The 71,053-nt window shown below is 45.7% G+C and overlaps 1 protein-coding gene across 2 annotated transcripts; it reads left to right on the top strand.

The window, feature by feature from the left end:
• Window positions 1-25,802: 25,802 nt before the first annotated feature.
• On the top strand, window positions 25,803-60,691 carry TMEM260 (transmembrane protein 260). 2 transcript variants are annotated; one of them, XM_037395195.1, is made up of 16 exons: window positions 25,803-25,920; window positions 31,277-31,308; window positions 32,069-32,220; window positions 45,510-45,687; window positions 48,010-48,123; window positions 50,485-50,664; window positions 53,090-53,130; window positions 53,497-53,580; window positions 53,954-54,071; window positions 54,247-54,419; window positions 55,526-55,697; window positions 56,664-56,812; window positions 57,691-57,867; window positions 58,433-58,486; window positions 58,914-59,004; window positions 60,105-60,691. In XM_037395195.1, the coding sequence occupies exons 1-16, from the start codon at window positions 25,803-25,805 to the stop codon at window positions 60,375-60,377; spliced, it is 2,106 nt and encodes a 701-aa protein (XP_037251092.1). In that variant the 3' UTR covers window positions 60,378-60,691. The 2 variants fall into 2 exon arrangements, with proteins under 2 accessions (XP_037251092.1, XP_037251093.1); XM_037395196.1 differs by lacking the exon at window positions 32,069-32,220 and having other exon boundaries at window positions 25,828-25,920; window positions 60,105-60,377.
• The last annotated feature ends 10,362 nt before the right edge of the window (window positions 60,692-71,053 follow it).

The raw sequence follows: 71,053 nt of genomic DNA, 5'->3' as shown, positions 1-71,053 counted from the left end.
GTGACTCGGTCTCCCCTCTCTAAAGCAGGGATGCTGCCACACAGCCCTTCTCCCTGTCTTCTCCAAGCAGAGCAGCACGGACTGACACCCTACAGCCCATTAACATCCTCCCATGACCTCTCTCTGCAACACTTTATAATTTGCAGGTTTTTAGGGGATCTCAATTTTATCCTAAGGCCCTGGAAGTGTTTTGCATCTCATGGCAGGGCAGTGGGCATGTGGTCAACCACATCAGCCCCAAACATGTTCCAGGTGGTCTCTCCTCATTCCCAGCTCACTTGGTGCTTTGAAAATTTACTCCACCTAAACCACACTTACACAGTCCCTTTCTTTGCAGTATCTCATCACCCATCAACACACTGAGGCCATAGCACCGCATCCCAGTGGGTGTCCCTGAGGGCTGGCAACTCCTCCACCCTCCAAGGCTCTCCCACATCCAGCTCCTTCTCAGGTGGCTTCAGAATCCCCCTGGGTTTTGTTTGGGTTTTAGCAAATACCCTCTCACCTTGATTTGTTTCTTTTTTGCCTTCCTATTTTCTGCTGCCTTGAAATGGGCTTATGCACCCCATGAACTTGGCATGCTTTGAAAGAGGTAAGCATGAGTTTGCTGGCTCCACAGGTGAGCTTTCTGCACCAGGTTCAGCAAGGAGCCCTTGCACGCAGGGAAAACATTCACTTCATTATGCTCTACCACCACCGAAGCTCTTGTTTGCACCAGGTATTCAGTGCAGTCAGCTTTAAAAAGGGGGAAAAAATTGTAAAGGTCGAGCAAAGCGAAGGAAGCACGGAGTTCATATGACATGGGGCAGTGGGGGAAGCGCGGTGGTGGTGGTGCTGAAAGAGCAGTAAGACGGGGATGCTGGGCACCACAGGGCAGAGGATGGGGAGATAATTCTCCGTGGCAGGAATATGTCGTCTGTAAAAACCCATTTGGGCTGCTTTTATAGGAACCAAGGTGGTATAACTACATTCACTAGCAAATAATTTAAATATTGCCAGTCACGTCACATTGTAGTTGTTTGGAAATAATTATATCCATATCACAGACAGTAAATAATAGATGTGCTTTCACTAACATTTTATTCATGTTCTGTTTTAATATGGCAAACTTAGAAGTAATTTAATCTCCCAGTAAATTGAACTGGTAGGGGGTTCTTCACACAGAAGATTGCAAGTTATTAATTCCAGGCAGTCTTCATCTTGTACAATTAGTCACTGTTTGCAGCTGGAAATGTTTTATTAATTTTCCATAGCAGTTGATTTTCCACAGTTTTCTCAGTTTAAATTAAGCAGTAAGAGCCGCTGTTTCTTCTTAAATAAATTTCCTTTCCACAAAAATACATGCCTCTGGCTATGTCAATTTTCCCGTTTGATTAAAGTGCCAGCAGGCAATTAATAACTTAATGCATTTTAAAGTACTTTTGGAAAAGTAATTTGAATAGCCAAACTTGTATATTTGAATTGATTGTTGCAGAAGATTTAACACACGTTCTTAAATCACAGAACCTTGTAAAGGACAAATGAAGAGTTGCAGAAGAATTAGGCATCATCCGACACCATCTCCTAAATACAGAGGGATCCTCTAAGGCTCGGCCTCTCCTAGGATTGTCACCCTGGTCCTGGGAGTGGGCTTCAGCCTCAGTTTCTCTGGAGTCCAGGAACAGGGTTGCAAGAGCAGAAGGGACTTTTGTTGGCTGAACTCTCTGGAGATGAAGTCTTTGAGAAGCCCTGAGGAAGGGAACTGCTCTGGTGAATAACTGTCACTTCTTCGCTGTGTGGGCTGGGACATTCCCAGTCCCAGCACAGGCTACCACCACCACCACCAGGCACCCATTATCAGGTGGGTCCCAGAGGTCATTCAGACTTAACTTCATTGCTCCTGTCCATCTTCATCCCCATGCCCATGCTTATACCCATGCCCATTCTCATGTCTATCCATGGTCAGGGCAGCATAGAGGCAGGGCTCAGCAGGACCAGCTCAGCAGGACCATCTCCTGTGAATCCAACCTTCTGCTTCTACAGGAACAAAACTAAGGCTAGCAGGGACCTCAAAAGGCCACCTAATCAACGCCTGGCCCTCAGGTGGGATCAGAGATCTCTAAACCAAACAGGTGTTTGTCTAACTGGCTCATAAAGACTTCCTATGAGATCCCACCACCTCACTCAGCCATCTATTCAGGCTTTGCTGCCCTTATAATTAACTCTGTCACAGCTGTACTTTCCTTTGGGTTATCTCCCTGTGAAGCTTGTGAGCAGCTGACACCACTGGTTGTGTGTGCCGAGGTCATTACCGAGGTGAGCAGGGTGTTTTGCTTCTCACACCTGACACCGTGATCCAGCCAAGCTCTTAAGCGCCCTCATAAATATAACCAGATAAACAACCCCTTTGAGTCAATAGCATTATTCCTCTGCTTGCCTTAAAGCATGTGCTTAAGGACTTTGTTGGATTGGATTTGAAATGCTTTAGCCCTCGTCTTTATCTGCCTTAAAATCAGTCTTGGAATAGGACTGTCTTGTATTCATTTGTTATTTCTTTTAAGATGTCAGCAATTCTATCACATTGCTTCCTTTTGCAGAAGTTAACAAGTGTTCTCGCATCGCCCAGCTGCAAGAAGCTGTGGGCACCACAAAAGATAATCATGAATTTCATCTGATGCATCCACGATCTGGAAAAAGATTGTTTTTCTTGATGCTGAGCTGGCTTTTCTGACCATCTCAATGTAGACTTAGAGTCAAGTGTGGGGTCCCAGGGAGGGAAAAGGAGGGGTGATTCATGTTGCAGCTATCAGCATTTCACACATCTGAGCGCGTGGCGTGCCCCAGCTGAGAACTTCAATTCACTTAGTGCAAGATGAAATGGCAGCTGTGTTGGATTGATAAAAAAATAATAATCATGAAGAAATAATAGGATTAATGCCAGCTATTGCTGTTTAACCAAAAGGTCATTTTGACAGACGTAACTTTTATCAGGAAGCATCAAAATATCAGATTAGTTTTCAATGTTTTTGAGGAGAGGGCACTAAGAAGACAAAGTGGGGACATCAAACGTGCCAGAACTTTCCCGGGCTCTGGCATTTCACATTTGGCATTCAGCTCCAGAGAAAGCATGGCCACAGCTCCACTGTGACCAGCACCAGGCTCTGCTGCCCCAGCTGAGAGTCACCCACAAACCACATCCCTTTGGCTGAACTCTTAAGAGTTTTTATTTTTCTCGCACCTCCTGAAACTTGGGGCAGGTTTCTGACTTCTGCATCGGAAAACACCTTCCTGCCTTGTCTTGAAAACCTGATCAACATTGCTTTGGTTCCCACCTGCCCTCAGCGGCCTGTCTGGTCCCCACATGCAGCCTCAGCTCTCCAGGGACTGCACAAATTACGCCCACACCAACTGCTCTGCCTTTCCTCCCTGGACCGGCTTAGTGCCCGTCCTAAGGATGACAGGGCTAAACCATATATACATGAAAAAATGGTCATACAGCTCTGCTCCTTGCCCAGGGCTGTGTCAGATGGAGAAAAGTTGATTGGGAAGATTGAGTCTCTGTGTGTCTCCCTTCTGCCAGTGGCTTTGCTGGTTCTCCACCTCTCTGCTTTCCCACCGGAGCCTGTCCTTGCCCTCCACTGCAACCCTGGATTTTCCCAGTTCTCACTTCCCTCTCAGAGGAGGGGCCCTGCTTCATCCTGCTGCTGGGGGACTCTGTCTGGGCTCTGCATCCTTCCTTGTTGCCCCATGGGTTGTGCTTTTTTTCCTCCTCTGAAGGTCAGAGTTATGTCCTTGAACCTGCCGTGCATGTGTATCCTCACTGCCTTGGGTACCGTGTCCAGGGATGTCACCGTTGGCTTCCCCACATCATGACAGCTTGCACCCAGCCATGCTCCATCAGCCTTCGGGCTCCACATTTCAAAACCTCTCAGGGTCTCCCGGCATCTTGGAGCCAGATTTGGGGAGGTCCCCGCTCCTGCCCACTCAAGCTGCCACCTCCCTGCCACTGTGGGTAGTTTCTAAGCTTGCTGGATGTGCACCTGCAAGCAGGGTCCAGTTAACACCAGTGCACCCCAGTTGAGTGTGGGAAGCAGTGGAATAGCTTTACTTTTTGTTTCGCGAGCAGGAGGTGCTTTCCAGTGGAAGCCAAAAGCAGGTCTTCTCTCGGCTCTGGCGGCTGAAGTGCGGGACTGTGCTATTTGCAGCCGAGAAGCTGCTCTCCCACCGCTCCCGGCTCAAATGCAAACAGGAGCCGTGGGAGGCCAGCCTGTCTCTAACTGCGTGAATCAATCTGAAGGAAAGAGACAAAATCCCCAAATCTCAAAATAATGAAAACAAAGATATCCAAGTAATAAAATCTGCAAGAAGCACAAAGACAACGTAACTCAGATCTCAGCTGGCTCAAAGAAAGTGTCCATTAACAAGGGATTAGCGGGAGGGAAGTACATAACCAGTCAATAGGAAGTGAAACCACACCACACAGTCACCTAATATCACAGCCCAACGCAGGGTTAGGATGAAGGCAGTGTCAGGCAAGTTAGAATAAGAACTACTCCACAAATCTATCAAATAAAAAATCAAATGCTGCAAAGCCTGCCTTTGCTGTAGCGCCTGGTTTTTAAGAAACCTTGAAGACTTGTAGCTCTCAGTCAAAGAAAAAGCATCTTGTTCTTTCACTGTAGACAGTCATGTGCATCCCTCGCATGCTGCACTTCACTGTTACATCTCAGAACAGAGATTTATTTTTTTTTCCTGCCTTGGGGGTTGTGTATTTCCTCGCACAGCCGGGTCTGTTCTGGATTTAGACCCTTCAGATACCCTGGTAACACAGATCGGAATAAAAAATGAGTGAGATTGATTATGTTCTCCCTACTGCTGTTTTCCAGCTTGTCTGAATGCGTCTTTCCCTAAATTTCATTGAAATCAGCTATTCTTTAAAAGGCATTGATGGATTGTGGAGTATTTCTTAAAAAGCAGGGCAGGAGAAAGTGCTGTGTAATTAAATATGCAAAGAGCGTAGTATGTGTGGGTGATACATTCATTTGGAGTAATACACACACTTGCACTTCCATCATTATTTAGAGATTAAACCAGCGCAGCTCCTTAGTGCTCACATCTGCCCGAAGCCCCCGTGGACTGCAGCAGGCATTGGGGTCCCTCCTGAAGCCACGAAGCATTAAAGCCCACCCCAAAAGCCACGTGTGGCTCTACTCTTAAATAAATTTTCACAAGACAAGCCTAATTTTAGTAACTCTGTGTTTTAACCCGTCTGTGTTAAGAGGATGGGGGGTGAGAGGCTGGGTGGTACCCAACACGTGGCCACCGGTGAATCATAGCCCCTCGGGGGGTAGGGGGGGTTAGCCCAGCTGCATCGGAAACAGGGCCAGGTTCTAAATAGGGGCTTAATCTGAGTTAAAATTAAATGGGCTTAATCTGGGCTTAATCTGAAATAATACCTCCGGTGTTTTGGATGCATTGGCGCTGCCTCAAAGGGTTGGCAGTACCAGCCGCCACCCTTCACGTGCCCTGGGTAGTGCTGCCAGGCAAGCCGGTGGTGCAAGCAGCACCCCAGGGCCTCCTGCACACATCTCTGGGTCTCTGGCCACCAGCAGCAGCAGGTGATCTTGCCCTCAACCTGGTCATGGTCTGTAGATGTCTGAGTGCAATACATAGAAATCTGTGAATTGGCAAGTTTGTGAACACCCTCCCAGGCCTGCCCGTGACTCTGTTATTTCCAAGCGGAGTCCGTGAGGGTCCTAGACTGGTGCAGACACAGCTGCAGGTAGCATGCGGCTGTGGGTCCAGCACCTGGAGATGTGTTGGACATGGCACATGCTGACTGTCACGGTCCCCCTCCAGGCAGCAGTCTCCCTGTTGCAGTCACAGGCAAATGTAGCCCTGGGGCAAAGGCTGTGCTCTAATAGTCCATCCGGCTGGGTGCAGGTGAAAACCTCTGCCTGAGTTGGGATGAAAAGAAAAATGCGATGGGTACAACAGAGAAAATGGCAAGGATGTGTGACAGACCTCAGTGGCAGGGTCACACCAGTGCTAAACAGGGCCCTGGTGATGCTGAGCCGGGCACTGGGATCAGGTAGATGCACTTGAAATATGAGTAGTAAAAGCAGCAAAAGGATGTTTCAGGAGCCCTGGTCAGCACTTCCCTTGACAAAGGGACATCTCCACCAAGGAGTAAGCAGAGGGAGAAAGGGACAGGCAGGACACAGGACAGGGCAGCTGGCTGTGGAGCACACTCTCCCCTCCATGCCTCTGGGGACAGGACGAGGCAGAGGGCAAGACGCGGGAAGTGAGCAGACAGATGCAAATCCTGGTGATAGCTCTGACCCTGGGAACAGGAACTGAACCCTTCAGATTTCCATTTGCTTTCAGACAGAGGAGCTGTGCTAACCTTAGCTAATATTTCTCACCCATCCCCACCCAAGCCCACCCTTAAGAGTGCGCCACTTCAGAATCCACCACCTCACCAATGGCCCAAACCTGCTGAAATCTAAAGGAAAGCTTTTAGCTGACTTACAGCTGCCTTTGGATGCAGCCCTGGAGAGAAAGCAACGTATCGTTGAGCCCTTCTTCACCCTAACGCCATCTCAGCACACATCAGAGGCATCAGCAGGTCCTGCTAAACACCTCTTCCAGTTCTTCAGATATCCATCCAAAGTCATGTACCCATTGCCAGAAAATCAGGGCACCTCCAGCTCTGGGTTATACTTTGTTTCTGCTAGCTGGGTTTGCAAATTTTAAACAAATATGGTTCCTAGGATGTGTGCCCTAAATCCTGCTCTGGCCTGACAGATTTAGGTAAGCATTGGTCCGAGTGGCATCATGCTTCTTTGAAAACAACTCCTGTGTTGGGAGAGAAGTTATACAGCTTTGCTTTCCTTTTTGCCTGGCAATTGGCATGCAAAAACCCACTCCCCAGAAAATATATTGTCTCGAGGATTTATGTATTGCCAGCTGCAATTTATGAGATTCTGCAAGCTCTGCTGGTAGCTTTGTATACTGGAGGTTTCATTTTAGTGTCATCAGCCACAGATTATGACTGCAAGGGGTGCCTGTCTTTAATCTCATTTTTGAAGGAATTAATGTTATTAGTTTTGATGAATTAATGGTATTTAGGTGTGCAACGTTAGCATGAATTAACGTCCACCTATTTCTGTTGTGTGGCTGACTATTGTAAAAGGACTCTGGTAAGCAATCTTTACACAGTCTCTTTTTTCTTCCTCTTCATTCTTTTGTAATGCTCTTTTAGGAGCTTAAAAATAATGTTTGGGATTTTTTTTCTTTCTTTTTAAGTAAAAAAAAATATTGAAGCTTTTCCCCTGGGCAGAGCTGACATTAACTTAGCCACTGCTGAGTCACAGAAGGCTAACAAGCATTTGGGAGCCCAACCAAAAGGTTCTGCTTTATGGATGCTGCACGTGCAGCAATAATTTGTGGCCCAGCTCAGCTTTCTGAGGTCTCACATTGCTGAGAATGGCAGCTTTAACGGCTGATGGAAAAGCACCAAGAAAGAGAGGAGTTGCATGGCCTCTGCCACCTGCCACTTCCAAAGTGGGTCGCAGGGCTGTGGGGACACACTCGACCTGCTGCCACACAGAGCCAGGGACCATAATCCCCTTTATTAGCTGCTCACCCTCTGCTTAAACCACCTTGTTTCCCTCCCGCTGCTGTCACCAGAATCAGCCAGCCCCTACAATTACAAAACTTCATTTCTCTAGGCGGATTCACAATCAGTTGAACCTGGCATGTTTGGGGTCCACACTGCCCATCAGACCAAGGAAGGACACCTGCGTTTAGATGCAACTGCAGACCCTTGACGGTTTTCTTCCTCGTTTGTGGAAATCCAGCTCCTTTCACCTCTTCTCACAAGAAAGATCTCCAAACCTGACGCTGCCCTCCAATGCCTTGTGCTCTTGGAGCAGATTACGCACACACTTGAGGACCTCCACAAGGGAAAGGGTGCTCCAGGAGGATGTGCACAGGCTACACGGGAAGAAAGTACATCTCATAGTGCCACCACGGCCACTCACCTCAACACCCATCTCTGCACCCAGGGAAGGGCACCCCTAAGATGTATGAGAAAATCAAGGATGTTGTGTTTGCTGTAGGATGAGGCTGAGCACGGACAGATGGTCCTATCAAAGCATGGGGTGGATTCATCCTGGTCAGCTCAAGCTGGCCTGGCTTCCCCGTGATGCTGGTGAGGAAAGATGGACTCTTCGAGGAGATGACACATCCTAGCTACTTTAAGTCCCACTCAGAATGGCAGAAGATGCTCTCCAGAGGTGTTTCTCTCTTTCCAGGGGAGGAAATCTGTACTTTTAACAAAAACTGGACCCCTGCTTCTCACAAATTATCATCCATCCTGTACGTCTGCCTGGATGGAGACAGTCAAGAGCCTGGCAAAGGCTGATACCAGCAACTGATTTGATACTCATGAACAGCTCCCTGGATAGCTAGTGTGCTTCTTCCACCAGTTTGAGATGATTTATTATATTAACATCACTTTTTTGGTGGGAAAAAAAATCAGCACAAATACTGCATACTTCATGTCCAAATGGTTGTCACAGGTCATATTCTGAATTTCTGTGCGTGGGCTAAGAAGGCTTAATTTTGAAATGGGTGGACAATCTGTTGAAGGTCGCCTTTGCCACTCCAGCCCCAGCATCCTTCAAAAGTAAGGACAGATGGATATGTCTGCCTGTTTCTCTGCCCATCCCGCAGAGAACTTGGCACGGGCATTTCACAAGGTTATGGGGAAAGATTAGACTGGTTTAGTAAGTCCAACCTCATAGAAGGTGGCTCAGCAAAGAGGTTTCTGGTACCAGCTTTGTGCTTCTGAGTACGAACACCCTTTTCTGAAAACAGGCAGCGATATTCACTTCCAATTCTTAAGAGTAATTCGACCAGCAAAATTGTTTTCTAGAACAAACTAAGCACAGAACTGAGTTCTGAACAGATGTGCCATGAACACCTAGACCAGATATTTAACATTATTTTAAACACAACATTGCTACAGACAAAAGTACTCTTGAGTGCTCGAGCCCTGCATTTGTTCTACGTTCTGTGCCTTACACAAGGAAAACCCATTGAAGATGGGTTGACTGATAGCCCAGCGATGCTCCTGCACCAGGACCAAGGGCAGCTCGTGAAGCACCCCCACAGCCTGGGCTTGCAGCTGCTGAAAGTATTGATGTCCCATGGGAGGTGAAGATGCTGCACAGAGCGAAGTGGGAAACAGGTGGGCTGATAGGTGGTAACAGCAATAGGTCAGGCTTTGTGGAGATAGTGAGCTCTAAGCCCAACAGGTTTTATTTGTAGTGTCTTTAACCCTATAAATTAAAAAAAAAAATAAAAAATCTCCTGAGCCAGATTTTACCACTCTCCAAACATGAGCTTCAGAGCCACATGCTTTTTTTTTTTTTTTTTAACTTGCCTTCACTTGGTCTCAGTTTTTGGAGTACATCAAGCTTTCAAGCTATTGTCAACAAACCTGGGAACTGAGAACACTGATCGTTAAAAACCTTGAGACTGCCTTCCCTTCGTCCCAGTGACTGGGGACTTGCTCTGTCATGAGATACTTGACAAGATCTAAGAGCTGGCAGGGTTATCTGGATGGAAGGAGCTTTTTATTGAAGATTTTATTTCTCTCCTAATGAGTCGTCTCTGGGAACCAGCAGGGAACGTCTGTACTGCTGGAGGGATCCAGGTTTTATTGTGCTGGCCTGCATGAAAAGGCATGCTGTCTGGTGACAACTACAGAGCCTTACCCAAAATTGGGTTTGCTACAGTGTGCTGGCTGAAAAAAAGCGAACACAAAATATCTGAAACCCTTTACTAGGGAAGCACCTGTATTACGTGATAGGCTTCTCGCTCCTATATAGGTATATTCAGGAATAATGAAAAGTCTGTGTAAAACTGCCTTGAGCTGTTCTTTAAGTTAATTATCACTTCTTTTGGTACTGTGAATGGCTGTTCAATGACACTGTCAGCGAGTGGAATGAACCAAATTACTTTAATTATGGAGTAATTGCACAGAGTGATGGTAATTAAATCTTGATCAGTTTAAGTGAGTGAATTAATTGCTCCAACTTGGAATGCACACCGCAGCAAGAGGAGTTGTTTTGTAGTTTAATTAACACCAACCACTAAATTCTTATCATATCTAAAATGCAGACAATTAATGAGTTTGATTCTGCTCTCACCTTAATAGGAACTAGGACAGAATGCATGCTGAGAAAGGTAGTCGTGGTAGCTAAATGACAGAGAACTTAATATTCCTGTCAGTTGTGGAGATATATTAGTTATACTCTCTGCTCTGCCTTCCAGTGAAATGTGCAAGTAGAAATATTTCCATATAATTAGCTTCTGGCCCCATTTTGTTTCAATACTTACTGATTTGCTAAACAGGAGACATTGCCAAATTTGTTAATGTTTTAAACTTCAGCTGCCTGCATTTTCAGGTGATTTTTAGCCTCTTCTCCTCGTATTGTCCAGTGTGTTGTTCCCATGCTTGATAAACGAGCTGCCTCCTTCCCTATCCCATGTGCAAATGAGTTGCCATAATTTAGTTGTGTAATGATTGCACAGACCACTCCTTAATGCAATGCCCACCTTCTGCCCCACCTGATGACTTTCCAGAATTGCCTCCTTTCATAGGTACTATCTTTGCTTCCCTTCTTTTCACTCCTTCCATGGTAGAGGCAGATGGGGTAGACCTTCCAAGCAGGAGAGGTAAGCTGGGAAGCTGGGTCATGAAAGCTGCTAGGATCTAGGTGTCTGCTGGAGGAGGCCATGGTCATGGAAGGAGAGCGACATGGTGAGGACACTTCTGAAGGATCACAAGCAAAGGGTGAATTGGGGACAATGCAGCAGCTGAGGCCACTGCCACACTCCTGGGAGGTACAGCCACGGAGCTACCTCTGTGGTAGGTCCCAGTGGTGCCACCTCAGAGACCTCCAAGCTGGTCCAGAGAGGCCAATGCAAGTCTTGCCTCCTAGATGCCAGCCACAGGCTCGGCAGGATGGCAGCAATGTAGCCAGCCTCCCCGTTGACAGGACCTGGTCTTGATACGATACTGATCCACGGGACAAGGTGTTGACACATCTGCTCCTGCACAAGGACATGCAGACTGTGCTGCGTCAGTACAAGGCTTACCCGGTTCCTCACTTTCCTTTTATATGGAGTTCAAAACAAAGACATACTATCTTCCACCCACCTCTTTGCACAGGCCATGGGGTCTCCCTGCCCTCGGCAGGGGGATCTCCCTTCCTCCCCATCACTCTTGGCCATTTGTGGGGTAGTTTGTCCACCTTGTCCTCCTGTAGGTCATTCATCTATCAGTCATCGTTTCCATCAGGTTACTCTGATTAATGCTTTAGCCAAGTCTTTACAGGATTATACACATTAATTGATGTGACAACCAGGAAGCCAAACTGAACCAGAGGCAAGCAAAGAAAGGCTAAACAAACTAAACGAGGAATTCAAGACCTGGTCCTTGAGTAAGAGGGCAATATTTCAATGCACTTACCTACACTGCAATGGAAACATATTTTAATTGGTTCCTCCCTATGGCTGTAAATTAAAATGATGTGGATTAAAGGGCTCAAACACGGCCATGCTGTTGTTGTTCTTCCCAGAAGGGCCAAGTGCTGAGTCTTCCTTCCTGCACACCCACTCCTGTGTCCTTGGCTGCCCAGGAGCCATGCATGGTTTTATCCATCATTATTTAACCCCTTAATTTCCCTTCAGGTGGGCAACATGTTCTGTCAGGGCATCTGACCACCAGCCTAGCCTCCTCACTTCACCTACCTAGGGATGGGATGCTCTGCTGCGAGGATGACAAGTCCCACCATGCCCCCACTTCATGCCTTTGCCGAGAACCTCTTTCTGAAATAAATATGAGGCATAAGGCTCTATCTGCTCTATAGTCTGCCCCTATCCTGCTCCCCTAAGGGAAATCTTCACTCCATTTGGGCTGTGTGGGAATAGGGGAGATCTTGCTGAAGGATCAGGGGGACATAGAGGTTGCAACATTGTCTCTGGTGCTGGGAATCCCAGAAGAGAGGCAAGCTGAAAATGAAACCCACAGTTGTTTGCCACACTGGTGACACTGCGTAAGAGACATTTAAACATAGAGAAGAAAGGAGTTCCCAGCAGATGATGTGACTACAGGTTCACTGCAGTAAATTTTAGCTTATGTCATGGAAGAAGTAAGAGGAGTGGGGAAAGTCCCTGGAATGACACCAAATGAGGCATGTGGCTTAAAGATGCTTTTAAATGGTAAAATATGTCATGAACAGCTGCCTGAGCCGCATACACACGCACAGACAGACAGCTACATCTTTCACTGACAGTGCAAGGAAGTGTTAATTTACTCCGCAGAGAGGCTGGTAGACGTGTGACCCTGAGCTGGAGCTGCCATCTGTGAGTTCATACCCATCATCATCTCACCAGAACGCTGCTGATGGTTACCAGCCTGCACCTTGGAGGGCAGCGGCCACCATGGGAAAGTCACTGCTTCAGCAGCACCAAGGTTCAAGAGAGTTTGAAATATTTAATTGGAAATTGCGCTCGGAAGTCTCTGAATTTGACCAAACACAGTAATTTTTCAAATACAGAAAAGCACACACTGGTGTGACCAGTGACATTGCCCTGGCAATGCCAGACATGAGCTCTGATTTTTATTTTCTCTTTAATTGGTGCTAATAGCCAGCACCGTCATTGATCTGCTGTTGCCAAAATGTTGCTCTGCCCAAGGTGAGCTCTTGCTCAAATTTTCCACATCTCATTCTGACCTTGGTCACGTACCCCAACTCCTTCCACATCCCCACTTGGCTGCATGTCTTGGGCACAGGCACAGCTACAAGAGCTAATTCCCTGCTGAGTGATATCTCCTCTGATTTGAATTGCCATCAGCTCATGGCATGACACCATCTTTTGGAAACAAAAGAAAGAATCCACCGAATTAGAGGTATTTCTCCATCCATTTGTAAGATTTCATGGAGTTAATTCAAATTCACGGCTCCTGTGGCTGCCATGACAAAATCATAGCTTTATAGATGGCCAAGGAATTCCCATTTGTAGGGATTTTTGATCCCTGGAGGCATACTCAGCTTCTGCTAAGGACACAAGCCACATAAAGGGCTTAGATAGCAGCTCCATCCTGCTTTGTGCCACCATCAGATTCGCAAACCAATTTTCATTCATTTCAAAGTGTTGTCTTTCTGTTTTACCAAAATATCATGGCCACACAATGGCTGGGGCATCCTAGTCCTTTCTTTCACCCACTTTTCTTCCTTCTTTAGTGACTTTGCTCATGAACTGGTGCATGATGTTTGGCAGGGTTAACAGTTGTGTCCTGAGCATATCTGAAGGTAAAAGTTGTTTTTTTTTTCCTGGAAACTGAACCTCTTGAATGAAAGGCCCTGCTGTTTGAGTTTGGTGGTACTAAACTAGTTGGCCAAAGGACTTGTAGCAGTCTGAAGTTCATGGGCTGAAACCAGCATCAGCAACTTATTTCTGTATTAGCAAGTGTTGTCTAAATTGTATGACAGGGTGGGAAACGCCAAATCACTTTGTTCCACATTTCCCTGGAACTGAATGAAAGCCAAACTTTTGACACTTGTCTGTCCCTTCCTCCGATACTCTGCACGGCTATTTCTTCTCTAGGCTTTACAGAGCATATCTAAGCCCTGAATGAAGCAGGCTGTGTCAGACTTGGTGGACCTTCATCCCCTTTGCTGCAACCATACAGCTTCTGGCCCCATCCATGTACATGGAGAGCCACCTCCCTATGCTTTTGTGTGATGCTGCGTAGGGATGGGACCGTGGGATACTAAGAAAGAGAGTGCCAGGGAAACACCCCAAAGCTCCTGGGTCCCAGCACAGGTTGCAGCCACACAAGCAGACACTTCGCCCTTCCTCACAAGGTACCACCTCCGTTTTGGCAGTGGAGAAGAGGCCACATGGCCACGCACATATCACCACACAGCCCACATGTTGCCAGCATCCCTGTGCTGCAGCCACAGACCTGTGCCACATACCAGCTACCTTTGGGCACCTGGAAGACCAGTAGCAACGTGCGCCACTTGGAAAGACAGAGGAGGGGAATTGCCTGTCTCCATTATAGGGAGGGTCTGGACCCACTTGGACCTGAATTCCCTCCAGGTCCCTATAACTATTGCTTTCCTGTGGGTGGCCCCAGCCATGCAATGCCCTCCCTACACCTCCTGCCTGGCTCTTGGAGGGTGTCAGCTCTCTCCAATGCCATATGTATGACTATAAATGACTTGTAGTGATGGTGCAAAGATTCGAAAGCATGGATGCTGGCACTTAGCAATGCAGCCCTCCTCCAGGACCCTTGCTATAAGGAACAGCACATAAATTCTGCTAATCTCATGCAGCCGTAGAGAGCTTTTCTTTCATTTGCTGAATGTATGAAATCCATATGTCATCAATCTCTTTCTGGTGGCTGGAGCCTGTTTATGAAGCTTAAATCTCTGGCATGTGGCTGGGAGCACAGGGGCCAAGTCCCAGCGCCTGCCAGCGCAAGCTTCCACCTCCTGCTTCTCCAGCTGCCCTCTTGCCTCCCTCCCTTGGCAACCGGCTCCCCCTGCAGCGACTCTTAGCTCCATTTTAGGGGAACCAAATGGTTCCTGTTTAAAACAGGGTGGTGGTGGAGCAGCCCAGAAGATGCCCTGCTGGAGCAAGAAGGACACAGAGCTGGGCAGCTGGCTGTGTGCCTTCCCCTGGGGAGGACTGTCACCCTGGCTCTGTGTTCCACAGACTGCTTTCTGAATTGCCTGCCAGCCCCCCAAACCCCCAGATACACAATTAAATGAGTTGCAGCAGGGTCAGCCGCCTGGCCTCCACCAATGCTGGAGAGCTGAAGCTGCTTAAAAATGATGGTTTTGACAAATTTGGTGGGTCCTGTGCAAAAATCATCTCTTTGTGGATATTGTCTTTGCTTCAGTGCCTGGCTTGGGCTTTCCAAATTGCTCTCCAGAGGTTGGGCAAAGGAAATAGGCAAAGGAGGCTGGTTTTGGAAACAACCCAGCCCGCCACAGCGGGAATGTGCAGCTGAGGAGGTCCTGCGGTTGGCAAGGAGGAGGCTGGCAGAGGCTGAGCATGATGGAGAGGTGACAGACCCACTGGTTGGGACCAGGGTGCCAAGAACACTGTCCCACCACTGCCAAACTGTTCCCAAGCCCCAGAGCTGGCTGGGCACAAAGCAGATGTGCAGGGGAGCTTGGACGGAGATAAGGAATGCTGCCATGGAACGGTACGCAAGAAGGGGGAACGGGAATGAAGCCCAGGAACAGCACGTGGTCAGGATGAGGGGAGAATTCACACGGGGTCAGAGCCCTTCTCCCTTTATCTTTGGGAGATTTGGGTAGCTTACTTTATTTTAGTCCCTTACAACACATTTATATAAAGCTGCTTTGCGCTGAGTGCTTCTTAGTGCTGGTCTCTGTTCTATTTAAACATAAATGTTTTAAAGTGCACAGATAGGTTTTTAACAGGAAAAAAATTGCATGTGAATTACAATTATTTCTTGTTTACCCACACAGCTCCAGCCAACACTTATCGACAGATTAACTTTCACTAAACTTTCTATGTAATATGTTTTAAAAACCCACTTGAAGTGCAGATTCTATTAGTTCCTGACCTTATGTTTTAAGAGGAAGAAAGTGGCTTTACACTCCATGAAATGTGTTAATGCATGGATAGAAGCCCTCTTATCCTCCTGCTTACATTATGTCCAATCAGGAGAATGGATTATGTTTTTAATAATCTGACATTAGTATTAAAAGTAATATTTAAGGCATTAGTCTCCATAACTAGTCCAGCGCGTTCAGAGCTTTCTCTTTGTGTGTGCACACGCGTGGCTGCGTTAAAACATATGTTTATGAAACAATGCTTTAGCTCAAACTGCCCAAATATATGGGGATAAATTGGGGCAGCAGATTACTGCTGACATCACTTTTTCAATTAGAGGCAGAGGGAAGATTTGATGGCCATTTTAAAACTGATTATGGAGGGCAGGGATTAGAGGCTGTTACAAACAGGAGGTCTTATTCTCCTCCCAGCCTTGGCCTCCCAGAGCTCCACGGACTTCAGGAGCAGAGGCTGCTTTATGGGGTGGAATAAGGCCAGTGCCACTGGTGGCACTGGTCATATGCACAGATCATCTGTTATATATGGGGCTGGGCCACTCTGCCTGTCTTAGTTCCTCAGAAACGTTGCACGGGACAGGGGAAGAAATCTGGAGTCTCCATCTCTAAAGCAAATGTTTTAGTGGAAAGCCAAGTCTTCCCAGCTGGTCTGGAAATCGGGGTATCCTGGCAGGTCAGGTAAAAATCGAGCCCCACTGGCCTGGACCTTCTTTTGGGTTCTTTGTTACTGTCTCTGTCTCCATGCATGGTTTAAAGGACATTTAAGTCATCTCAAACCGGATGTCCCCTGCATCCCCTGGAAAAGACAAAAGGGAGCTAGGAAAGAAACAGGGAACATCAGAAGGAGAACATGGTGTTGTGGCCATCACTACGCAGAGGAGTGCATTAGGATCTGCCACCCCAGGCAACTTTCTCCAGCATTTAAATCCCTTCATTCAGGACCACTCACCTTACTTCTAGGTGTAGTCTATCTAAAGGCAGCTTTTAGCACTTCAGGCTCATGTCATCTTTGTCTGCTCAATTTATCAGCCTACCAGTGTCAGAAATCTTCTCCTCATGGGGTACTTGACCACACTCAAGTTACCACCTACTCTCCTCTCTGCTAAGCTGTAGGTTACTAAATGCTAATGGTGCTTACAGCAATTTTCAGACTTCTCCTAAGTTTTAACAAATCTCCTTGGGAAGCCTTATCTGAGCCTAAGACTCAGAAACACTCCCATCAGTGCGGGACACAGAAGTGACTCTGTACCCACTATCTCTGGGGCAGATGCACTCCCTGTTTGCAAGAAGCTGAAACCAAAATGCTTCATCTTTTATTCCTTGGCTTCTGAGAGAGCACCTTTCGCTCTCACATCTCTTCGACAGCAAGACTCCTAAATTGTGGAGAGCCTCTGACTTTTCCTCTACTGATGGCAAACAATGCTTATCTTTGCAACATATGTGCAGTAACTGTTGTTTTGTGGCAGAAGGGAAATCCACAAGCTATCCAGCCACTGCACCTGCCTGCTTGGACTGAATTCCCCTGCTCGTGTTTGCTCACTGGAGTCAAGTACGTCCTGGGCTGGGAGACCAGCTGGGAAATCCAGTTACTACAGGCACAAACAAATGAGCGAGGGGCGGAGATGGGCAGCCATTCCTATTTGACTGCAACTGAGGGAATTTGGCAGCACACAGTCCCGACTCTTTATTTTAATTCCAGCCGGCCCATGACAGGAGAAATTCAAGTGAGCCAAAGGAGGTGGGAGGCAGGATATCCCCCACCCTCCAATCTGGACTTCTGACACATCTTGTCTGGAGTGCAGGACTAACACAGTGGTTCAAGGCGGCCACCCTGGAGTCCACAGACTGTCCTGCCTTCCTCCTGCTCTGCTATGGCCTTTTTTAATGCTGAGGGGCTGTCTGAATGGTGCCTCTTTGTCTCCAGCCTCTAGGCAGAACGGCTGTTTCAGGGGGCCCTACTGGCAGCCTCTCAGAGGTGTGATTTTGGCCAGGGCAAGGGAAGGAAGTGCCAGGTGAAGGGATGGATTATGCAAGGCTTACAGCGTTTAGTGGACAGCTTCCTTCCCCAGAAGTGCTGCAGAGCTGTGTCCTTTCTGGGAAGATGAAAGACAAGACCCTGCAGATGCCTCCACCCTGCCCTTGGTGTCTCCCAGAAAATAACAGGAGCAACTCCCTGAACTCGGAAACTGATGGGTTTCATTCACAGGTACAAAACCAACATGAATTTTAAGTTTTTCTTGCAGTTTTCCTGGTGTTCTTTCCAATTGGTTAGCTGCAGCGGACAAAAAACCAGACCAGATATGCCAATAGCTATATTCATGAATAACCAGAGGATATTACACTGCTTTCTGCAAATGCTTTGTCTGGGAAGGTCAAGTTGTACGTCATTACCTCGTATTTGTGAATGAAAAAATCCACAAGGTTCTTACAAATCAGAAAAAAGGGTGTAATTATCTCATATATTGCAGAAGAATTATCTGTGCTGATTAAGCTGTCGCTCGTTAGCTCATTGTGCTTATCAAGTCACCAACCGGCAACACCTTTGACCCCAGCAGTAATGATAGCACAGAACATTTGGACCACCTTGGGCCATGATGCACCCGTATTGTCTGTTTTCCTGCTAATATCATGTGTAAATATATGCACAGCTGACCCTGCTAGAGAGTCCCCCGTCCCCTGCAAGAGGTCTCAGTTCCTCTGTGTTTCCTTTCACAGTGTAAATTCAGCCAGATTTGTGGAAGGCAGGCGATTTTGCTTGCACCTAAATCTTTTTGCAGGATTTTGTTTAAAGGCCTTAATGCCATTGAAAAACAGCAAGAGGCAAATTCTGCTTTCAGTTACACCAAATGGGGAATAAATCAGCTGAAGGCAGTGAGGGATGCTGGATTTATCCCAATAAAGGCAGAGCAGAGCTCTTCACTATTTTCTGCACCAGCAGTTCTGGCCTTTGAAAAATGAGATGCATTTTTCTCATTCGGACTTGTGAGAAGCCTGAAAATATCAGGACACAGAAAGCAGAGGAGAAGTCTGAGGCTTCTAAATGATAATGGGTGGCAACATCCGGTGCATTAACACAGAAACAGCCTTTGTAGTGACTACTGACCACGTAACGCTGTAGTCACCTGTCTTGGGCTCTTAGATGCAAGAGAGGGGAGGAGGAGGAGGCTGTAGAAGCTGCTCCCCTTCCATTAACATAACATGAAGGTTTTGAAGGTCTCAGAAACTGCCCTATATGCATACTCTTTTTATCCATCCTTGAAATAACAATTCTAGGTACACTGCAAAGACCTTGGCCCCTTGCTTTATGTTAAATGTTGTTTCTATGTCATTGTCAACACCTATTTGGTGTGAAAAAGATGCTCAGGGCAAGATCACTCTCCCTCAAATCCCAGATGAGGCAGTGCCACATTGGAAGTTTTCTTTCTTAATGGGACCAGTCCAACTCTCCCACATCCCTCGCTGGAAAACCTTACTCACATGACAATTTTCTGGGACTTGGCCTTTGGTTCCCCTTTCATTTGTATGGTCTGCAGCCCCTCATCTCAGCCACCTTAGAGCCTCCAGCATCTTCATCAGCTCTTTTTTATTATTAAAATGTTCCCTGATTTAATTCCAAATCACCATCCATCCTAGGCATCAAGTGAGGTATGACCTGTGGAAAAAAAAAACAACCCAGAAAATTCAGCCACAGGCATTTGGGTAAAGGTTATTGTAACACTTATGCCCTAGAGAGGCATATTGAAGTTTTGTGCTGCTGTTTTCTAGCTCCTGAGAGCCTGATCTACAGAAACTGGTACATCCCACTGCTTCAGCCTCAGCAGGAAAAGCCCTGACAGCACCTGTGAACTAGGCTGTATTTGAACCTGGGCCCACACCCCAGATCACCTTATGGCCATCCTATAAGGTTACCAGCTGATGTTTAGGTGCAAGCTTGAAGCAAGTTTTGGGGCACAACCAGGATAGACCTGGGTTTGGACTGTGTTTTAACATGTGCTCAGTTGTGCCCTTACTTGTGATGTAGACAGCTTGGGCAGATTGTGGTTCCCTCATCTGGTCTTTTGCTGTTGGGCCACGGCTCCTTGTTGGGAGCCACATCCCACAGCTGAGGTCCAGCAGATGAATTCAGGGTCCTTCCTACAACATCTTCCACAAGGCAGCTAGCTGGAATGTGGACTCCCCATGCAATGCTCTGACCACACGGGTGCTGAGCAAGTGGTGATGTGAATGGGCAAGTCAGGTCTGGGTATACGCCAGGATTTAATCTGGATTTAATGTAATCCATTTAATCTGTTTCCTAGCCTGGCCTTCTACAGGAAATGGAGACGGAGCCAAAATATCTTTATTCTGTTTTTGTGCTTCCGCACCTCTAAGGAGAACAACTGCAGGATCTGTACAGACCTTGAAACAAGTGGACAGAACATGTTCAGGAGCTTTGACTGGAAGACCACATACAGAGGGTATGGGTTGTTCCAAGCTCTGTGAATGCTGCTGTCACCCACAGACAGGTAGCTGCTGAGGTCGGACATACATCTCTCAGCCACCAGCATGCTGAAGGAAACATGGGTGAGGTTTGGCAACGGCTTATTTTTTTGAGCTATGGAGAATCCCACTGTCCCAGCCTGAATTTTATGGGAGACTTATGCTTCAGCCATTACTAAGAATGTAAGAGAAAAATTACTGTATGTTGCTCCTGTGTAATAAAAATACAGTCTCTAGGACTGCCACCCACTGGAGCAAGGACTAAGAGGCCTGAGTAAGACATCTTCCCCTAGTAAGCTTAGGAAAAGCAAACCAGTCCACTCAGCCTAACAAACTCAAAATCCTGTCCATGGGCTAACCCTCCATCTCTCCCCTCTCCAAAATTTGGATTTATTACAGAAAAGGTCTCCAGGTAACATCAGCTATCCCAGAAATGGCATGTCCTGCATACTGACACATCCCTAACAGACCTCAAATCAGCAGGGCTGCTTGTATATGGGGAAAACAGGAGTTCCTTGCAAGCCCCTTCTCATGAAGGTTTAGCAGCATTGTCTCTCCGGAGTTCAAAGCTGCAACAGATCTAACTTGCAACCGTAGGAGCAGGCCAGGCTATACGCCTCCAGAGACTGGTTATAAGCACAGTCCTAGCCCTGCCTATATATAATGCTTTTCTCTGCCTTCCTCCTAGGAGGCACATGCCTGGCGATGGGACATGAAACTCCTCTTTGTGGCGCAGTCTACTGATGAAAAGATGGGAGTCCTTGGCTGAAATGCATCTTACATCACTTTCTCTCCTGCTATTCTACACTACCTGCATCTTCACAAGTTGATTTTGGCCACATAAACACATCACAGTCCTGGTCAGTAAACTCATCTCTGTAGAACAGCTTGGAGGAGAAAAGCCTCCCACTGTAATCATACCATAATGAGACTAATACAACAACCTTTTGGGAGAACACAGATTTTTGACCTGACTCTGGAGCTCCATCAATTTCCAACTAGAATAAAACATAACCTATGGTAGCTTAACCACTAGTAGCATCACCAGGGATTTGTTCAACACAAGAACACAATGAAGATACAGCAGGGTCAGGTAGGAAGACACTGGTAAAGCCAGGTAAAGAGAGTGATTTTGGAGAGTGCAATTCTTGTTCTGCTTGACACTCATCCTTTCTGCATATTTCTTCAGCATGACCCTCAGATGGTACAAAATGATCAAAAATAATAAATGGGAATGAAACAGACAGGACTGGATGTAATGTGAAAAATTCTTACTTAAATGAGTTACCTGCTGAGTTTCACTGGAACCACAAACATAGGTGAAGAAAGGAGAGTTTGAACCACAGGAGACCCCTGAAGCACCGCTTGCTGTTGCAGGTCTTCAGCTACTTGCTGTGCTTGGGCATTTCTTGGGCCAGGCTGTGAGTTTGGCCACCAAATCACAAGATGGCAACTGATGTCCTACACCTGTAATTAAAAGAAGGATGAAAAGCATTTCAGTGTGTTTTGCAGTGCTAAAAAGTGTTCCCTTCTCGAAAATACTAATCTCAGAGTAATTCAGTGGTCTGGGGTTGAAGGGAACGGGGCCCTCATGTGGTGCATCAGCTGCACTCATGAGAACGTGGTCAACACGATTGTGGAGTCCCTGTGCAGTCTGCCAGTAAGGCATGCGGGTAAATAAATAATATCAGTTCAAGGAAATCAGGTGTGAAAACATAGAGCTGATTGTCAGAGTTCTGGGAAAACCAGTTGAGATGAATGGGACCTGTGACAGCTCAGTGTGTCAGAAAACCAGCTGGAAGGCTGCTAAGACTGGCAGAGGCAGGGACTGGAGGTCTTCTGCAAGACGATAAAGCCTGCCTTACAAAGTTGCAAAATCGTGGGAAACAAGGTCTGCACGGGGAAATTAACTCAGCCTATTTTCTTACTTCGGGGAAAAACGAAACTGCTTTTTGAAATAATGAGCAAGCTGTCCTGTGAGTGGTGGAACCAAGTCTGTTTCCCCACAGATCTGAGCCCCTCACATTCTCCCAGCCCATCCTGGGCCACACTCACAGCCCAGCTGGGTCCAGCCAGAGGCCACTGCTGCTCACTTCAACAATACTGAGCATACTGAACATGTGCACTTGCAGAATGGGACAGTGAGAGCCCTATGACCAGGGACGGAGAGACACTTGCTGGACAAGTGTGTTTTTATTCCACTTGGAAGTTCTCTCTGCGCTAGCAACTGCAGTTATGTTGCTATAAACGTATGATATGAGCCTGGTCTCCCCCATCCCCCCCAAAAAAACCAACCCCAAGAAGTCATAAAATGCAGCTGATTCAGGCCACTTAAGAACAAATAAAAGTAGTGCTTCCTTTCCATGCTTTGCAGGCAGGCACATATCATCAGTGGAAATACTGCCAAAGTTCTTATTTAAATATAGAAGTGGTGCTCATTTGTATTGTTAATGGTCCCCATGACGATCTGCTTTCCTTACACAGGGATATCATTTATGATGAAGACTGGGCTGGCTACTTTGCCATTAAAATTCTGCACCAGCCCAGTGCTGACAATATTGAAGCTTTGCTAAATGTGTATACATGTAAAGTTCATTAAATGGATGCTGACTGTTGTTACACAAGTACAGCAGTTGAGTGCTTTCGGTATTAACCTTATCACCTGATGGGCAAAAGAAAAGGTTTAACTAAAGCTTAGGACTAATTGAACAGTATTTCAGTATTTTCTTATGTAAAACTGGTTCTGGTCTATTGTTTTTATTTATTTGCAATAACTGTGCTCATTCAAGTTTGTAATGACACTGCCATGGGTGAACAGAGTTTGCTTTAAGTATTATTCTCTCTTTTCCTATCTCCTGCCTCCTCTAAACTGTGTCTCTCAGGAGAAAATCTGCAATAGAGCCTGGTAAAAAGACAACTGTCTAAGTACACAGCCATTTTGGGGAGATACGTTCTCAAGCTGTGTATTTAAAATTACTTTAGAAGTTCCTGTTTATTTTCTCTGCCTGCCTTGGGTATTTCCTGTCCGGCTGAGCGCGGAGCGTGGAGCCAGAGGAGAGAGGAAAGAATAAGCCTCCTGTTGAAAGGTGGGAGGTGTCTCACCGTCAAGACACTGCACAAACCACGAGCACTTTCTTTGCTCAGTTGCCACTAGAGTATGCTCTCGTGCTACAAGTTCCAGAGATATTTTAAAAATAAGTAGATATGTGTAGGACAAGGCCATCTTTCAAATGCTTTCCACTTGCCCTAGTGTGGGTTTTTTTCTAAGCAATAATTTTTTTTTATTGCTGTTGAACCCACCCTCAAGGCTTTGATAAAGCCCAGAGAGTCACTGGGCATTCTCTGAGGCGAGGCGATTCTAACTTTGAGATTGGACAACTCTCAATTTACAGAGCATGAGTGAAAACAGTCGAATATTATCTGCCCAGCTCTGATAAAACAAAAAAAAGAGGATCCGCATGTCCTTCTTGTCTTGGTCAGACCCCTGGGTCATGCCTGGTGAAGAAGGGGGAGTCAAATCTCATGACTTCTGCTTACAGAAGAAAAATGTAAATGCACTCTCCAAAGCGTCTCTGCCGACAAAAAGTGTGCTTATAATCCTGGCCTTTGAAACGGTGGTAGTTATTCAGTAAGATAAAGGCTGTTGTGAGCCGGCCCTGCCATATTACCGCAAAGTACTATGTCACTGGCACCCTAAAAGTTCCAGTTTCTACATGACAAAGATATAAAACAACTTGCAGGACAATTAAAGAACAGTTTGTCCTTACCATATTATTACCAGCCATTCTTCCACATTTCGATATTTGCTTTTAAATTGCTACCTCCCCCATCAATATAATTGTAATCAGTCACAGTTAACATTTGTCTTTGGATGCCTTTTCCAAGTTAAATACAAAGAAAGAAAAATACCACGAAGAAAAAAGCCGCGCTTGGGATAAAAAGCCTCGCCACCAGCCTGCTTTCACACATTGACTGCACACTTCGCTGTTAAAATTACATTTTAGCAGCCCCAACGGGTGCGGGAACAATGACCCCTCTCATTACCATAGTGACAATGGCTGGCGGAGGATTGCAACATATCTTTTTCTTCTCCCTGATGAACCTCAGCCAATAACGGCAGAAACCTGCCAACAAGTTGAGTATATTGAAACTCACTTGGTCACCACAGAGCCAAGCGGTTGCCTTCTGGATGGAAGGCAGCCACGTTGCCCCAGCTGTTATTCAGCTGCTGTTTATACCCTCAAATACCAGTTTCTTAAAGCAACCCAATTAACTTCTGAGTGAGTTGCAACATCAGCTTCTTTTGCTGTACCTACTGGCTGGAGCGGGTACAAAGACCTTCCCTGAATTCCTTAATACCTTTCTTGGTTTCAGCTTGTGCCCTTTTGGGGGTTTTGTGCCAGCTGTTTCAAAAAGGCCCTTCGGCACCAGCTTCTCCAGTCCCCAGAACACGATGTGCAGTTTTTCAGTCGTGTCAACCCTTAATCCTGTTCTTTTTTTTAATAAATGCAAACCTAATTTTCCAACGTCTCCACTTAGATCTAATCCATAAGGCTGTTTATTATCCTCGTTACCCTCTTCTATACCTTTTTCATTTGTATTCAAAAGCCTCTCTTTAATCTGTCTCAATTCTCCAGGTATGGCCTCACTGCTCTTTTGTACAATCCCATAATGATTTCCATGGATGTGTTTTAGTCTTCTATCGATAGGTCTCAGGATGCTATTTGCCTTCCTTAACCACTCCCGCAGCAGGAATCACTGCTTTTAATATTCTTTACGCTGACACCTTCAATCCTTTTCCTCACCAGCATCTCGTGCCACCCCGTTCTGGGTGTAAGTCTTCATTATCTGCGCGGTGCCACAGGGCTCCGTGAGGCTATGAGGCAGTCGGAGCGCGGCGCCGCAGCCCACGGCCTGGGGCCTTGCACCCCAGCCAGCCACCGCCCCCCGGGCCCCCGCTGCAGCAGCCGCTGGTCTGGCCCCGCGGGGCCGAGAGCGGCGGGCAGGAGGCGCCGAGCTGGGCTGGGCGCGGGACAGGGAAAATACATTATAAAGTTGGTGGGTCAGAAGGCCTCGGGCCCAGCCCAGGCCCCGGCCCCGGCCCAGGCCCGGCCTGTGGCCCACGGGCACCAAGGCACCGTCCCCTCCCTGCGCGGCCAGCACCACCGTGTCCCCTCTTCAGCGCGCCCGGCCCGGGACAGGGCGGGGGTCCTGCTCGGCCACCAACACCGCCGGGGACCGGGTGGCCGTGGCGACAGGTCCCGCTGAGGCGACGCCCCCGAGCGCTCCCCCCACGCCGCGCCGGCTCCGCGGTGATTTCGCCCCGCCCCGCCCCGCGCGGTGGTCCCGCCCGGCCGCCCTCACCCCGGGCCACGCTCCTCCGCCCCGCCCTCTCCGGCTACACCAACTCCTCTCGGCCGGGAGGGGCGAGGAAGAGCAAGAGGGCGGGAGACCGCGCTGACTCGCCCCACGGGGCCTCAGCCCTGCCTATTCCCTATCGGAGCGCAGCTGATGACGGGAGGGCCCGGGAGGCGGCCCCGAGGGGAGCGGGGAGGCGGGCGGGGCGGGGCTGCTCCCCCCGCGAGGCGGTGGAGTGGCACAGCCCGGCCGCCCCTCGGTGTTGAACCCGGAAGCGCGGGCGCGGCGGCGCACATGGGAGCGGGGGCCGGGATCGGGGCCGGGGCGGGCGGAGTTGCCGGGGCGCTGGGTGCTGCCGTGGCGGCTCTCTACACGGTCACGCTGCCGCCCGCCCTGCCTGGCGGGGATGCGGGTAATGTACCCAGCGCCGCCAGCCCGCCCGCGAGCGGGGGAGGGGCGGCGGGGCGCCCAGTGGGGCCGGGGTTTGGAGTCACCCCACCGGGGAGGCGGCACCGTAGGGACCCTGGGCCCGTGGGGGCTGGTGCATCGCGGTCACGCTTCGGGGGCGGGGGGTTGTGCCCTTACAGGCTCATTGCAGTTCCCTATATAAGGATGCTCATCCCATGGGGGCTGGTGCGTCGCTGTCACCCCGTAGAGGCTGCTGTCACCCCATAGCGTTGCTCACCCCAGAGGGCCTGGTGCATTGCTGTCACCCCAGAGGGCCTGGTGCATTGCTGTCACCTCAGAAGGGCTGGTGCATTGCTGTCACCCTGTATGGTTGCAGTCACCCGTTACGGTTGCTCACCTCATAGGGGCTGGTGCATTGCTGTCACCCCAGAGGGCTGCTCACCCCGCAGGGTTGAAGCCCCCCATAGGCGCTGGTGCCTTGCAGTCACTGGTGGGTGCTCACCCCTTTGGGGCTGGTGCGTTTGATCCTCCATGGGGGCACTTGCCCCACAGACTGGTGCATTGTGGACACCCTGTATTGGGGTGCACACCCTCGGGGCTGGGGCATTGTCATTCCCCTCATTGGGTGCTCACCCCACTGAGCCTGCTGCATCGTAGTCACACCTTGCAGCTTGTCCCCTTGGGGTCCATGTGGCTGGTTCCCCCTTGGGGCTGGTCACCCCATGTTGGCCTGATCCTCTCCCCAGCCTGTTTGCTTTGCAGTAAATAGTTTGCCTGTGTTTGAGCCTTTCGGCGAAGGGTTTAGTTGGGGGCCCTGGGAGATGGCTGGTGGTGTCAGAAGGCAGATGTGCTGTCCAGCCAGATGTGGTATTGCTGCTCAGACCATTGCACTCTCTGGCCTGTGCAGCCACACAGCCAGTGCAGCAGTAAAATCTCTGGATCAGCCTGTCTGGAAGGGCAGCTCAGCAGTGTCAAACTATCCAATGTTTTGTGTTTCACACTGCCAATCCCAGCAGGCAAGACAAAATTCTCCTCTTGGGTCCTTCTGTGGTTTTCCTGGTTTTATCTGGTCTTTAAAAATGTCTTGCTTTTGCAGCATGTGTACAGCTGTGATTTGCAGATAGGAGGGCTTGGATTTTCTCGGGGTATGTTTTTTTGGTTTTTTTGTTGTTTGTTTTTTTTTTTTTTTTTTTGTGGAGTAGGTACCCAGCGTACTTTCCTTCCTTTGTATCTCAGAAGGGCGTTGAGTGGGCCTGTTTAACAGTGCCTCTTGGCCATCGCTGGCTTTGGATCTAATTCCTTATAGATAAATGTGCTTTTAATGTATGCAGGTATTTTACAGCTTCAGTATGTGTGGAGAGAGAAATATGTATTTTGACTACAACTCCTTAAAGTTTGCTCTTAGTTTTTGTTTAGAGTTACACGGAATACGGTGCTACTTGGTAAAAGCAGGATGATTTTGTCTAGCTAGGTGTAAGGCAGCATGTACGTACTCAGTGTGGCTCTTTGCACACAAATGTAAAGTTGGGCAGTGATCCGAGTGAGGGTTATTTGATTTGAAGATAACAGGAGGGAGCTGTATTTGCATTATACCAAGCTCATCCTGGTTAGCTGGCTCCCAGAGGTGCAACCTTGTGTTGTCCGTTTTCCCTGTTCCCGTGTTTGGATCAGAGGGACCCTGTTGTCAGAGCTGTATTAAAAGGATTTCTTTTTAAACACCACCTCCATAGAGCTTGCACCCCATGCTGCAGATGAGGGGTGCAAGCGTGCCCTGGCTAGGCTGGCCAGTGTGCGCCCTGACAGCTTGTGCATCTGCTCCCCAGTCTGTGAAAGGGCTGGCTTTGCTTCTTCTGGTTCTATCAGTTAATACATGATCGATATATTTACAATTACTACCATTTTGTCTTTTAAAGTACTCCCTGATGGGAAACACGTGCCTATGACTGTGCAGGGTGCCTGTGCTCCAAGCTGTTCATACTTCACGAAGCTTCAGAAACCTGGTTTTTAATTGTACTTGAGCTTGGGTTTTGCCTCCGGGATGTAAATAACCATTAGCACCCTTTACGGAGTGGGATGCAGGCTCTCCTGATGAGGTGATGAATCAATGTTGGGATTCGTACCTTGCTTGATGTGAATTATCCTGGTAGATGCAGCGAATGGCCCAGCAGCACAAGCATGGGTTCACCTCACTGTGCTGGGTTATTGTGGTTATTTTATCCCATTTTGGAGGCAGGAGGGGGATTGTTCTTTCCCTAATTTCCAAAGGCACCCTGGTTCTTCCTAACACAGCAGCTGTGTGTATAGAAATGCACATACACAAGTGCAGTGTGCATCGCTCCTCTGCTAATAACTATTGTCAGAGGTATCAGGACACTGAGTGGCTGTGAGCTGCAAACGGGGCAGCAGAGAGGTGCCCCAGGAAAGGCCGGACAGGGAGACTGGGTACTTTATTGTATTGGAGGAAATCTGTCAGGACAGTGTCCCCCAGCTAGCACTATGACCTTACTCTCTGCCTCTCCTATTTTTTAAATTTACTTTATTTTTGCATTTTCTTCTAAATATGCTGCCAGAGTTGCGTGTGTTTACTGGAGCTGAACAGAGATGGGCTCATCCCTGCTGCCCTTTCGTGCCCATCCCAGTCAGCAGCCACCCCATCGTGCTGTGTTAAGACTTTTTGGGGTCATTCCCCTGGCTTCCCATGGCCCCAGCAGCCCATGGGATGCTTTAGCACTGCCGCCTGGCTGGAGTCCCCTGGAAGGTCTCTGCACGGCCCCGCTCAAGGTGATTAACTTGCCCGTGCCTGAGCACAGAGCTCAAACTTGTGCCATCAAAAGCACTGAAGCTACTTGTGTGAGTAAAGAGCTGCTTAAGGATTTGCTGTATCTGCTTTCAGGCAGGGAGCCTATTATTTTATTTATTCTTTTTTTAAAGCTATCTGTATATTTTTAATTGTTCCTGAAGTTTGCAGTAATCCGAAAATGTAAAAGGCAATAGGTATTTTCATTGGGAGCTTTCTTGTGTTACTTAGCGTTATAATAAAGAACGAGAGAATGAATTCTAATTCGGAAACCTCCACAGATGTTAAAACAGCTTAAAAAGGGATCAAATAAACTCAAGTTAAAAGAAAAACCCCAAACTTTCCCTCTGATGTTTCAGACATCAGCTCCCAACCTTGCTGGGGATAAATCGGTTTTCAGGCAGCGCTGGGCCCCTTGCCTGAACACCTTTACTGGAGAGTCAAGCCAGACAGCCAGAAACATATTTACGCCAAGATTATGCAGGAATAAACTCTTCAATTTCAGCTGGTGTCTGAAGATGCCGCAGGTCGTTTTCTCTCCTGAGAAATACTTTGAAAGCAAGTTTGTGTCTGCTGTAGTCTTCCTCTCTGTGTTTTGTCATTTAATAGTAGTACTCCACACTGACGTAGTCCATAGAGGCTGTAAGTGATGCTCAGGTATGTGGGTGGGAGGTGGAGAATTTACCCTACCTGAAGTGATTAAAGTTACGTGCTCCTTTTGGTTTTCCCAGTGGAGTTCAAAAGGCCTGCAGCCTGGGAGCTTATTTTGGCAGGTTTTCTTATTTTTTTTCCCTCCATTCTTACACGGCAAAGTTGTGCTGCTGGCTTTCAAAGCTTGGCAGTGGTATCCACCAGGGATTTTTTTGTTGGGTCAGCGGTTTTGGGTTTGGTTTTTTTGAGCTTTGTGGTTGGTTTGTGTTTGTATTGCTCTGGGGTTATTCTTGCCCGTGGTATGAACCAATATCGTAGCAATGTGCATGAACTTAATCTTCAGCCATTTGAAGTACACACATTGCTGTATCCCAGAAGGACTGGAGTGAAGGTGAAGCCATGCCTGGCTCGGGAGCAGCATCCCGGTGATGCAATGGGCATCCACCGTCAGCCGCTGCACAGAGTAGCACATGCTGGGGCGCTGGGGAACCCCAGCAATGCCGAATTTCGGGTTTCTTTTTTAGCAGCATCTTTGGCTGCGTGCAGGGGGATCACTTGCTTCCCAGCCTCACTGTGCCCTGGAAACATTGGAGCTGCTGAACACTAAAAGGCTCAGTTTGGGATGGATGGTTTTCCTATTGCATCTGCTTTTTCAGGGCTGTCTTGCAATAGGATGAAATTTGCCTAAAAAAGAGTAGCAATAAAAATAGCTGGCATTTGTAAGTGCCGTAAAATCCACATCTGAGAGGCTTTTGTGCAGAAAGCCGCAGGGCTGTCCCCTGGGCATTGTGCAGGGCGATAGCTGTGATTTTACAGCAGAAGTGGGTTGACTTGCATCTTCCTTTTAAAATACATTGTTTACCATAATGTCAATATTTAAAGGTGCCATTTGTACAATCCTCCTCTTTTGCGTTGGATAGTAAGGTTGTAATAACGTGCAAAATTTGAAATATTGTTAATTCAGCATTTAAAGCCAACAGCGCCCTTCGTTTTACGTCTTTGCCTTCTAATGATAGGACAAAGCTACCATGACCTTGGCACTTGGCAAGGACCAGTAAGACCAGACTCTGCAAAACTGGATCAGAAAAGTTGAGGGAAAGAAGGAAAACCAGGCATAACTTTTAATTTTGTTGCTCCTTGGTTCGTCCCTGAATGTGTTGTGCCTATTGAATATATTTAATAGACACCGTTCAGGAGCGTTGCGAAATGCTTCAGTGTCAAGCGCTCTAACAGGGCGAAATATTATTAACTGTTACATTAACGTGGATCCTTTTGTGGCAGTGATTTGTCCTGGCGTAAAATACAAAGGAAATGCAAAACCTAAATGGTGTTTCAATGGGAGCGGCCGCTGGATGCAGCGTTCACTGACAGGTAAAAGAGTTACTTGTGAAGCAGATGCTGCAAGAATTGCTTTAACGTCAAGGGAGAGCAGCATTCCCAAATAGATGGATGCAGATTTGCACGACCGGTGGTTATATTTTCCCTTTAAAACTATAAAGCTGTGGTTGTTATTTTAATGAGAGGCAACCAGGTTGTTTAAGAGACAATGCAGCTTAAGCGTTGCAAACTGTAGGGCTTGAAAGTTATCCAATCGATTGGTTTTAAATTAAAAATGCACACGCACAGATGTCTGCATTTTTAATGTTTCTGTCCATTCTTTACTCGCGCCTACCTATACTTTCACTTATCTGTTCATAAAAGTCTCGCGAAAACATACAAAAGATATTTTGTGCAATGACATCAGAGGGAGAAAATATTCTTAGAAAATTTCATGCTGTTAAATCTCTACAGATTTACAGTTTTATCCAGTCAAATTAATGCAAAACCCCAATGCAAGCATTTGGATTTTGAAAACTTTGGAGGAGTGTCATTTCCTAATAGTAATTATTGGTTTTACATTATTTTTTCACAGGGGAGCTGATCACAGCCGCATATGAGCTTGGAGTAAGTATTAGTTTTATTGTTTAATCAATGCTCTCATTAACAGTTTTAGGAATTAAGGAAGTTTAATTAAGCATGGAGTAAAGTAGATTAATTTATTTTCAAACCACAGTTTTTACTAACTTATAAGTACAGCACGCGACAATTTACTTCAAGTTTTAAATCCAATTAAACTAAATTATAAAGCAAAGGCTTTACTGTATATACAGTAGCTGGCTTATTATCAACCCAAATTTTGTATAAGCTGGGGAGAATAAAATAAATCGGGTTAACAATTTTAATAAGTTTTATTATTTAATAAACTTTATTATGGTGCATGATCCCTTTAGGCAAGACCTTAGGACTGTCAGTGCGGTGGTAATCCGATAGCAGTGTGGTCTTTCAACTTGCTAACCAATAAAATAGTTGAGAAGCTGCTGTTTTTATCAAAAAAAAAAAAAAAGAAAAAAGAAAAAAAACACCACACAACAGCCTTTTGAATGACCCTAATATACTGTGAACCCAAACAAGGAGCCCTTTAAGGCACGCTAATGAAACGTGGCACCTCCTTTTCTCGCCGCCTCATTATCATGGGCGAGGCGTGGAGCCAAATCCACTAAGGAAAAAATATTTGCAGAGTTCCAGTCGGTAGGAAAGGATGAGTTGGGGAGCGGCGCCGCTGGGAGATCCCCCGGCTCCTGCCGCTGGACCCCGGCGTGCCTGCTCTCCTTTTGATTTCATAGAATTTCACCCCTTTTCAAGCCCCGTATCGATCTGTCCGTAGGTCGCCCACCCTCCTGGCTACCCCTTGTTCACGCTGCTGGCCAAAGTGGCGACGGGGCTGCTGCCCATCGGCTCCCCCGCCTACCGGGTCAATCTCCTCTGCGGCTTGTTGGGAGCAGCTGCCGCCTCTTTGCTTTTTTACACGGTTTTCAGGTAAAGTCCTTGGGGGTGTTTTTTCGTTGGCGTGATGCTGGCAGGGCGCATCCCTGTTGGCTCGGGACATTTCCAAAGGCTCCCTCTGTTCCCCTCTGGCCTTCGGGCTAGCGTTTCTCCCTTTCCAGCTGTAATTAGTTCCTCTGATTAACCTAACAGCGGTTTAATCTGAATTTGACCTTCTTTCCTGCACAAAAGGTTCCTCTTTTATTTTTTCTTTCTTTCTGTTAAATAATAATAATAGTAATAATAAAAAGTGCGCCCTTTCCCTTACACAGACGTGACAGGTTGTTCAGGCTCATTATCACAAATCACCGCTCGGTTTAACTAACCAGAACTAATGAAGTTTGTCGTTCTCGAAAGATGCAGATGGTCTGTTTAAATTAACAGGATGAGCTTCACCTATCGGGAAACCGTGAACTTGGTTTAATTGCAGCTCCCGGCGGAGGCGGATGGGCAGTTGCCTGCCGGTGGTACCCAAGGACCAGGGTGAGCATCGGTGCTGGCCGCCTTCCCCCGGCATAGGTGCTGCCGTCTGGGGGGGGGGGACACCGGCTGGAGCCCATCCGTTTTCTCCAGACCTCTAACCTTGGGAGAAAAGAGAACAATTGGGATGCACACGTGGTCGGGGGTTTTGTTAACTCTGCTCGTCTTTGATGTGCAAGTTCTGGCTGCTCTTAACCTCAGCCTGACCCATATTTGAGAGGATTATCGCAACCCGTACAAACAATTTCTGATGTTCTTTTGCAGGGAAAATAGGGCACGTTTTGAGGCTGCAAACAGTGAAATCTGAAATGGTACCGGGGTGCTTTGGGATGAGATGGGGCACTTCCTTGCCGCGATTATTTTGACAAAAGCCCTTCTCTCCCACCCATTCCCAGAGCTGCATCGCCCCTTGGGGAAACCTTCCCAGAGAGTGAAAGCAACCTAGAAATAAAAGCAGGAATAAATAGGCGGGGGGGAGGGGGTCAGGTCCTGCACAGCCCGAGAGTCCTGAGCTCACTTAAACTTTGCTCTGTGGGGCCCGTCTGTCTGGGTGCATCTTCCTCTGCTGGAGAGGAGTTGCTTTTTGCACATCCCCTTTCACGTAGCAGTGCATCAGCTCCAAAGCAGACTTACTGGAATCACTTAAGTAATTCCTAAATATTTCTACAGGCATTTAAGGTGATGGCTTTTACTGTTAGGTAATACATGTAATTAAGTTGGCGCTATTTAATTGAATATCCTGTATTTTACAGCTTATTTGGGGGACTGGAAGCGGCGCTGCCCTCCCGTGCACAGTGCCACGCGCAGTGTCAGAGCACAACTTGCTTTGATTATATGAAAAACTCCTGCAAGGAGTTGCTACAGGTTTTGAATATTGAGTTCCAATTTTATTTTTTTTTAATTACAGTTATTGCTGTTATTACCATTACTGTGAAGATCTGCCCTGCTTTTTAGTTTTAACTGCAGTGTGGCAGTTCCTTCCGTGCCTGTTTTGCGCGTATGAAATCGTGGGAACGTCGCTTTAGAGAAATAAGAATACAGGAGAGAAATGACAGGCTAAATTTGGGAATTATTTTTACACTTCTAGAGGTTTAATTCTTTTTGTTGTTGTCTAATGGGATTTGCAAGAGGTTGCTTCTGTCAAATTTAAAACTTGCATGAAAGAACGGAAGACCTGGAACCGAGAGATGATAGAAACTATTAGGACTTACAGAAAATCATTTCATAGATGCTCGGCACTGACAGGATCAATTATTTAGCCTAGCAGCAATTGATTTTTATTTTTTTTTAAATTAATTGTAAGGTATTGTGGGTCAGTTTGATGTCCAAATTACTATGGTTTATTTTTCCTTATAAGCACCTTAAAATTTATTTATTTTTTTACGATGTTAATTTTTTTTAAAAAAAAAAATTCCTTCCTATTTCCATCTACTTCTGAAAAAAAAAACAAACTCCTTTTGGGAAGTGTTTGCTGGCACCTTCTGCGCAAAGGCTGTAACTATCTGAAGACGATGCGCTTTGGTTTTAACGGGGCTTGTCCGTACTCACAAAGGATCTAAACCGGTCTATCAAATCTTCCCGCATTTTTGTGTTTTAATTAAAATTGAGCTGATAGGGTGACCCCTGCGAGGTACCAGAGGAAAAATAAGCACCTGCTCCTCTTGCTGCACGAAATGTGGATGTTAATATGAAAATATGTAGATGTTAGGAATACAAATAATTGATGAAGTACACATCCTTCGGGAGCAACATGGTTCAAGTGGCAAATCTCTCTCCTCAAACAATAGCCACCCTTCAGCGGGGAGGAAGCCATCTCTATGGTAATGGGGCTGACGCTGCCCTATTGATCGAGTGGAAGAAGACATTATACAATGTCAGTTGGGTTGTTACAATTTCATTTGTTGTCTGACCTGAACTTAACCTCTAAAACCTTTCTTTTCTCCCCACCAGCCGGGCAGCGTTGCTGTTTACCCTTGCAGGGTTTTTTCTGTGCCTCCCAGCATCTCCGTACAGTAAATCTCTCCCTTATGTTTTTTTCCCCATTGACACTTTTTTTTGTTTAAGAGGCATTTCCTGAGTTTATTCTGTGGCAGGTCCAGATGATTTCCTTTACTGCTTAAGGAAAGAGTCGCGGTTCCCTCTGTGGGTGGGTGGTGTTTGGGATGTTACAGCGTGTGTGGGATTAGGATCAAATTTATTCCTTAAACAGATTTCTCCTCTGCCAGGTGATGGCTGGCGGGATGCTCCGTGCCGGCACCACTGGGGTCAATATGAAGCAACCCTGTTCGTTTATTCATTTTATTATATTGTATTATTCATTATTTTATTTTATTTTTTAAGCCTGGATTGTGCTTCTCAAAAGAAAGTTATGTCGAACCTCACTGATGCAAAAAGCCCTTTTGTCAGTAATCCAGACTATCGCCGAACGCGCGGTTTACTCCTTTGAATTAGTTTTCAAATTTGGTGGGGGTTTTTTCCCCCTCCACAGTCTTAATAAATTGCTTGTAATTATCGTAAAATGGCATTTACAAAGAGTTTTCTTGGACTGCTTATAACTGAGGCAAATAATTCATCTTTGCTTTGAAAGAGGGGGGAGCTGCTTTATGTTTTCAGGACGCAGCAAGTGCGGCTATAGGATTGTTGCTTTAAACAACTATTTATTTGTTTTACTGTGGGAGGCAAAGCATAGCACGTTCACAAAGTAAACCAATTATCTTCTTATAATGTGATTGCCAAAGTGTCATTTTCTCTGCACAGACGATGCATTCTTTGCATTCCCTGTTGTAAAGAGAAACGGGATGCTTTCCCCTGCTTTAAGTGCTTTTTTTTTTTTTTTTTTTTTTTTCCCAGCATATACCTTTTGTAGCTTGGCTGTTTTGCTGTACCTAAATATGCAAAACTAATTTAGTGCAGGGGCAGTAGCAGAGTAGAAGGAGTCATTGCCCAAGTACTCCTGGTAAGTTTTTTGCCGGCTTTATTCTGGCCGAGTTGCACATGGGTTTTTTGAAAATGGGGGAAATGTTGCACTGAATTAAGCAGTTCACACCTCTTTGGTTTGCTGTACTGGGTGTCATGTTAAGTTTTGAGTTAATACATGTATATTTATATATATATTTTATATTTTTTTTAATATATATATGTATCTCCTGCCCCCCAAACCTTCCAAGCAACACACTCTGGAAGTATATGAAAACTGGAGCCAACTCTTCTGTCACTGCCAACAAAAAGGAGCATTAGGCATGTCATGTAATGAAATCACCAAAATTATTTGATCATTTTGAAATCATCAAAATGTTTTGGAAATGGCACTTGACCATTCTGACGGCTCTGAGGTTTCTTGCTGCAGTGATGTGGGTCTTGCAGCTCTCATAGGAAGGTCCCTGGAAGGACCGGGAGCGTTGGAGCACCAGGAGGCTGGGTCACCTTCATGGCCATCTCCGGGGGCCCTCATGGCTGATGCTCCCTTAAAATTAATGGGTGCTGGGAAAAGTTGCCTGCTGCCTGCAACAGGTGGGGAAATACTCCGTGTCCCTGGGGTACTGGGTGTGCTGGAGCAGGAGTCGTCCCTGCTTTAACCCCTTTTTGGGGCAGATGGAGGGATGAGAGAGGAGCGCTCCTGCCCGGCATGCCAGTGCCCACACAGCCACTGCGGGAAATGAAAATGTTGGGCTTTGGGGAAGGAGGAATCTCCTTACAGGGCATTTGGATTTTTCCAGATTGCAGATTATTGTAGATTATAGCCGTTGTAGCACAGCTTGAAGATCTTGGCTGTTTCAAAAGCAGCTGTGCTTAGTAACACTTAGTTGGGAAGTTTTAGGGGGGGAGAGGAGGAAGGGTACTCAAGCATTCATTTGCTTGTAGAAGAGTATCTACCGTGGCTAATTGATCTTTAGATATATATATACATAGAGAGAGAGATGTAATTTTTTTTCCCCTGTGTCTCTGTAATAAACCAGCAGTGAGTTCAGTCTGTTTGACGACATTACCAAATCTGTTCATTTGCATTTTGCTCTAAAGTAGACACATTAGGCTGCAATAACTCTGCTCTGTTTTGAAGGCGGGGGGTGGAGGGGTGGGGGAAGAAGGGCAAAAAAACTCTTCTTTTTTTTCCTTTTTTTTTTTTTTTTTTTTTTAAGACTGAAGAGTCTTTTTTGACAGCTAGTCAGAGTTAGAATTAGTTCAAGGAAATGTTAATAATGCACTGCCTGGCTTAATCCCTTTGATATCACCAGGTATCCTCCTGTTCATGGGTTAATTGCTTTAAAAGCGGAGGCAATATTCTGAGCGGTGGGCCGCTTCACCTTTTCACAGCTGTTACCATTGAGTGACAACTAAATCCCATGTGTAAGATGAGGAAGAGCTCAATCTCCAATTGGGAGAAAATTTATGTAAACCGCAATCCCTTCAGAATGTGCGGAAGTCACAGACTTTCTTGATTTACTCTGCTTTTCCCAGAAAGCTCCATTGTTCCCTTCCCTAAGTCCCATCAACCCTTTGTAGCAGAATATCACAGCGGCGGCAGATAGCTTGAAATATATAAATGCTATCATAGCTCTGATTAATAGCGGCGCTTATGAGTCAAGTCTGATAACGGAGCAGCTCTCCACTCAATTTCAGATACCGCTAATGGAATCTGTCTCCTGCAATTGTAATGTGAGAAGGGCTAATTTGCCATGGAGCTTGGAGCTGTCACCAGCCGGGGATTGGGGGGTCAGATGGGAGCTGCCAGGTTTTTGCCCTGCAGCTTGTATCTCTCGCTTTGAATAGCGCAGCCCCCTGCCTGCCAGGGAGCTGATAGGCCGCCGGGGGGTTTATGCCACTCCGTACAATAGCGAAGGGCTGCATGGGCTGACTTGGTAATTGTGAAGCCAGCTCATTTTTATTTTATTTCATATTTTATTCTATTTTTTTCTTTCTTTTTTTTTTTTTTTCTGCGGCTGCATAATTTCTAATAAGGGGTTTTAACAAATGTCAGATTAGGAAAAGTTTCTGCAATTACAAAAAAAAAAAACTTATAAAACATTTAAATAGCTAAAGTCGGTTCCTACTGAGGGTTGGGGTTTTTTTTTTTGGCTGGTGGAAATAGGCACCGGTTATTACAGGCGCCTGGGATAAAGGTGCATCTATTTTCTAAGGATTGCGACTCAAATAATGGGTCTAACTAAGGTACCCTTTCTGCTTGCAAAGACACCAGGAGAGAAACTCTCATTTTCAATGGCTGGAAGCTCAGTTTTTACAACTTGCTATTTAGAAAGTTGGGAGTACAAGGTGGTATTTATTAAAGCAGCGCAGCCACATATGCGTTTAATCGATCTGTCATGAGTTGTTTCACTCGTTGAACTGCTGTGGAATAGCTTGGCATGGAGGCGTTGGATTTAATTGCCAAACTTTCTTGGGAAGGTGCTGCTGCAGGCAGGCTCTGCTCCAGCGTGGTGGTAGGCATCCAGAAGCGCATGAGGTTTGAGGTCGGGAAGTCCCATTCCTTGCTCCCCTGATGAGCCCTGTTGGGTCGCTCTTCCCACCAAGGTCCCTGCTCCCATCCCGGGGCATCTTGCCTCAGGGGCAACTTGATCCTCCCAGCAAGAGGAGCCAAGGTGGCATGGCCCCAGGACACAAGGGATGGCACGCAAGACGCCTTTTACACGTGGTGGCGACATTCACAGGCCCATATTTACCAAGGGGACAGGTAAAGAGTTAATATTACCCTAGAGAGGTGGTGTCCTTACTGGGCATGTCCAGTCCAGGAGAACATATGCAAGAGGGCACAAAGGCCAGCTCCCCTTAGCCAAAACCCTCACTGCTCCTTAACCAGACTGGACCATCCCCTCTTCAACTTGTGCTATTTTGATAAAATAATTAAAAGTGGGGTGAAAAGAGGTAAATAAATGGTAGCAGTCCCTAGCTGGGTGTGAGGGTGTATCGAGTAGAAGTGGTGGTCAGTGCATGTGTTGGGTGGTGAGGATGCTGCCTGCCTGCTCCTAGCCTGAGAAATCACAGCTCTCTGGGAACACTGAAGTTGCGTGATGCTGAAGTCCCATTTGATGCGAAGGGCAGCAGTTAGTTACAACCAAAGTGCCCATTTTGGGGTTTGGGGCATTTTTAATGGTGGTCCAGCCCAGTTGCTTGGTTTCTTTTCTCTCCTTGTGGCCATGAAGTCTCAACCGGGATAGGCAAGCCAAGCCGTGCTCTCCTACCTCCTCCTCCTCCCGCGCAAGGAGCGGAGGCTGCGGGCAGGGCTTAAGTGGCTATTCAGCTCCAGGTCCTTGAGGAAGAATAAAATCTGTTTTGCTATTCCCTGTGGTACCTGTGCGGGCTCTTCAGCGCTGAGAGCAAGAGAAACCGCCTTTTGTCCATCGAGTGTTTGTGACTAAGAGGCAGGCAAACCCAGAGGGATTGGGGTTTGGGGGGATAATTATTACTTGGGTCCTAAACTCATGTTTGGGGTTTTATTTGTGTTTTATTTTTAAATACTTTTATTTCATCCCCAGTGCACATGCACAATTAAAATTTATCTGTGGAAAGCTTGGTTGTTGAGTCTTCTAAGTCCCATTCTTTATAACGTACATCAAAATAAATTGGGGGGGACGACGATGATGTTTATAAATCAGACAAGTGAAACCTCTTATGTTAAATTCAAAATGCTAAATCTTTAATGCAGTAGTCTGTTATACCATGAAATAAAAATACATTGGAGGGATATACCTTTGCTACTGTGAAGCGATGTCCCAGCATTGCAGAGGCAGAAGTTGCTGGTGATGTACCTGGCACCTGGGCAAGTGTACAGGGAAGTGCTGACGTCAAGGTCATCATCTGCAGGTGTAGGGAGAGTCTGAAATTTAAAAAAAATAATCTATTAAATAGTTTATTGACGGAGATTTTAAAAAGCAGGAGAGTCTTTTTCTTATTCCACTGACTAAAAAAAAACAAACCTGGATATGAGGCTAAGATCTGCTACCTGCAAAGTTTTGGAGGGAACAGGAGGCAGAAATAATCAGCTTATTTCACTAGGTACAGATAGGTGTTTCCAGTGTTTGATACATGAGCTTCATATATAAAATGTTCCAATTATCTTACTTGTCTTCTTTATGAATCCAGTGCACTGAAGATTGCATTTAATGAAAACATTTTAATTAAATTCCAATTCCCATCCATATATAGCTTTATACCAGCTATATAATCAGGTTTTACAAATTATTAAATACCAAATGTCTGCTGCTATTTTCTAAAGAAAAAGTAAAAATGCCGATTGAGTTCTTTGTTAAATGCGTATCGATGTAACCCATGCTCTTGGCTTAGAAAGTTTTACCAAACTTAGAGGAGAAGCTAAATTTTAAGTCACAAATTGACATGTTTTAGTGACGGCCAACAAATGAGAAGCTAAAAAACTCTTAACTGCTGAAACAGATTAAAATACCTGATCTCAGTTTTCGGGGTTGTTCCTGCAAACTCTTAATAAAAACCTGCAGCTAAAATACTCCTGATCAAAGCAAGTTTCTACTGCTTGTGTCCTTGGAGCTGAGGCCTGGCTGCACATTCTTTCACTTGGGTGCCTGAAAAGGAAAAAAAAAATAATAATTTTATTATTTTTTAGTCTTTTTCCATTTTTGTTTAGAGGTGCCATGGGAAAATATTTCTCACAAAGGACTGTGTGACCTCTCCTTTGCTGTTTGTATCCCTTCTGAGTGTGTTTTCAGATGATGTTGATTTCTGCCCATGTTGAGAAGGTTATAGTTGGTTGACTGACAGGAAGGGACCTTCTTTCCACTTGCTTTGTCTTGATAAAGTGCTCCGTGTCTTGCCCCAAACTCCGTATTTTTCAAAATCAAAGTGCAAGCTGTTCCCTTGGCTTTTGCTCCACGTAAGATAAACAGGCCTGGAAGGCAGCTTTTATTCAAGCTCGGTGCTTCCATCCTTCTCAAAGTGGGCCTGGCAGTGGTAGCTGTAACGCCCCTGGGAGAAGTTAGGAAGACTTTCCCACTGTTGCATTGGCTGCAAATCTTTTCTTCTTTCATGAGTGTTTTCTGTGTGCTGAGGCTGTTCCAATGGCAGAGTATCACTCCTCTGAATGCTTTCTTCTAGGTGGCCAGTCTTTTCCAACAGATAGTCCCTAACTAGCCCGAGCCTAGGATCCACCCCCGCCACTGGACAGAGCCTTATAGCAGGGTTTTGCCCACGTTTTGCTCTTTGTAAAGCCTCTCTTCTTGAGGGTGTTGCTGCAAGGTAGCTTTATGCCTGCACTGTGTTGACCGATGAACACTGGATGGTTATTACCATTGCTGTGGCTTCGCTATCAGCAACCCCTTGATCGTCTTGTTCCAGTTGTCTCTTCTTTCTCATACCAGTTCCAAAGACTGGGGGAAACATGCTGGCTTTGGGGGAGCAGGAAGCTACCCTCCCTGCTCCCCAGAAGCAATGGGAAAAAGCCCTCCTAGATGTTGCTTTTGCATGAGACTGGTGGAGGATCCAGCTGTCATGGTGTTTTGCCTTGTTTTTGTAGCACCTCAACTGTATTTGAAAAATGTGTTCAAAGACAGAAGCATGAATAGAAGTCAAGTGAGGATAAATCTCTGCTGCTCTCTGCTCTGGAGCCCAGTTGTGCTGTCAAAAAGAGAGACAGTGTTAAACAACTAAAAAACTCAACTGACCACAGTTCACCTGCAAGACTCCAGCCAATGGATGTGGAAGAGCGTGGGTCTCCAGGCTGGGTGGCAGAGACCGGAGGCTGTGTTCTTGCTTCTTGTCCAGCAAGGCTTCACTGCAGGAATTATTTGCAATGTCTGTGTCAGACCTGCTGTTTGATTTTGGTGAGGCATCTGTCTGCGTACCATGAGGAACCCCCTTCTCACCTTCCACACAACAGATGCCTTCCTGCCCTTGTTCCCTCTCTTGTTTTAACATTGGTAATTGGGTTGTTGAGTTTTTGCTGCAGTTATGGGAAGTCTCCTTTACCTCTTGTTTAACCTCCTTCCACAACATACTCCGCCTTAACCACAACAATGCTGTCTACGCTTGTAATTAAAGCAGCTGTTATCTTATGGTTTCCTAATGTCCTGCTTCCTTGTGCAAAATGTCACCAACAACATCTTCAGTTGTAGATTGCGCTGTCTTCCTTTGCAGATCCTTTAATCCTGTTTCTTGGCTTCAAGCTTCTTGACGTCAGGTCCAGAGCTCTGCCCCATCCCTTTGTTCTGTAAATTCTTCCCATCTCTGTTTTACTCTCGTCTTTGTGTCTTTTCCATTCTTTCATCTTTTTCTGCCTTACCTGACTAAACAAAACCAATGTCTTTCCCACCTTGAAATTGTTTAGTCCAGAGTGTTGTAGGTGGCAGACCTGCGCTGTCTGTGCCTGAGTTGCTTTGCCACCTCCTTGAACAGTGTGTGCCTTTGGGGCCATCTTGGTGCTAAAGCAAGAGAGATGCAGCACAGTGTCACTCCATGCTGGAGAAGTCCAAGAGGCTACCAAATGGCAGAGTGCAGTGGTGCATGGAGAACTTTGTGTCGATCAAAATGAGCTGTACAACCATGTTAGTCCAGCTGCAAGGCGGGATTGATTTAATTTGGCCTCAGCATCATGCTAACATAGCTGCAGGGGATTCATTTCTGCTTGTCCTGCTGGCGCTACTTTGCACCATGAACCATTGCTTTGGCTGGACCTGCTGGACACGGGTTTTTTTCTGCCAGGTGGTCTTCATCCTCATCTGGATATACTTGCTGGGATCGCTTCCTCTTCCAAGAGCGTTTCCTTCTGAATTGGCAGACTTGTAAATCCATCATTTCCATTGCTGGTAACAGGATCTGCAAAAAACTTTTGGTCTCCAACTTGCATTTCTCAAAGCTACTATCCTGATGTTCTTCGAGAATGCAACACATTTCCATTTGGTTTTTTAGCATCTAGTATACTTGTAGGAGCTTAGTGCTCCATGCAACACAACATGCCTTTGCAAAGTGAGCTTAGCAGCCTGGCTTTCCCACGAGTTTCGCAGGAAACTAAAGGCAACACCGGCTCTGTTGACAAACAGATCTGTGGAATGTGCTTAGTGCTGGATCCTGACCCTGCACTGCTCGGTGAGCAGAGGTGTCCTCTGTCCCACATAGCTGGGATAAGTCTTTAAGCTTTGGGTTGAGTAGCTTTTGCTTAAGCCTCATTTCATAAAACTTGAATTGCAGGTTTCAGACTTTTTATCAAGAGGACAGGATTTCTTTCATCTCATTTGAACTAATGATACGCTCAAGTCTTTTCTGGGAAAGACAAGGAGAATTGGTAAACGATGGGGACATTTGCCTAAAATGCTGCTTTTCATCCGAAGGTTTTTGGGCAGGTTGTTTTACCTTCTTTTACCTTATTTCCCCGCAAGAATTTCAAAGGGATTTATGAAGTTTTTTCTTTATAACTAAAGGTTTGTGCTGTTTAAAAGGTGTAGTCAAAACTTAGGGATGCTGTGTAGTGGGGTTTGTGTGTTGGGTGATCTCTAGTTTTTTAAATACACGTGGCCCTGCTGCCCTTTCCTGGTATCTGTAGGAGCAGAAACTGCTCCTGACTCAGTTCCTGCAAACTCCATTGCATCTTTCCTTTTTCTATTCGGGTGTCACATCTTTCTAGTAGCAGGGAGGAGGAGAGCACAAGTCGTGTGTGTCCCACCTCTCCCTTGGAGAAGATGGACTCAGGGCTGCTGGGCTGGCTTGGTTGCAGAACTGATGGAGCAGCATTCATGCCTGGGAATGCCTTCCTGTACGCAATTGTGTGATTTTGAAACGTTACGCTACAGCAGTAGGTGACAGGTCTTGCCTTGGAGAGTTTCATGCCAAAGACCCAGACCTGAGTTGAACTGCAGTGAAGTTTAAACATTGGAAGAGTCCGCCATGGTGGCATGTGTTAGTGAGCACAGCAGCAGGTACTGGTAGTTTGCCTGATATCCTACAGAAAAGGTTCCATGTCAGCTTTCTTCAAAAGCGTATCGGGTACTTTGCAGACACAGATTTGGTCTGAAACACTTCTACCTGCTGTCAATTAGGAATTTTCAGACTTTTTTTTTTTTTTTTCCTTCCATTCATTTTTCAAGACCCTTTCCTACAGTCTTGATGCTGAAGCTCTGTGTCACCCTGTGCTTGTCTCATTCTGTCCTCAGACACTTGACAGTTTAGTTCTTTTTCCCCAGAGTCACCTGAACTGCCATCTCTCCCTCCAGCTGCCTCCTGCAGCTCTCAAAGTGCTTTACAAAGGAGATAAAAATCATTAGTCCTATTTTGCAGATACCAGGGGCAACAGCAGCAAAGTAGCTTGTTCCAGACCACCCAGGATGTCCCATGTCGGTTGCAGGAGGAGGAATAGAGACCCAAGCCCTCATCCCAGTCTTCTCCTCCCCATGAACCCTGCTTCCTATTTTTAATGGATTAAAAATTCCTGTTCTGACTGCACAAGTCCTTCTTTGACATCTACAGAAATAGGTTGGCTGTACTGAGGTCATTTGGGGACGGTGGAAAGAAAGCATGACCAAGGAGAGGAGCCCTCATGAGGCAGTGCTGTGCCAGCAGCTCTCATCTCTGTTCATAGGGGCTGTAGGTTTTGTTTCCTTGCTTGCCATTTATCTCAGAGTTACGTGAGGAACCTGATCAGCAAGTCCTATGTGGATGTCCACTCCCTGATCCCTGATGGGCAGAACAAGCCACCTGTGGACTTTGGCTGTGCTGGAGGATATGGCCAGTATTTAGGAGCAAATTACATGTGTAGCTTGAAGAAGTTGGCTAGCTTGTAATTTTTGGTTTAAACCTGCTGGAAGTGTTAGGAGTGAATGGAAGTGTGCGTACCTGGGGTGGAGCAATTTGTGATAGCGCCTGGCTTAGTCTTACAGTGGGGTGGTGAATTTCTGGAGAGGGACTTTGACCATAGCTGCACCTATTTCTGTCTTTGGATAAGGCTTAATTGAACCGGTTGTGGTGCTCTACCCAGCATCTATTCAGGGTGACTTCCCGAAGGGAAGACCTTCCAAATTGGCAGAGCCAGAGCTGCCCTCAATGTGACTGGGTTGGAAGAGCCACTCCTGCAGAACAGGTGTAATAGGTTTCCTGGGCTAAATCCCACCTCGTGGGCTCCCTGCGCAGGCTGCAGCATCCAGCCAAATTGGGGCATGCGCGTGCCATAATCCCATCTGGGAGCCACAGAGGTGCCAGGCTTTTGGGCTTGCAGCCATCCCAACGATGGGTGCTTTACCCACTTCCTCTGCTCCCTCCCACTGCCCAAAGCTGACACCCATTCTCCCCACTCCTGACCCTGATGGGCACCTCTCCCTGCTGGGACCACAGGCCCTGCAATCCTCACCCACCCCCAAGCCACTAAGCACCCCCCCAGGAAAGCTCTGCTGATGCTGTCCATCCTGAATAGCTCTAATCCACTCTTTATTCAGCACCTTGATGAATCGAAGGCTGCACCCTTGCTAGCGTCTCCTCCAGCAGAGACTATCCCGTTAGAGGTGTGACTCTCTGGCTTGGTGTACCATGACCTGCTCGGCGGGATTTCTGAACCAAATTCAGGACTGGAAGTTTTCATGGCACTTGCGAGAAGCCGCCGACTGTTTGGTGTTGGGTGGCTTGCAAATAGACGGGCTGGCTAATGCCTGCTCTTCCTAATTGCAATTCTCTGTGAAGAAATTATTAGGAAGATATTAACCATATAATGTTTTGGCAGGGTGCTGGGTGGAAGTCATCATTTCTGCTGCTACAGTATGTTTAAAAAAAAATAAAAAAGAAGGACAATAAAGTAGGCTTTTTTGTTGGAAAAGAAGATTTCATGTTATCTGTGTTTGCAGGCTTTCTGGCTCGTACGCTGGAGGAATCCTTGCTGCGGGGGTGTTTTCATTTTCTCGTCTAACATGGCAGTGGTCCATCGCGGCGGAGGTTTTCAGCTTAAACAATCTGTTTGTGGGGCTGCTGATGGCTCTCACCGCCCATTTTGAGGAGGCATCCACTGCAAAAGAGAGATCAAAGGTAAAACATCTCAAGCAAAGTGAATAGTCCTTTAATTTTTTTTTCAATTAGTTGTCACGTTTGTTTAATTTCTTATTCGTCTAGTACTGATTTAGTTTTGTTTAAATAAGGCCAAATTTTTGGGACTTGATTTAGCACCTGTTCTGGGTGGTGTCCATCCTTGACCTACCTGGATGTTCAAAAGTGTCAAACATTGAAAAACCTGTCCACTTCGCTTTATGGTTGAGTTGGGACCTGTTGGATGGGTTTGGGGTTGGTTTGTCTAATACAGGGTGAAAACAGGAGAAGGAAAATAATTTGCATCTAATGTTTTAGCATAAAGTTTGGGTTTCTGCATCAAAGACTCAAGCTAGGCTGTGGGTGTTCAAGTTTTTCTTTTCAGAACTGATACTTTTCTTTGGGGTAAATAGATTTTACAGAAGACTTTGTCTAGTCAGAAACCCAGGTTTCTACTGAAAAAACGAAACAACCACATTTTCAGTCACTTCTTTGGAAATTAAATGTGCCCCTAAAATAATGGCATTCTTAATACGAGATTTTAAATTTCATGCTATATTCTCTACTTTATGAACAGACGAGGCAGCCAAATGATCTTTTTACTCAGCAGTCTTGTTCTTTCTACTTTTGTTTGCCTGAACAGCTGATCTCTTCTCCTCTGACAGACTTGCCTGCTGTGACTCGTGTAAATTGGGTGAATAAAAGGATTTTTATCAGTCTAGGCTAGAATTTCAGGAGTCCACAGTAGTAGTTTACTCAGCTTTGTGAGTTCTCAAATAACATGTTTTATCAGTGGTTATGGAGACTTTGTTACACGATTGGATTTTTTTTTTATTTTATGAGTACTCTCGCAAGATCTCTACAACCTGAACTAGATGGAGTTGGGCATTTTCCAACCTGCTCCCATGTTTCATGTGCCAGATTTCCAATGGGATTTTCAGAAGCAGTTAAGGAGCTTGTGTCAGTGTTTTTTGGGTGTCTAGCATCCCACACCTTGAAGAAGCCAGGCTGCGAACAGCAAGCTCACCATGTTTTTCATAAATCAGATGGTCATGCAAACATCTTCAGGGGTGTGCTTGGAGTTCATCATTATACTTCAAAAATTACTGAGGTTCTGAGTCCTGCAGCTCTAAAGCCCACAAATGTTTTTCTGAGATTATGTCAGGTGTTCCCATGGCAAGGCAGCATTCAACACTGAATGCTGAGCAGTTCATTGAAAATGATGAGGTGATCCCATCACCATGCCAAGGCAAGTATTTGCATCTCACACGCCATCCTCAGTGGTGACTGAAATAAGCATGGGCAATGCTCTTATGATAGCTGGAAGTGCCATCCTCCTTGGGAATGGCTGGGGAGGTGAGGATGGGTTGTTGGCTCCTGTCCGGCAATGTCTGCGGGACTCTGGTGGCTTTTTGCCCACTGAGGAGCTGCCCTGGGGCATGGCTTCAGATTGTAACATGGACCAAGTGGCCAGTGATGGTGGAGGAGGAGGAGGAGGCAGATTCAGGGGAGGAGCGGTGGCCAGTGGTGTACGTGGCACTGACCCAGGGTTCCTATATGGAGTTGCTCTTGTAGCCTCGTCCTCCCCCACTGATTGAAGAGGACTCAGCGCTGGCCTGATGATGCTGGGACAGAGCAGAGCATATGGCAGCATGGGGCAGAGAGAGGCTTTCCTTAGTGTCAGCCAGGGATGGCCATGGTACCAGTAATGAACCTGTGAATAATCCTCAATGAGTACCAGAAATACCCTGTGCACTGTGCTGCATTGTCTGGATACATTACCCATTTTATCAGAAAACTCTTGAAGATGCTTGAAAATTAAGTTCTAGACTAATAAGGGATAGCACATTTAATTCCCTTTGCTCAGGAAGTTTGTGTAGCCCTGAAGAAGAGGAAGACGTCATTCCTGTTGTATGAAATGAGGTCTCTGTACATAATGGCATTATTGTAGGGTATGGTTTCTGCAAAATTTTCATCGTTTGGAGTTAACTGCTGGGCAGACTCTCCTGTGCAGCAGGGGTTTAACAACTGGACCACGTCACATCATTAGGATGTGATGGTGCTACAAAGGATCTCTGTATACATGGAGACATAGCCTTTCAGCTGGATGCTTCTTAAAGAATGTTTTCTGTTAAACAAGTGAAATCTCCTGTAAATGATCAAAAGTAGCCGGTGTTGTGTGTGCTGCAACTGACCGGCACTCGCTGGTGTATTTGCCTTTCTCCAGTAAGGGTGCTGTGGGCTGCACTGAAGCTGTTTTGGTCTCTGGATGTTTTTGCAGCTGTAAAGATTAATTGTGAATGTGGTTTTTTTTTTGCCTTCCAGATCTCTAAATTTGGTGCCTTTTGCTGCGGGCTCAGTTTGTGCAATCAGCACACAATAGTGCTTTATGTTGCCTGTATTGTGCCTTGGGTTCTCTCCCGGCTTTTCAGAAGGACGGTACGTATTTTGCTGACCCATACCTCTATTTTTGTAAAGCGGTGAGTAATTCTTCTTTCCAAGTACTTGTGCCACTTCTATGTTGATGCACAAACAGGGACAGTCAGTGGTCTGTCTAAACTAGTCACCCATAACCCACTGAAGTTACAGTCCGTCAGACTGACACCAGAACCACTGATCACAATTTAGGGGCTTTGCTCACACCAACAATCTGCAACCCACTTGTGTCTCACAGGAGCGCTTTGCCCCAGCTGCCTGTAAATACCCTGTGAGCAGCCACAAGACCAATGCTTACTTGGAGCTAAAAACTGCTCAGCGTGTAGGAAATAAGAGCGCATTCAATGATGTACCAAACAGGAGAGCAGATAAACAGCTGTTGGTGAGAAGTCACAGGTGTGTGCAGTCGGTGTGCTGCTTCTCCTGCCTGATGGCACTGGCTTTCTCATGTCGTCAGTTCATCTGGAGATGAGTTTCTGTGTGTTGGTTCCCTGGTGGTAACAAAAAATGCCGTGTCCACTCATTGCAGAGCATCTCGTGACTTCTGTTGGTAGTTGAAGGTGCAGCTAGAATAAGCAGCACGGCAGGAAGGGTGCAGAGGCTTATCTCTAGGGGGAAGTGCTCTTCAGCATCTCCTCGAGGTGTGCCAGGCTTGGTGACCTCCAGCTCTGACGCAGCCAGGACTTGAGAATCCCAGAAGAGATCAACTCTCAGGTGAAGAGCACCTGGCTCATGCCAGCTGGAGAAGACCAAAGGAAGGCTGACCATAAGCAAAACAGCAAGCCTCTGATCCAGTCAAATAGGTCCCTTTCATCTCCTACCAGAGATCCCATTCTCGAGTTGTTCCTCCTTTTACATCTCTTTATTAAATTTTCTTATTGAGTGAGAAGGTGAAAATACATTTTTACATGCCTGGCTTAGGAAGGTGATACACGTCCATCTGGAGGAGGCTCCCAGGTGATGTTCAGGGGCCCTGCAATGCTCTAGTCTTCTCTAGGTGGTCTTTTGTGAGTCAGTGCCTCAGGCTGGATGCAGTTGTGTTGTAGAAACACTACCTTGCCCTGAAAACGGCTGCACATCTCAATGACACAGATGCTCTGATCACTTTGCAAGTGGCCCTGAGAAGCCCCCACCTACTCCCTCCCTCTCTTTTGCCCCTGTGAAGGTGACAGCTGGACAGGTTTCTGCTGGGCTCGTCCTGCCTGTATTTTTCTACACTCGACCTGATAAATCAGGTGAGGTTCTGAGTAATGGCACAGGCTACAACTAAGCCTGGAGTGAAGCGTATGAGCTGCAGGAGGGAAGGTGCAACTCAGACAAGCTTGATCCCAAACGTGTTCAGCATCTCCAGCAAACCTCCTTCTGACTACGTGTTTCCTTTAACACAGTGAATGCTCACTTCTGCAATATATTTGTGTTCTTTAAAAAGAAGTTTGGCGTTTTTTCTTTAACGGGGAGGTCCAGAGAGACCTCTGCGATGTCCAGCAAGGACAATCCTGTGCCAGTATAATATTCCTGGGAAATGCTTTAGACAGCCCAGTAGTGCCTGTGGCAGAAAACCACCTAATAAGGATAATTGATGGAAAACAGTGCCTTTTTAAGTAAAAGAAGAGCCAGCTTCCTTCTGGAGGAACTCTGGCCATCACTGTTACCGAGCTACTGTTTCTGCTCTGTAGATCACTCTGAATGGTGCCTCTTCCCCATAACCCCAACTGCTTTGATTGACAGGGCAGTGGCTAACGATAAAGCAAGCGTGCAATATTCTAGGGTGGGATTTTCCAAAGCACTTAAAGGAGTTAGGCACAGAAGTCCCTTTGAAAGTCTTGTCTTCCTGCCCCTTAGGCAGTCTTGAAAATCCCACCCCAAAAGTTGGCCTATCCAATTTAGCCAGTGTAATCGTGATAAAGTAAATGGCAAAACTGACTCCTGATGATGGTGATGATCTGTGTAGTTGTACTAGAGCAGCGTTTTTTATTTTTTTTTTTTGCCAGATGGAATACCAGCCAACTCTTAATCGCTGCAAAGTGGGTTATCTCAGCCTTGCAGTGCTTCAGCCATCTATGCATGTCATGCCATGATTTAAATGTGAAAGATGCAATGAGTATGATACTCATGAGTCCTAGCTAATATTATTTGCTTCACTTAAATTTCACCCTGCCATGCAAAGGAGATCAGTTTGATGCAGTTTCCTAGTAATCCACAAAATCGTAAGGTTTAACATAGCATTTTGTAGGGACTTACTATAAATTGAGAGATCAGCTCTGTGTAAATATATTTGATGTTTTTTCTTTATCTGTTCTTGAAGTTCCAGCGTGATTAAACTAAAATAAACATTGTTATGCAATATGACATATTCTGGTGCAGGAATTGTCCCTAGGCCATTTGCTGAAGTTGGGTTTATGCTTCTTGGCTGGTTTGCTGCCTTATCTCTATCTGCCGGCTTCGTCCTACCTCAATCGAGCCCGTTGGACATGGGGAGACCAGACGACTTTTCAAGGATTTTTGACCCACTTTCTCAGGGAAGAATATGGGACATTCAATCTGGTAAATAAGGGTCATTTCCCAAATTACTTTCTTTTACCTTATGCAATAGCAGAACCTTTCTATTTGTGACAATGGCTTACAGGGGAAGAAACTGAAAATGTTTTTTTTTTAAAGAAAAACTTACTTCTGATTTTGACCTTCTGATCTGTCAGGTTTTCTGGGAATGGATCACGTGGCTGGGAAAACAAAGAAATAATTCTCTTTGCCTTTACAGGGTGAGACATGTTATTTATTGGGAGCTGTACAGGTGTCTTGTATTTGTAAGAGCCCAAAGAACAAACTGTGCTAGAGGGAGATGGTGACATCAATTTTGTGTTTTTCTTGTTTTAAGACAAATAATTGTCTTATTTTTTTATCTTAAACTCAGCTATTTAGAGGTCTTCATTGCTATACCTTTAAAAAAGATTCCTCTTAACCTACTTCTTACTAATACTGAATTTAAATGAATGGTAGGTTTGAGGGGTCTCAGAAACTCTGATTTGTCTTATTGACCAGTCTGTGCTCTTGGCAAGGGAGGGAAGTAGTGCATGGTTGCTTGCAGAACATAGGGTTTGCATCTGCATCCTCCAGCCCTGACTTAGGTGTTTGGCTCTGGCCACTCAAGGAAAGCAAGTGCCCAGCACCCCTTCCGTCCTTCCTGCTGCAGAGATTTCAGTGCATAAGGCTGGAAAATTGCATCACTGGGGGGAAAAGGGAGAAAAAAATACGGTTTACATACTGCATCACTCCTTGGGGTCCTGAAGCCCCACGTCCTTAGAAATTAAGCCCCTGTATCCAGCCAACGTGACACGGTGTGCACTGTTGCTGTTCCATTGTAACCTTCACAGACAGCCAGGTGGCTGTGGGGTGCGAGGCAAAAGACTTGAAAATTCCTGCTGCTGCCACTTAATCTCTCCAAAACTCCTGCAGAAGTAAGATCCACCCTCTGAAGGACTTCTAAGATTTCCCCTGTTGTCCTATTCCCAGCCATCTCCTGAGAATGAGACTATTGGGCAGAGTAATACCAAGGCATGCAAATCCCTTAACTCCTCCATCAAATGTGATGAATTCAAGTTGATGTTCAGGAGGCTTAGGGATGGACTGCATGTCATCCTACACCACAAATCACATTTACAATGAACTTGTCTGAAGCAGGAGCAATAAATGCAGCAAAATCCAAGCATTTGGTCCCGACTCTAGCTGGGCTAATGCCAGAGCCCTGCCTGGATGGACAGACAGCCCTTGTGTCCCATGGCTCCATTTTAAGGGCAGGCAGGATCAAAAAAACCCCAAAAAAAACACTCAGGAGAGGGTTCCACCTATAAGCCAAGGATCAGAAATGTCATCTCCTATGAGGGATGTGTCTGGGGCCAGAAGCCATCAGCTGTCACCAAGGTGGGACTTTGCAAGAAACAGAGAGGTGGCAGTGGTACTTCAGGAGCTGTGGGCTGGCTTTCCATCATCTAACACTTTTATTTTTCAATTAAATCTTGAGTGCAGTCAACTATTCCATTTTTACTGAGATTAAATATTCCTTCCACACCTCCTGGGTCTGTCTACCTTATCTTTTATCTGGTGGCCACCGGTTTTCCAACAAGCACTTGTGTTCCTCGCCTCCACCGAGCATGTCTTCTTCCCCAGACTTGTGCTATGGATTGCAAGTCTCTGCAATAAAAAAATTCATATATTATATAAATATCATACAGCTCTACCTCCATCAGGGCAGAAGGGACAGTGTTGGGTCTGGTAAGCAAGCAGAAACTGAGGCCCATGTGCTTGTCTCAGGCTGTGGGGAGATGTCCCAGAAAATAATTGCACCATGCAGATATAGGACAAGAGGAACTGGCCTCAAGTTGTGCCAGGGGAGGTTTATATTGGATATTAGGGAAAATTTCTTCACTGAAAGGGCTGTCAGACACTGGAACAGGATGTCTGGGGAAGTGGTTGAGGCACTGTCCCTGGAGGTATTTGAAAGTTGTGTAGGTGTGGTCCTTAGCGACATGATTTATTGGTGGGCTTGGCAGTGCTGGGTTAACGGTTGGACTTGATAATTTTAAAGGTCTTTTCCAACATCAGCAATTCTATGACTCTATGATATAGCAGAGATCATAGCTAAACCATATGATGTGCTCAAGTCACAGGGTAATGGATTGGCAGCACCCTGAATAAATGCTTATCCAGGTGGTAAACCTGCACAGTGGAATAATGTAAAATAAGAACATGGGAGAAAATCTTGCAATGAAGGTTTGAGTAGAGTTTGCTGGGTTTTTATTGTTTAAGCAATTCCTGCTCTCTGTGACTACCCTTGGGGTACCACCTTAAGGGGTTTCAGGAGCCCAGTGTGCTCAGTGCTCTGCAAACAGAAAACAAAAAGACTCTTCCTTGCCCCAGTGATATGGCAATCAGCATGTGAGTTTCTCATGGCTTTTCTTTCTTTTTAATCCAGGCCAAGTCTGAGACAGGATCCAGTATGAGAGAGATGCTGTTGTGAGTAAAATCTTGACCATGCCTTCTAGTGGAGAGAAACCTGTTGCTGCTGCTGTCATTTTGGCCAAAGTGACCCCTGTCCTGCCTTTCCTTGGCTTGGTCCGGGGCTGGAGCCGTGTCTGGTGCAGGGACAGCATGCATGTCTGTCTGTCTTTCCCTTTGAAGTAAAAATGCTGGATCCTCCTCCCCAGTGATTTTTCATTCAAAAACCTGACATGTAAACTGAGCTTGTACCCATTTCTTGTAGACTTAATTGCAGCAGAATGGGAATGTTACGTTGTGCTTATTCCCTGCTTCTCTTGACACTTTAATTGAGTGCAAGGGACGATTTGGGGGTGATGCATCCATGCACTAATTTCTCTGCAGTTTTCAGCTGACGCAGATGAAGTCAGAGCTCTCCCTTCCCGTCCTCATCCTGGCACTCGTGGCCTGTGTGAGCGCAGCACTGCTGTAAGTTGGAGGAGAATATTTGCTCCGACATGCACTTTCTTACTGGCTGCACAGACAGCTTTCTTTGCCTTCTGCTTGTGGGTGAAAAATTGCAGCAATTGGCTGTGGTCATCTATCAATTAAGAGCAGAATATCCCTGTTCCTGGTAACCCTGTGGCTTTGTAGATGGCAAGCTTAAAAATCTTGAAATCCTGATAGTTTTGTGCTTTGAAAACAGAAGTTTCATAAATTGCAAAGGTAAAGAAAGGCTCATCAGCTCTTTCTATTAAATGCATTTAGGTATGCAGAGAGAGAATGTGTTTCAAGCACATAGAACTTTTGCCTCCTTTTTCATCATGCCAGTAGAGTGCTACATCTTTCTTTTTTTTTATAGGCCAAAGATGCAAAAATCATCCGTGACCTGGCTCTTTGGTGGAATGTTCTGTCTTTATTCCCTCTTCTTTGCTTGGAGAGCAAATTTGGATATTACAAAACCTCTCTTTCTGGGCGTGGTAAGTTGCACTCCAAAACTTGCTCTAGCATGTTAATTTTTGGAAAAAGCCTTAAAACCACCTATTCAGGAGCAGGTGGTTGTCTTGAAGCTGCACAAGGTGCAAAAATAGAGCTACTTATTCTGCCTTATGGCTAGGGAAACAGAAATAGGGTCTCTGGGATTTTGTTTCCTAGGTGGAGCGGTTCTGGCTGCAGAGCAGTGCCGTGGTGGCTGTGCTGGCAGGGCTGGGGCTGGCCACACTCACCTCGGTTGGAAGTGCCATGCTGGAGGGCAGCCGGGTGCTGCCGTGGCTGGAGTGGTCTTCTGCTCTCGCTCTTGTTGTTTCTCAAGTTTGGGCAAATTACAGGTAACAAATCCCCTGGGCATGTGTCTTGGTGCAGCCTCATGGGGCTACAGGGTGCTGTGTGGTTGGGGTGCTGCTGTAAAGCCCCCACCCCTGCTCATGGGATTTCTGTCCTTGGCTTGAAGTGGGAAAGACACTTTTCACATCCCACCTAAGCTTGCATGGTCACAGACTGCAGGACTCCCTTGTTTGATCTCCCTCAAAATCACCAAGCACCAGCTCCAGGCCATGAATGGGGGTGTCATATAGATTGAAAGAAGAAAACTCTGTAGATACGTAAACTTCTAATGAAAGAAACTCATAAATCTGTGCTTTATTTCCTAAGGAGGTTTGCAGAATTCATTTGACCTGAACAGTCACCTTTTCCTTCCCTTGCTTTGCTTCAGGTTTCCTTGTGCTCTGCGGTTTTTATTTTGTTTCCTTTTTGAAGAGTTAGATCTGTAGTGTAGGGCCTCCTTATCCCTTAACCACACTTGCACTGGCTTGGGTGGGAATCAGTGTAGTAGTAGGGATGCTCACACAGAGGTTGACCAACAAAGCATAGACTTCGTCCTAAGGAATCCTTCCTTTGCACACATCTTTTCCCAAACGCTGGTCCATAGGTGAGCCAAGCATAGCTCATGTCCTGAGCCATGTCATGGAGCGTCTTCTTCTTGAGTCCATACCTGCAGTGTGTGCACACTAAATCTACTTCTGCCTGATGCTACAAAAACTTGCCTTTTTAATGTTTAATTAGAACATTAAAAGGGTGGGCAGGATTTCAAATACTTTGCAGAACCATCGTTGTTCCAGCACCAACTAGTAAGTCTTTAGGTTTAGCCCAAGAAAAAAAATCAGTGTTAAGGTGAAGGCATGCCATGAGTGTGTATTTTGTGTATTTTGGCAAAACTGTAGTGGCTTGTCTCTGGTGCTGCTTTCTGGGAGAATGTAGTCTAAATGCTTTATTTCTGTCTCTCAGTTTCTCGGCAAATGGAGACGTTGCTTTTCAGCAAGATCTGACCAGGGTAGACTTCCCCTGTGGATGTCTATTGCATAAAATTATTCTGAAGATGTGCAAAGCCATGCAAATACCTGTTTTTAAGATACTGGGTTTTATGTGTTCTCTTAAGCGCTTGTGATCAAAGCAACAACTATGTTGTTGATAAGTTTGCAAGGAATCTGCTGTCTTCTATGCCGATGGGTGCAGTCATCTTGCTAAGGGGAGACTTACCCGGGAATGGTCTTCGTTACGTCCATTATTGCGAAGGGATGAGGCCAGATGTCACCTTAGTGGACCAGGAGGTAAGATCAGAAAGTAATATTAAAAGAGTCGAATTGTAGATTTAAAAATTAGGAGGCAAAAGTTCAGTTGTTCCTTTCTGTCCTCGAGGAGGTCTCTGTTCAAATAAAACTCATGATGCAGAAATAAATAAAACTGATTTTTTTAAAGGGTTGTGGGTAGCTCTTGGATGGAGTGTAGTGTGCAAGTCCCATTCAAGCCCAAAAAGCCAGCGAGAGGCAATAGTGGGTAGTGGAAGGGGAAGCCCGAATCCTTCATCACGACAGATATCCAGATGTGGCACAGGGGTGATGTTTGCTTTGCTGAAGAAGCTTTTTCCCAGCTGTTTCCTGCAGTTTCCCTGAAATGCAGATGCTGGGGCAGCAGAAGGCTTCTGGGAGCAGCCTGTAGGGCAGCAGGTCAGCACCCATGAGCGATGCGGCTTTGGGGCTTCTCCCATTTCTTACATGCTGAGGCTCATTCCCTTCATCCGCTCTGTTATCTTGGTCCTCCAAAGGTGGTTTTGCAGACTTCTGCCTCTATTTTTTACATTAAAAAGAAGGTGCCCTGTGTCCCTGGGTGGTGTTCACAGTCTTTCCTTTTTTCCTGAGAAATGGGAGAAGAAATTCCCTCTTACAGAACAAGACATCTACATTTCCACTGTCACATCAGTCCTTGCACTTGGCTTTGCAAACAGGAGTTTGTGACTTGTTGAGAAACCCCAAACCCAGTGCCTCATATTTAACCAGACCAAAGCCCTGTTGTGTCTCTTACCAGCCGTAACTATTTTGTGTTTTCTTAAGTTTTGCCCGCTCATGCTGAGGACCATGTGCCTCTGATCAGAAACCACTGGTGGACCTGATCTGAAACGGGAGGTGACTTTACTGAGCAAATAATGTCATTACTCCTGCAGAAACCATTTCTTCTGGGTGTAAAATGGACAAAACCTTTGTTTCTTGTTTTAATTGTGATAATATTTTTGGTGATAGATGATGACTTATGAATGGTATTTACCCAAGCTGGCAAAACATTTACCTGGCGTTTATTTTCCTGGGAACCGGTGGAATCCTGTGGAAGGAGTATTACCTGATGGGACACTTGCTTTTAATCTCCATCGTTTCCTCAAAGTAAATAAACAGTAAGCATTTCTTTCATATGTAACAGATTTCCTAAAATCTTCAACCTTTTTTTTATTGAAATTGTTAATGGAACAGCTTGGAATTGCATCCAGAAGACCAATTTTCTCCACTGACTTCCTCCCCAGTGGCAAGATTATTTTTGCAATTAAAGCAAATATCTATGCAGAAGTAACTCCATCCGGATATAATGTTGCTTGTTTTTTTGAGGTTGGTTTGGGTTTTGGGAAGGAAAAATAAGAAGGTGATCAGCAGACAGCATTTACCAAATATTTTTGTTATTGTTGGTACAATTCATCACAAAAAAAAGAGCATTCCTGCGTACTCAAAATGACGATGGTTGGAGAGCGAATTGCTACTGCTTCTCCTTCATGAACATTGTGGCCAACTGATTAGCATAGAATGAATGTATTCCAGGAATAATCATCATATAAAAATAGCTTAGTAAGAGTGGAGAAAGGATTAGATACTCACATGAATAAGAATAGCATCTGCATTTAGACTAGCCAGGGTGAGCCTTGAGAGTGTGGGTAGGCAGAAGAGCATTTTCACGTGCCGTTGGGAAGAAATGGGCTGCTTCTACGGCTTCTGGCATGTTTGGACATCCAGCATAGGGCAGAGGATGTGTCTCCTGTGCTGGCTGCACAAGGTGTGCAATGCCAGATGGGGTATTTGCTTGCAGCAGGAGAGCTGTTTTGCAGACTGACCCAGACTTTCTGATGTGAAATGGTCTAGATGGGTGTCTGTGCCGCAGAAAATGTTGTGCCACTTAAGACCTGTCTGCTGCACTGGTGTGGTGTGTGTGGGTTGCTCAAACACGCAGGGTGGCCCACGGTCTCTGGGATGGCTTCATGATTGCTCTCTCTGGGTTTTTTGGCAGCAAGGAGGTGTTTGTCTGCATAGGTCTTCATGAAGGTGACTCAACCTGGAGAAGGAGCTATTCGCTTTGGCCCTGGGGTACCTGTGAAAAATTAGTTCCTTCTGATGTTGTGTTTGACCCAGGAGAGTGGATTCATCTTACAAGAAATCTCTACAACTGGACTGAAGACTATGGCAGGTACGAGGCAGAAGCGACTCTGCTCCTTCTTGCTTATGATTCTTCTGCCAGCAGCGTAACTGCATCCATTGCAGTGTTAGAGAAATTAAACTTGAGCTGTAATCGTCATGTTTTGTGTTCTAGAACATACAATAAATCCGCATGTGGTACTTTTATTAGTGTTAAAAATAGAGAGGACATTTCTAGTCAAGTATCAGGTCCAATTCCAATCTTAAAACTTGATCAGGAGCCCAAAAAATATTGAGGACTTGGGACATCCAAAGCTTTAAATGTTGTAGAACTGAACTGTGACGGATGGTAAAAAGCATTGCTCATTTTGAGGACAGCTAGGATGCTGTGAAACACCTGATATGCCAGAGGCTCCTTCTATGAAGAAAGAGGAATAAAGTTTTATGAATAACTGAGGATCAGCTGAATTCCCTGCTGTCAGAGCCATAGGCTTCATGACAGGTTTTCTTCTGCTTGGGAGGGCTGTAGCTGCCTGATTTAGATGATTTGATTGTGTGGTGGGTGAAAAACAGTGATGTGGATCTGACAGCTGAATTTTATTCTCATTCCCATTTAGTTTCAAGCCCTCTTCCTGGGAAGCTGTTGCCAATGAAGAGATGTGGCAAGCCAGGTAATTCTCGTTTGCTCCCTTCCAACAGCTGATGGGCAATGCCAGCTCACTGGCATGGAAATACACACCAAAGCAGGCAGCTTGGTGGTGCATGGCCTTATTGGAGATCTCAGTGTGCCAAGCTTCAGAAGGAAAAGGTTGGTAGGGTGAAGTGAAGCATGCATGGACTCCAGCAAGAGGTCACTTCAGGAAAGTTGTCATTTTGTTCATCACAAAGTTACCCTCCAATTATCTCAAATGAGTAGAGTGTAGTTGGGACATAGGGTGAGAAAATACATCATGGGGAGAAATTGTTATCACTGACTACTTAAATGGAGATGCTGGGGTACTGTCCCATACGTGGACATGTTGATGATATATATAAACATGTGATGTGAGTTGGTTATGTTAAGCAATTACTATATGGAAGTTTTTCTTGTTTTCCTAGGATGAAAACAGCTTTCTTTATATTTGACCTTGCAGAAACTGCCAGTGTGACTGCAGAAATGAAATCACAACTTTACACATTTGCATACACTGTAAGTCATATGTTTTGGTTATGCATGCTGCCTGCAGGATCCCTGCAGGCTCGGTCCTTTTTTTTTTTTTTTTTCTTTTAGTTTCTGGACTCCATAGAAATACAGTGTTTCCATATAGGTCCTGTAATCTGCATTCTCCTTTGTTCATCCAAACTGGGAGCATAGCAGATTCAAAGAGATTTGTGCAGGGATTTTATCCATTCCTACTTGCCCCCTTGGTCACGAAAGATGCCAAAAGCTAACCAGTCGACACCCTGCTTTTGCTGTAATTATGTTGTCTGTGCTGGGCTCCAAACCCATGCCAAGAGATTGCTTGTCCTGAAGTCCCCTCTATGCACTTGTCCCCTCTGTCATTACACAGTCGTGCATCTGAGCCAGCAAGTGTAAAATCCGACAGTCTTCTCACTGCGAATTAATTCTGCTGCATTTCACACCAAAGAATAACACCCATAAGCTGGTGTAGGTATCTCTGGAAATACTGGACTGCCCAAGATGCCAAGAGATGCACAAATCAGTCAGTGTGTGTCAGCAGAGAGGAGGAGTGTTTCATACTCCAGCAAAGGGTCACCAAATAGTTTCCTTTCAGCTCTTGCCTGTTTTGCTGTGATGTTTGCTGTTCTGCAAAGTACTCGGGCACGTGCCTGCTGTTAAGCTTATGAATATTCCCACTCAAGTCAACAGACTGTTTAAGTCCTGTGGAAGATGTCCTGCTCTCCTGAAATACTGAGTAAGTCTTTTCCAGGCACAGCAGTTAAAACTCTCCTTTATGCCCCAGCCTGGTGTGACACCTCTCTTGGGGAAGTGCGTAATGTGCGGTGGGGTTATCATGATCATCTGTAACGCTTCTAAACGAACAGCTTCTGTAGGAAGGGAGATGTTTCAGCCCCCCTTGGATTTCTGATTCATGCTGTTGCATATCACATGGTAAACACAGAGTGAGTTACAGAAACGCTCCAACTCTGGACTTGGACTTCTAAGTAGCATCTGTTCCTTTACGGGCAGTTTTGAAGCACTGTTAAGAGCTGTTAGTCCTGTTCATTCAATTAATTTGTGTTGTGTCGTCATCCCCCCCCCCCCCCTTTTTTTTGTCCCTTTAACAGTCATACAAAGAAATTGTCAACTCTCATCCAAATCACCCAGTGAACTGGCACAAAAACTATGCCATTGCCTGTGAGAGGATGTTGCGTCTCCATCGGGTGGATGTGGATCCTGAAACGTTGCTCTCTGAAACTGTGAAACATTTCCTCCTCTACACTGAGAAAGCAGAAGACGATCCCCAGCGGCAGGATATTCTGCAGGCTGTAAAACACCTGAAGAAAGAGTTGCAGGGGCTGAGGAAAATGAAAGAAGATCTGAGGCAGGGAGCTGGGTAGCACCCAGTCCTCCACCCGCCTGCCAAAGTGCTGAAATTAAGTCAGGACTTAAAATCTGAGCGAGTTCTTGACAACATTGAGAATGGTTTTAAAAGGTGACAGAAATGGCAGAGAGAGGAAGTTGAGTGTTATTGCCTCCGCAGGAATGTACTGTTGTTTAGTCTTTGATTGCTGTTGCCAAAAACTGTTTGCATTGTTTTGAGGGTTGGTTGTTTTTGTGGTTTTTTTTTTCTGGGGGGAAGCTCATCACTACATAAAATACTGGGTTTCAAAAAGGAGAATTTCTTTTAAAATAAACCAGTGAATCTGTTGTACGTGAAGGTCATTTAATTAATTTTATGAATGCAGCATCCTTTATAGATGCAAAAATTGTATCTCACCTTTAAATGTTTCTTCTGTTACTGAGACAAGGTTTTCTACAGCCATTTTCCTTTAGCTGTGCTGGGTCTAGCTAGGTTCTTATGGACACAGGGCAGCATGGTGAGGTAGGTTTCTATCAGGACAAGCATGTGGGATGGTGCCCTTCTTGGGAGCCTGATCATTTGCTGTGTTGGATGTGCTCTATCCCCTGGCTGTGCCTGCGCCTGTGCCCGTGCCCAGGGGTGCTGCAGACGTGATGTCCTCCTGGCATGGGGTGGTGGGTAGGGACCAGCCCAGCTCTTTCTGCCTTCTGTGCTTTGCAGGGATGGTTATTTCCCTTATACTGGGGGTTTTTTTTATGTTGGGATAGTCTTGCTCTAGTTTTCCAACAGCGAGCAAGCAACTTGTGTATTTTCCCTTGCAGGGCCCTGTGACTGTAGGCAGCTCCACCTGGGGCAGAGGGACCATGGTGCTGAGACCCTGCACAGGGATGTGAGAGCAGCTCCCCTGGGACACTGCTGTGGCATCTGTGCTGTGGCCTTTTCCTGTACATAACGCTCGTCTGCTCTGCCATGTCCTCGCAGGTACTGGGGACGCCAGAACTGCAGTTTTAGTGATGTCAGGGGCTTTAACCAAAAGAACGGAGTGTGACTCCGTCCTGCTTTTCAGTCTACCCCAAAAGCCAAGCAACTTGGTTAACAAGAGGTCAGCTACTTGCTTGAAAAAAAGAGAAAAAAAGGCATGATTTTCAAAATGTTGTCAATTAACATGTACTTTAAATGCTTTAAAATGGACGCAAAACTTGGTATTGCTGTTGGAAAGTTACTATTAGTCTAAATTTTCATACTTTGTTGTGTGGTTCTGTGAGATCTTAGCCCAGTGTTTTATAGGAGACAAATGTCTGCCAGGCCAGGATTTCATCTGGCCTAGTAAAATTTTCAGAGAAGAAAGAAGTGCTTCTGTAAAGATCATGTTGCCAAGTGGCACCTTGGCACCTCTGAAAGCTTCCTAGAGGCTTGGTGGAGCAGATCAAGATGTGTGCAGGAGCAAGGGATGTTGCTTTGTTGGTCTGTAGTTTGAAGGTGCATGTAGGTATAGATTTAGGCTCGTGTTGGTACTAATCCTAACAGATCCTTTTAAAAGTAGACTACTTTTGTTCTTTCCGACTGCTGCTTTTCCCAGATCGACTTTCATTGAATGCTGCCTGCATAAATACCAAGCTGCTGTCTAGGAATCTCTAACTCTGGTTGCAAAATAACATCCTTTATTTCTCTCCTTCTCATTCTGATTTATGTTCATAGTATGATTTCCATAGCAATTCTCCCGGTTACTTCTATAAATGATTCCTGTACAAACAGCAGATGACAAATGAGCAATAAAAGGAAAGACAACTACAGCTTCTGGCTTGCAAGCCACAAAGCAGAGGGGAAAGAAGGAAGAGGAGCAGTTCAGGGATGTCATTTTAACTCTTTGTGTTGTAATTGACTACATTTCAGGTCGACCGTGCCTCACTTAAATCTCTTCCTTTTTCTCAGTCCCCACAGAAGTGTTTGTACAGAGCGGGGGAATATCATACATTCCTCCATGCAGCTTTCTCAGGGCTGGCTTTCTTCTCCCTCTCAAAATCAGTCCTTCAGCCTAGCAGAAAAGCATTAGGAATCCAATTTTTGAATGCTTTTGTTACCTGCATTATTGAAAATCCATTCAAGCAAATATACTGAGCTGAGGGTTTTCTTTATCTTGATTAGATGCCCCTCCTTAGCTGCATAGTCTTGAAATAATTGGAAGCTTTTGTGGATTCCACTATCTACTCAGGAGAAAAGAGGGGCTGGACAAAGGTATCCCAGGCTGCAGCCCACATCGAGTAACTTATCGTCATGTGTTGTAATAAGCAGCGATGCAAACTACAAGAAGAACTTTCCCACTGGCAAAAGCCTTCCCAGGTGTGAACAGCAATGGAAATGTGATGCTTTTTTAGGGAGCAAAGCAGAACTGGTTGCAACCATGGCATTCACATGTGCCGTGTCCGTATGAATTTTGTGCACGTGTGATACAGGTGTCCATGCTGGCTGTTCAGCTCAAAGATATCCCTGATGACTGATCATGAAGGGGGAAATATTTGACAGTGATGGAAGTTACAAAATTCCTCCCCCCAAATCTGTTCAAATGAGATTTGCTGGTGCTTGTAGATGAAGCAGTTGCGTGGATGTTTCTGAACCTGTTCGCTAAAAGGCGGTGCTGAGGGATGCTGGCAGAAGTTTAATTTTTATCAGCTCCGCTCCTCTTAGGTGGCACCCTTAAGTTTATCAAACAAGCAAAGCTGATTTGCTCTTCGTTAGTCTCAGTTGCATGAATTGGTTGCCAAGTAAACAGGATTTTGCATTTTCCTAATTACTTTCATATTTGTGTTTTACCTCTATTTGTTCTCTTGCAAAACTGGTCCTAATAATTAGTCAGGCTCCTGCTGCCCAGACTTAAAAAAAAAAAAAAAAATAAAGGGGGGTAGGAAAAAAAAGACTTCTGAGGGTTTTTTCTCCCTTATAAATTCATTTTTGTTACAAGCATCTTTTATACATATTACTAAAGGGAGTGCACTAAGAAATGCAAATAATAGTTCTTTATTTTATTATGACAGTTAATTAATAGCAACCTGTTTTAATGAATAAAGTCACTCAGAGTCCTTCAGCACTTCCTAAGTAGAGGCCAGAATCTGTAGGGATTCTTTTTTCCCCCCCATTGTATAGCTCCAAGACTCCGCGCACTATATAGGGCCTGTATAGAAATGCTCGCTAATGAAGAGGGAGGGCGAGGAACTTGTCTGCATTCAAAGATCACTGGTGAGTCATTCAGCGAGAAAAGGCCCCTTGCTAGGAATAGTCACAGTTCCGCGGCATTGTGCTAGCAAAAGGGTTTGATCAAAGGTCTCCTGCCGAGCTTGCATGGTTTCCTTTCATACGACGACCATAATTAAAACCACTAATTCTCTTTTAAAATGCTGCAGGATGCCATGTAGGCATCTGTCTGGAGTGTCCTTTGTGCTGTCGGGAGCTGTTAAGGACCAGTGCCGAGGGCTTTTCAGCGACATGCCAGTCAGGAAGGTGATTCGACATAAGGGTGCCTCTGAAGGCTTGACAGGGCCTTGACTACACAATTCCAGCTGAATTTGCCCCTTGTCAGCTGCCAGTAAATAAATCTCAAAGAAGGGAGGGGGGGAAAGCTGAAGTTTCATTACCTGATCCCTGGGGCTTTGTTGGTTTTGGCATCGCCCAGGGGGAAGCCCTCGCCCCTCGGGGCCGGGGAGCTGGAGATGGCCATTGGAGACCCCGGCGCCCGGGCCGTTTGAAGACCGTCAATACTTGTAACAGTTCAGCTGTTAGGAAGACAAATAAATGGAAGAGCCCATTAATCCCCTTTGGGTACTCAGTGCCTTTTGCCCTTTTATCGCAGCCTTATTAGGTTCCTACTCATCTTGAACCAGGAGGGATGAATTGAAGTTGTTGAGCGCTAATTGGCAAAGACTTTTCATCGCAGGCCAAGAACTTTCACTGACTTGAAAGTAACTTTACCACGGGGAGGATCAGCAAATTTTTGCCTCACCATTAAAACAAAACTCAAAAGTCCCATTGGGATTCAGTGCGGTGTTTAAAAAAAATTAGAGAAAAAAAGAGGCAACTGCTAAATTGTTGGGCTTGTTCTTCATGATGATGTTGGCAACTTATATTTGCTCTTAAAAAAAGAGTCACGGAGCCAGGTGCAGCACACGGTGATCTATCCTGAAATGCAGTTGAAATCCATGTGTCTTACATGTGTACATGTGTGTTACTGAAACCTGCTCATGGTCCAGGCTTCCCAAAAGCAGCCTGGGAGATGATCTGTAAGGCAGCACCATCGTTCTTGAGAGTTTGCAGCCACTCAAGGGTCAAGCTGAGCAGCGCTGAGATTTCCGCATGCCTGGGGACAGTTCTGGCTGCCCTCGAGTCATCCCTGGGTTTGGTGATGGGACCTATAGATGAGAGGTATTTCAGCATGGGGGCACTTGGATGTTCTCATGTGAATTGTTTTTTAATGTTGATATTGTTAAGTGCTGCATTAATTTGATCATACTTACTACCCTCTCTCCACATGTCCCCCACTGCATGTTTTAAATAAAGAATAAACAGGTAGCGAAAGCATCTTATACATCATCAGTGACAATGTCATGGGCCACAGTCTGGAAGGAAGACACTGAGCTGGGGATTTTGGAGCACAAAATCCTTTTGATGTGTTCCCCACCCTCCTCATCTGGGGGACTCGTGAAACAAGGTGCTTACATTAAGGATGGCATCTCCACTGGGATGCCAGTGTGTGTACCCTGGTGAAGCCCACGCATGCTGGAGCCCTCACAATCTTTCCAGGGACTTCCAGGACTGGGAGCTTGGCATGGTACTATGTGAGCAAACAGGCGGCTAAAGCTCCTGCACTGCTTGTGGTAGGGAATGAAGACATCGTTGTCAGTACCCTCCAAAAGGCTGTTTGGTTTGGATCTGTCCGACGAAGCCGGAGTGACTGCTTGCAGCATTGCCCTTGCCAGATGGCTGCAAGGTGGTGCTCAGCTCCATGGCCACACTGGACCACGCCACGAGGATGGAGGGTGCTGGTGGCTCTGTGTCCTCCACGTGTTGTCCCTTCTATGGGAGCATTTGAGTGCTCTTGGGTATTTTAGAGTTCTATTGTATTGCTGCTGCTAGTCAGATACAACAGCAGCTTGCTGAACTTTGGGGGAAAAGCGCGTAAGAGGAGTATGGTTTTGGATGGTTTTGAGGGCCTTTTTTGTCATGTCCTTCGATTTGGCAGTAAAGCCACTTAAAAAAATGGCATCTGAAGAACTCTGCTGCTCATAAAGCCTCCCCAGGGAGGATCTGCTGCCTGTTTCAGGCCAGAAGAAGGACTTGCATGCTCAAATTGTTGCCATTTTTTTCCCCTAAAATTTATTTTTTCTCCCTTGTTGCCTCTTGACACTCCTGTTATATTCAAACTTGACATTTCAATAAAGGCTCTTTCAAAACAGAGTGAAAACAAGGAATGAGTATAAATTGGAATAACTTTATTCAGATGAGTGGAGCTGAGGGAATTTGTGCCAATGGAGGGCTGGTTGGAGATGGTGCGCTGTGATTGACAGCCTCCATCCACCCAGCGATCCTTCACAGCCTGCTTCTAACAAACCTGAGATTTTGTCTTTTGTTGGGTTGAACAAACCCAACGCAAACATGCTGGTTATCAGTGAATTTCATCAGTAAATCCTTGTTGGTCAAACTACAGCAAAAATGGGTTTTGCTGCTGAATGGGGAAGAGACGCAGTGGCCTCAAGGAAGATGAAAGTCAGCCTGGATATTTGGTGTCCACAAGTGTTGTCAGTGCTGGTTAAAAAATGAGGGGTGTAAGGTACTTCTCTCCAGAAGTCCTCTGTAAGTGATTATTTCCTGCCAACATCTGGGAAAGAAAAAGTTAGAATTTGCTACTCGATTGCAAACTGTGGTTTGGCATTGAGAAAACTAATTTTTTTTAAAAATCCACAATCATAATTTTCATCTTTGAACTTCATTGAACTAATTCTACTAGACCATGCCAGTTTTGCATGTTTAGTTTTACTAGAAGATAAAAGTGAACGATGAATAATTCTGACTAGATATGAAAGAGGATTTTTCTCTCTTGGGGGGGCCCTGGAGGGAGGCTGGAGCCTCCTTTGCCGTGGTGTATCACACTGCCCCGAAGAGCTAAGGTGTTTTTTGCACAACTTACGCTGATATTTGGTCTATACACCCTGCTCATCCATCGCATCAACTCTCTGCCAAACCTACTAAGCCCTTTTTTCCATCACATAAGAATTAAAGAGTTGGTGATGTGATGTGAGGAGGATGCATCTTCTTCACTTGCTGTTTTAGTTAGGAATGATTGCGGAACTGTCACCTTCAAATAAACTTAATTGCAGAAAACATGAGATATGTGGTCAATATGGGCCAGGTGTTTTGTCCTCTATTTCTGAAGACAGTATCTTTATCGAGGTCCCCAGCACACGGGTGACCTCGAATATCATTGAAAATATTGAGATTTATTGTATTTTTAAATTCAGTGACATCATTTATAACATTTTTAATTCTTCTTGTTGTCCCTGGTGTTAAAAGCGACTAGTTTTAAGAAACCCCGGGGACCCCTAAATACCCTTTTTTTTCTCCCAACTGGGATCTAGCTTTTTACCATTTCCTTAATGTTTGCAGCTAGAAATACAGCTTAAGTGGCATTATGCTAAGTAATTATTCTTACAGGATGTGAAATGAAACAAATTTTGCACAGCATGAAATTATTCCTGCCATGTATGGTGTTCGGTGGCAGATTTTTTCATTTGGACCGTAAACAAGGCTCAGTGGCAACGAAACAACACGGAGTGGAGGAGGGGGGAGCGAGGAGGAAAACACTACCAAAGGTAAGTCCTTGTAGCAAAAATATTTTTGGCTGGATCAAATATTAAACCTGCTACTACAAATTTCACGCTTTGCATTCCTAAAGCAGATGCCAAGTGATGATGCCAAAAATTAATTGGAAATAATATTGCTTGCCTTGTGTGCTCTATCCAGCAGAGGGCACAACGGATAAATGATGTGTGCGTTGCCCAATTCGTCGCCGCTGATAAGGCTGTTTGTAATTATTTCTATAAAAATATGTAGCAACATGCTTGTGTGCTTATTTACATTTGGGGATGTGGTCTGGAATGGAGGGTTTAGATTTATAACTATTCCTCCCTCCCCACCGTCAATACATAGGAGACTTTCATGTTTTGCCCGCTTTATGTTTTGTTGAATTGCTGGGTTTGCTCGTTGAAGTACGGTGAACTGGTTCAGTGTTTGGATGATAACTTGAATTAAAAATTCAAACCTTGGCTGCTGATAGGGAAGTGATACATCTTGTAGTATTGTGTTTTTCCAGCAGTATTTTTACATGGGTTTCTGTGAGTAAATATAAATGTCATTACAGAGGAGGGGGACGGGGGGAGGTTCAAGATAATTATAAGTAGAGGAATATTGTCCCTTTTATTCATGGAAGAATGCAAGTTGCTTGTTTGTATATAACGAAACAGTAATATGGAAGAGAAATTTTCCCATTAGTTTCACATACTATAGCATAAAGAATCTATGATTGCATTAGGCAGGAGATAGACGGGGAAAAGATGTAAGAAAAGTCTAAAGCAACACATTTAAAAAAAAATCTGCCATTATTTGCATTCAATGATTTATGCAATCAACAAAACAGACTAGGACATTGGGACACAGCATTGCTTTCAGTAGCGCAAAATGGATAGATATGCTTCTTAAGTGCAGTCCTTTGTATTCAGCAAACACATCAACCAGGAACAAGCATAACCCTTAAATCATCTGTCTGATTAGGGAAGAATTTTTTTCATAAGTGATACAGATCAGGAAAAAATGCTAACATGTGCTTCCCACCCAAATCCTGTTCAGAAAGCCCAATACTTCAAATTATTCCCACTCTTTCAAGCCCCCTTTGCACAAGTACAGATAAAGTGGGCAGGAAGGGAAGGAGACAGAAATGTATGCTAGAACAAATGCAACAGTGCAGTCTTTCTCAAATGACTGAAAAATATATTTCACGCTGCTTCCTTCCAGTTTCACAATATATAAATAGATGCTGCCTTGGAACAAGTCAACGTTTGATGCAAACAACCTCAGAGCTCAATCTGTGCAAGAAAAAAAAAAGAAGTCTGTTTTCATGTTCTAGTCTCTGCCTATCTTGTTTCAGGGTTATTGTTCAAATCAACACTTTCCAACTGTGTAGATTTTAGCTGGAGGTTTTTTTGCTTGCTTGTTTGTTTTGGAGAGGAGGGGGTTGTAATTTCCCAATGTATGGGAGATAAATGAGATGTTTAAAGCGCCTCAGTGGAGTGGCATAAAAGCTGGGAAATCAGAGAGATTGTAAATCTATGTTTGTTTTAGAAATAAAATAAAATAAATCAAGCAAGAGCAGGTTAGAGCTGCTAATACTGAGCTGATTAAGAGCAGCAGTTACATAAAAAGCAGCTAGAGTCCATATTGTAAGTAAGTATTACTGCAACCATGAGAAATGCAGCTCCAAAGCTTTTAAGGGCTGGTGTGGCGCTTTTCTTTTTTTTTTTTTTTATTATTATTATTTTGTGAATTAAGTGCTGATGAAAGGTATGGGATTGACAGCGTTGCCAACTCAGTGCTGCTGTTTAATCACAAAACCTATGGTAGTACCTACAAGACCTGCAGAAGCAAGTTGTCCCAGGCCTCTGCTGACTGTTTTTAGGGACACAGATCACTGAGTCCCCCAGTCCAGGCTGGTAGGGTCTGAGGTCTACTTGTAGATCTCTGTAAGGAGAAAGCAGCCAAGAACTCTTGCAATCCCAAGCCATTGTGCAATCATTGTTGGGTTGGCAAGGTTGTTCTTCAGACCCTAAATGCCTTGCACACCTTCTACCAAACTTGAGGCTGGTGAGAAGTGGAAAACCTCTAATGAGGCAGGAAAGCAATGGTGCTGCTATTCTGTTGTGGTCAACCCCAGACCCCCAGAAATGGAGATGCAGGGTCCAAGGAGGAGAGAAGGCTGCTCTTGGTCTTCCCTTCGGTGGAGTTTCATCCAGTATGTTGGAAATTTGCAACAGTGCCTTCCCTGTAAGCCCACTGGCAGGTGGTTGCTTTTCCCCATAGAGAGAGTAAAAGCTGTGGAGGTTGACTGAACCCATTACAAGGAAGTTTTTTGTCCACTTGGTAGGAAGAGGCTGTTTGCCCTCCACGGGCTCATGCAACCGGGGCCCTTGCTCTGGCAAAGCACTCCCATTGGCCTGTCCACATCCTTCATCCAAGACCTTCCCTCCGCAGCTCTCCCTCCAGCACCACCCAAGGTGAATGTCCTGGTGCCTGGGGCTGACCATCTCCCTCCGAGGTATCTGGGTCAGGGTGGTGGTAGTGGCTATTTTACCACTTACATGGCAATGGCAAGGAGGAATTCCCGCTGGGAATTCTGGAAATTATTGGATTTGGAGGGCAGTCAGTTTAGATTAGACTAGGTTATTTTTTCTGTTGTTGAAGTATTTCCTTGTGATGCCAGCAGCAAAATGGTTTGCCTCCTTTGGAGGATTATTTGAGCCTTTTAGTTTCACAGCCATCTTCCTTAGAGGTCCATTTTTAAATGGAAATGACTGTGTTCAAAATGAGAAGTCATGCTTTTGGTTTAAAAAACCTCACCCCTGAATTTTCAGACCTAAATTCTGAAAATATAATATCATAATAATTAGATGTTTGCTTGTGCATTTTTTTGTGCATCTCTAATGCATTTCTTGTGGTTGAAATGTCTTGAAATCATCCTGAATATAGCAATGGGTCTGATGTCTCAGGACTGTTTTTGATTTAGCTAGTGGCTGTTCAAAATGTCTTATGTACCTTTACCTACCACTGCAAATAAGATTTGAGATCCTTGTGGGAGACGGTAGATATGTTTCCCAGTCCTTTAATACTAGAGCAGAGAAATACAAAAATGTAGGAAGAATAAAAATCAGTTTAGTCCTCTCCAGGGTCACAAGCATCATGCTGCAAGATGGTGGAGAGGATGAGGATTTGGTAACATGACTTGTCTCTGAGCTGTTATTGCTGGTCCACACTCCCCCAAACTGCCTTGCTGCTCCTGTCTGCTGGGAATCCCTCCATGTCACTGCTCTCCCCCTCCTGCCCTGACCTTGGTTTCCTTCCATGGTTTCCAGTCATGTCCAGCTTGGGTTGGAAGGTGACTCTGGAAGGTCAGCACATCCCTGCAATAGTAACTTCACATCTCTGCCGTTTTTCCTTGAATTTCCTACAGTTGCCCCTGTTTCCTCAGCTTTACTGATGTCTCATGGAAAATGAGATCTATCCTGACCGGCCTCCTGACTGGGTCTCCAGGGTGGGAGCATCACGGCATGAAGGCACATCTCCAAATCCCCCCTCGCAGGTTGCCCTTTGCAGCTCAGCCTTTTCTTCCCAGCAGCCCAGGGAAACCTCTCCTGGAAGAGGACCCGGCTGCATCCCAGCCAGCACAGCTCCGGGTGATTTATCCCATCCCAAGGCAGCGATCCCAGGGAGACTGGGAGGATCGTGTGGTCAGGGGTCCTCTTCTCTTGGTCAGCGCTGGAGGGAGCCCAGGTTGCCAGCTCAGGCGCGGGCATCTGCAGTGTAGGAAATCCCACACAAGGTGGCAAACCCTTCTGCAGCTGCAATTTGCATTTTCTGACCACAAGCAAATAATACTGTTTAGCTCTCTTGGCATACGAG

The sequence above is a fragment of the Falco rusticolus genome, chromosome 7, assembly GCF_015220075.1.
Source record: "Falco rusticolus isolate bFalRus1 chromosome 7, bFalRus1.pri, whole genome shotgun sequence".
Taxonomy (NCBI): Eukaryota; Metazoa; Chordata; class Aves; order Falconiformes; family Falconidae; genus Falco; species Falco rusticolus.
Note: the sequence above shows the minus strand (reverse complement) of the source record. Positions and strands in the feature narration are given on the sequence as shown.

Coding starts and splice junctions, on each gene's coding strand:
- TMEM260 (XM_037395195.1), top strand. CDS start 25,803: ATGGGAGCGGGGGCCGGGATCGGGGCCGGGGCGGGCGGAGTTGCCGGG. Junction 45,688..48,009: donor CTGCAAAAGAGAGATCAAAG/GTAAAACATCTC, acceptor TTTGCCTTCCAG/ATCTCTAAATTTGGTGCCTT. Junction 58,487..58,913: donor GAAGAGATGTGGCAAGCCAG/GTAATTCTCGTT, acceptor TTGTTTTCCTAG/GATGAAAACAGCTTTCTTTA.